Source organism: Benincasa hispida, chromosome 6, assembly GCF_027475165.1.
Source record: "Benincasa hispida cultivar pf3 chromosome 6, pf3_genome.v1.1, whole genome shotgun sequence".
Taxonomy (NCBI): domain Eukaryota; kingdom Viridiplantae; phylum Streptophyta; class Magnoliopsida; order Cucurbitales; family Cucurbitaceae; genus Benincasa; species Benincasa hispida.
In genome coordinates this window covers 39,397,033-39,469,121 of record NC_143483.1, presented here as the reverse complement: position 1 = coordinate 39,469,121, position 72,089 = coordinate 39,397,033, and the positions used below count along the sequence as shown (strand labels likewise).

At 33.1% G+C, this 72,089-nt stretch overlaps 2 protein-coding genes across 5 annotated transcripts; one reads left to right on the top strand and one right to left on the bottom strand.

Moving 5' to 3' along the window:
* Positions 1-33,598: 33,598 nt before the first annotated feature.
* On the top strand, positions 33,599-39,751 carry ARF3 (ADP-ribosylation factor 3). 4 transcript variants are annotated; one of them, XM_039035011.2, is made up of 9 exons: positions 33,599-33,861; positions 33,949-34,123; positions 34,228-34,266; positions 35,125-35,187; positions 35,735-35,753; positions 37,625-37,736; positions 38,229-38,276; positions 38,956-39,086; positions 39,395-39,751. In XM_039035011.2, the coding sequence occupies exons 2-9, from the start codon at positions 34,021-34,023 to the stop codon at positions 39,426-39,428; spliced, it is 549 nt and encodes a 182-aa protein (XP_038890939.1). In that variant the 5' UTR covers positions 33,599-33,861; positions 33,949-34,020; the 3' UTR covers positions 39,429-39,751. The 4 variants fall into 4 exon arrangements, with proteins under 4 accessions (XP_038890939.1, XP_038890941.1, XP_038890940.1 ...); XM_039035013.2 differs by having other exon boundaries at positions 33,616-33,799; XM_039035012.2 differs by having other exon boundaries at positions 33,669-33,861; positions 33,936-34,123.
* Positions 39,752-57,216: 17,465 nt separating this feature from the next.
* On the bottom strand, positions 57,217-63,736 carry LOC120079228 ((R)-mandelonitrile lyase 3-like). The gene is made up of 4 exons (XM_039033390.2): positions 63,572-63,736; positions 60,252-60,905; positions 58,629-59,481; positions 57,217-57,437 (listed from the first exon to the last, which is right to left on the bottom strand). The coding sequence occupies exons 1-4, from the start codon at positions 63,633-63,635 to the stop codon at positions 57,398-57,400; spliced, it is 1,611 nt and encodes a 536-aa protein (XP_038889318.2). The 5' UTR covers positions 63,636-63,736; the 3' UTR covers positions 57,217-57,397.
* Between the last annotated feature and the right edge of the window lie 8,353 nt (positions 63,737-72,089).

The following is a 72,089-nucleotide window of genomic DNA, read 5'->3' as shown; positions in this document are numbered from 1 at the left end:
GGGAATTTTTCTGATTTTGGAGCTTGGAATACAGCTACACAAGACGAAATTCACTCATTCTCTAACGTCTGAATAAGTTGATAAATTGATCCCTTAAGGACTGATTTTAGGGCTTGAACAATGTGGCGCCACACTCTTTCTTGGCTCGAGAGAGGTTTAGTCATAGTTGAAATTTGACTTATTGTTCATTAGAGGGATCAGTGGTACTTAAAGAGTTAGATGTGACTATAGGGGTAAAATGGTAATTTTGGCCCAGCTGTACTTACGAGCAATTTGTGAAGGGTTATCGCACCGTTGATTGGTTATATCCCATGGACATAGAAATATATCAGTAGTGCGAAGAGTATAGCTATCGGTCTTTAGTGGAGTGACCGATAGTTAATGGATGTTGAATAATTTAATTAAAAAAGTTTAATTAATTACTCAATTATCATTGGAGCTTTAATCTGTAGGACCATAAGGTCCTCTCTGTAGCTCAATAGGGATTATTAAGAATTAATTTTGGATTAATTGGAATTGTTCAAATTAATTGAGGAAATTAGAAATATGTGATATAATTAATATAATGTATTTGATACATTATAATATAAATTCTATTTGAGCGAAACTAATATTTGAATATGATTCAAATATTAATTTTATGGATTAGATTCATATAATTAAATTTAGTATAAATATGATTTATATTAAATACCATGTATCATTGAGAGAGAAACAAACTATAGGTCACATTGTGTTTGATACAATATAAAAACTATAGTTTACGTGTTATATTTGATATAACATATAGTTATATATATACATATAGTAAGTTATATATATATACTAGTTAAATTAAAATTATTTGTTAATTTTGAAATTGAAAGGGAAGGAAATAACATCCCTCATCATTATTCTCTCTCAGTTTTTTTACGTGTGGGGTGGTTACAGTTTTGTTGGGGCTTCATCTTCTTTATGTTGTTTTTACAGAAGGTGAAGTGAATTCTCTTTTTTTTCTCAAAAAGATCTCCCTGCAAAAAGAAATTCTCTCTTTCTAAAATGCTACTTCGTTCATACCAAAAACACATAGCCCACTCCTTTTGTAACTCTCATTCCCTACAGAGAATACAGAGGAAGATCTCGTGGTGGTGGCCATTCTCCCTTTTCCTCTTTAAATGCATGTTGTGAGTTTTAGAATTAATGCATAATTTATGTTTGAATTCTATAAATTCGTTGTTTTGTGAAAAAATGAAAATTGGGCCGATCCTCGCTTCTACTACGAAACTTCACAATTCCTTCACTAGATGCCTAAACCTGGCTCAGGCGGCACTTAAACTCTCTGAAACTCCTTTTTCAAAAGTAACGATATCACGTTGTCTCCTTGCATTGATGGTCGGTGGAAAGAACTTCTTCATAAATCTCTTAACCAACTAGCCCCATTTCACAATCTCATTAGGTCAAAAGGAATAGGTCCATCGTTTTGCCTCATCTCAAAGAGTGTAAGGAAAAAGAGAAAGTCGGATCCCCCCCGACGTCATGCCAGGAATAGAAAAAGTGTTGCACAATTCCACAAAACTAGTAAGGTGGGCATGAGGATCTTCTCCCGGTGCCCCTCCAAACTGCCCTACAGTCTGGACCATCTGTAACATTATTGGCTTTATCTCAAATCTCGTATTCCCATCAATGGTTGGCCAGATGATTCCTAGAGAAATATCTTATAGGTTCAGGGCTACGTAATTCCGCATTGGAATGTTGCAGTCAACAGCCAGCAGAATTGGGTTCTACTGTCATTCTCCTTGTAAACCATTTCCTTCAACAGGTTGATTATTTGGATTATTGGTCATATTCCTTCTTCTTCTATTTCTGTTCAGTCTTGCTCTACGATGAAATGTCCGCTCATCTCAGGGTTAATATTGAATTTAGGTTCAATACTCGTACTCATATACCGTTTCTAGCTTGGTCTCTTAAGCTGGCAATACACCTAAGACTGAAGGGGTCTCCAAAAACACAAAACAAAAAAAATAATTAGTTATCAAGTTCATGGCAATAGCGCCAAAAACTTTTTGCTTTAGAAATCTGTATGCTTGTTTGCAAGTAAAACTGTGTGGAAATAACTATGCATTGATCTATCTATATGCCTAACTGTAGATAAGTATGCACTTATCACAAGTTTTCTTATAACTTGCTAAGTATAACAAGCTATAAGTTTCTCATTGAACCGAGGTCGAACTCAGGGACTTGTAACTAAAAATTATTGTAAAGTGGTGCATTTTTAGTGAAGACTAATTGAATATAGTAGAGAAAAGAGTAACTAAACAGGCAGTGAGCACTTGAAGACTAATCCTGAGAATCTATAAGGAAGTAGTAGTTTTAACATGTGATAAAAATGTTTGGGGAAAGCAGGGTTGGGGGAAGTCAATGCCAAGTTCCTAAATTTAGCTTCAAGGGTAATCCAAGCTCACAATATTCGTTCATCTCATACCTCTCGGCAGCCAGCCACATTTGTCATATCTCTATGACGCATGAATGATGTTGCATTGAGCAAACACTTCGTATTTTGCTTAGTGAGATCCAAAACTACTTACCCTCTTAGGAAGTTGGTTATAGGTACTTGACTCAATGAGTGATGACAGGCAAGCATTTATATATTCATACTCTAAGCAAACAGGATTAACCCTTAAAGATTCAACTTAGTTCATAGCATTAAACTTTCCCCCTTACCCCATGGAAATTGGTTACTTATGATAAATGAAAAAGTGATGAAGATAGAGGAGATAATGGAAGTAGTCATGATGATATATAGAGAGAAATGGAATTACTGTTTACAAAATGCGTAATCTTTTAAAGTCACAATGCAATACAACAATGAAAGATAAAAAGAAAATAATGGAAAGGCAGTTTTCAACAATTTCTTGCTTCCAATAGATGTAATATCAAGGTTGTTGGTGACTGATGGCAAGAATGTTGTGGAGAAGTGTTGGGGTTGATGTTGTAAATCTCGTAGGGTCCTATAGTTTGTAAACATTGTTGAACAAACTCATTATGTATTTAATGAAATATTTGATATTTTATTCATTTTCTATGATATTTTATTCATTGTTTATAAGATATATGATATTTTAGTTGCATTAACTACAAACCAATAAACCAATAAACATGTATGTAAAGACATACGAGTGAATCATGTTTAAGTGATAACCTAGATGGTCTGTAATAGATGGATAAGGTTGGGTACCTTATCCTAGTGACACTACGAGTATGGCCCGCTTTGTAGGTGTTACAATTTTTGTAAAGTACTACAAATGATCCGATCCTGATCATTCATGTATAGATATGCGAGTGGGGATATTCTATAAAAAAGAGTTTGTATAAGATCGGACCACGAAATGTTTAGTCTCATTATATAACACTGTTCATAATAGAGACTTATATTTCACCAGGATGACCATAGGTAACGTGACCTGAATCTTAAGTGAGTTGTGAACTCCTGCTTATGAGGGTGGTCCTTTGATTTGTATGGGTGAGAGTGGTTAGATCGCTGACCCAATAAGCCTACCATTTTGGGGATTCGTCAGATTGGGGAGCTGGGAACATAACTATACAAGATGGAATTCACTCCTTCCTTGAGGCAAAGGTAAGTAGATAAATTACTCCCTTAAAGGCTGATTCCGGGTCTTAAACAATGTGACATCACACCCTCTCCTGGCCCGAGAGGGGTTTAATTATAGTTGGACTATGATCTATTGTTCATTAGAGGGATCAATGGTACTTAAGGAGTTCGATGTACTTAAGTGGTATTTTTTTTTATTGGGCTTCTGTGAAGAAAGGAAATCCTATTAAAAAAAGGTCGGTTTGTTTTAACCTAATTTCAACTAACAAAGAATCCTTCTCCAACCATTGATGTGCAACTAAGATATTTTTTAACCTAGCCGCTACTCAGCGAAAGCAATAATTATGGTTGGATGGAGTCGAGCGATGATGATGGTGCGATCGGTGAAGAACAAAGTTGTTTTTGTAAAGAAACGATAAAGAAACTGGAAGCGCAAAAGTTGTACTTACGAGCTATTTATGAAGGGTCATCATACTATTGATTAGTTATATCCAATGGACACATAAATATATCTGTAGTGCGAAAAGTTCAACTGTCGGTCTTTAGTAGAGTGCCCAACAGTTAACAGATCGTGAATAAAGCAATTAAAGAGTTTAATTAATTATTCATGTACCGTTTGAGCTTCAAGCTACAGGTCCATGAGATCCCCTTGGTAAAGGAAATCTAAACAGAAATTTTTTGAGCAATAGAAGTGGATCGTTCCAAATCTCATTGAAAATGAACACAAAATACGTACAGTCTTAAATGGAAACGAACAGATTATGCATATACAGAAATTACAGCATGCTATAAGAAGATACAGGGGATAAAGTATGCGTACCCTTGAAGAACTCTTCTTCAAGTATCCCTTGATCAATGTCCAATACGTCTAGCGATGTGCTCAAACGTGACGAATGAAATAGCCAACAACACGAACAACTGGATGCACCTCGAACCCAATTGAGTCCAACTCGATCCACGAACAAATTTAGAACACCACCACAATGGTTACCTTGGTATTCCCAGTGTTAGAACCTAGGAGTTGTGGGCTCTGTATGATATTGGATTGAGGAAAATAGAAGGTAGACGATTGAGTAGACGATCGAATAAATGGGAGATGAAGACAAGCTATCATATAGATGATATACTCGATCGTTTAGAAGATGAAACCTATCGTATAGACTTTGTTACTCAATCGTGTAGTAACGATCAAACGAGTAACTATCGTATAGTCAACTTGTAGGTTGATCGTGTATGCTCTCGACGATATCGCTTAGTAAAAAACTTTTTACTTGATAGCCTTTTTGTGAGATTTTTCCGAATGAATCAACTACTAATTTTGGAAAACAATTTTCCTTTCTATCTCACGGTTACCATAAAACTTCCAATAACCTCTCACTCAATTCGATTATTAGAGAAAAAGAATTAATTATCATATAATTAATATATTATAAATAAATATGCTAACCAATTTATCATATTATATTTATAACCTATAGTTTTAATATTTCATCATATGAAACATATAAACCATAATTCATTTTCTATTTTATGGTATTTAATATAATCATATTTATATTAATTCCTCCAATTAATATATCTAATACATCATAAAAATATTATCACATATAATTGAATTTTCTTTTGTTAATTTGAACACTTCAAATCAACCTAAAATCTGATTCTCAACTTAAACCCATTGAACTACCAAGGGGACCTCATGGACCTGTAGCTTGAAGCTCCAATGGTACGTGAATAACTGACTAAACTCTTTAGTCATGAGATCCACCATCCGTTAACTATTGGTCATTCCACTAAAGACTAACAGTTGCACTCTTCGCACTACAGATATATTTCTGTGTCCATATGACCAATCAACAGTGCGATGACCTTTCACAAATCACTCGTAAGTACAACTGGGCCAATTTACCATTTTTCCCCTGTAGTTACATCTAACTCCTTAAGTACCACTGATTCCTCTAATGAACACTACTATGACTGAATCCTTTCTTCCAAAGAGAGGGTGTGGCCATTATGTTGAAGACCCGAAATCAGCCCTTAAGGGAGAAATTTATCTACTTACCCCTACTTCGGGGAAGGAGTGAATTCCGTCTTGTGTAGCTGAGTTCCCAGCTCCCCAATCAGAAGAATCCCTAAAAAAGGTAGACTTGTTGAGTTGACAATTTGGCCACTCTCAACCATACTAATCAAAGGACCGCCCTCATGTGTAGGAGTTCCCAACTCAATCAGGATTGAGGTCATGTCACCTATAGTCATCCTTGTGAGATGTAAGTCTCAATTATCAACGACGTTATATAAAGAGACTAATCATCTTCTGGTTCGGTCTTATACAAACTCTTTGTATAGGATACCCCCGCTCGCATGTCTCCACGTGAATGGTCAGGGTCAGACCATTTGTAGCACTTTACAACACTTGTAACATCTAAAAAGTGAGTCGTATCCGTAGTGTCACTAGGATAAGGTATCCCTCCTTTATCCTTATACTACAAACTATTTAGGTTATTACTTAAGGCATGATCTACTTGTATGTCTCACATACATGCTTAAGTTACATGAAATAACCACGGATCTTAGTTTATTGGATTTGAGTAAATGTTTGTAAAATAACACTGATTTTTATTAATAACAATGTGTGTACATAATGTTTACAAACTACAAGACCACTAGGAGAATTAGGACACCAATCCCAACATTTGGTAGCTCAATAGGATTTATTGAGAATCAGTTTTTGGATTAATTTGAATTGTTCAAATTAATAAAGGGATTTAATTATATATGATATAATTAAGTTGTTTCAATTATACGTGATATAATTGTTATAATGTATTTGATACATTATAGCTTAATGAGAGGAAATAAATATTTGAATGAGATTCAAATATATTTTCTATGAATTGGATTCATAGATGTTAAATTTAATATAAATATGATTTATATTAAAGGCCATATAAAAGAGAAAAGAAACTATAGTTTATATTGTATGTGATACAATATTAAAATTATAGGTTATATGTTATATTTGATGTAACATATAGTTTAATATATATATATATATAATATGATAAGTTAGTTATCATATTTATATTTATATTAATTATTATTTTAATAATAAGGAAGGAAGTTACAACTCCCTTCCCCTTCTTTTCTCTCCACCCACGTAAGTAGGTGGTGGCTATTTTTTGGCAAGGAGAATAAAAGAAAAAGTTTCTTCTTCTTCTTCTTGGTTGGTTAATCAATTTTTACAGTGTGAAAAAACAACAGAAATGTTATGTGTTTTTGAGTTTTTTGAGAAAATTCTCGATTCTTCCTCTCCATTAAGTTTTCCCTCAAAACCAAAATAGTCAGAGCCCACCGCTCCTAGGTTCTCACCCTGAGAATACCGAGGAAAGATTCGTGGTAATGTTCGTTCTTGTTTGAGGTTTATCTTGAAGAAAGTCTTCAAGGAGTTCGTGAATTGTTCGAGGGAAATCGTGAAGAAAAGGTCTTCAAAGGTGAAGCTTCTGAAACCTTTTCATTAGCATGTTGTAATTTATAATTAAATGCATATCTTGTTTCATGTTTACTGTAAAATTTGTATTTAATGAAAAATGGGATTTGGTCAATCCGCTTCCGCTCAAAGTTCTCTCCCCGTAGAGTTCCTTCAAGAAGGCTCTCTCAAGCTCTTACTCGATGAAGTTTTGGTGGTAAGACGGAGTGGAGTTTGGAAGTGGAAGTTCTCAGAAATATTCTCGGTTGCGTTCTTTGCTCGTGGTGCAATTATCGTGTCTAAGGGTATTCTCAGGAAAAATTTTGACATCTTGTCATGAACACTAAGGCTTTATTTATAGCGCCACCTGCTGACGACGTCAGGGATTCCACAATGGATAGTCACCATCTCTAACTAGGTTGGTGAGAATGTTAGCGCTACTATCATGGTCAACATTCTGAATCAATGGCAGAATATCCACTGGGACTATGTCAGAGATCCCAAGACATGCGATCAATTATTTATTCATCGGATAGGAGTTTGACACATGCAGATAGATCCTGTAATCAACTGCAAAATATCCACATTGGTGCAGTTCTCATGATATGCAGCCCAATGTTAACATAAGTTCAGGGAATCAAAGCTTAGGTTAGACGTAGTTGCGGTGTGGACAACCTCTTCGATTGCTAATTCTTTTTCATCTTTCAGTTTTTCTACACACATTTTCCATTAATTCATCCCCAACAATATGTTGTGTGTGGTTGTGGGCAGATTGATGGCCTTGACTGTGCTGATGGAATCCTAGGGGGTTTCCTCTATGCGCTTATTATAGAGGTGCATTTTGCTACTCAGGTTGTTACTGGTTTCCTCCCCAAGAGAAATTGAGGAGATACCTCCAACTTGGATTGTACGTCTTGCTAAATGGGTTGTTGTGAATTGAATAAACGACCTGAGGGTTGTGCAGGCATACTTCATAAGAGTGAGACTCCCTGCACTGCACATAACATACAATAGTGACCTGATCCAACATATTAAGTTGAGCAGAGTTTGCGCTTAACACAACTTGATTAATAGCCATCAACTTTAGAAAGGAAGTGACTTGAGGCATCTGGGCAGCCAGTGTGCTCACTGCATCCCACTCAATCAATGCACCATTCATCTTGCATTTATCACAATTCCTGTTTCCATACCCATAATCTACCTAGTGATTGGTGTTTCTTAAGATCCTATCTAGAATGTCTTGGCTTCTGTATATGTCTTGTTTATGAGCCCACTCGCAGTAGATGCGTCGGTTACTGATTGCGAAGCTTGGCTTAGTTTGCTATAGAAAATTTTCATTTGGACACAGTCAGGTATGCCGCTATGTAAGCAATTATGAACTATACGCTTAAATCTGGCCCATGCATCACTCAAGGTCTCATAATCTTTTTGTTCAAAGGTAGCGATGTCTCGCCACCTCTTTGTGCTGATGGTAGGTGGAAAAAATTTCTACATAAATCTCTCAACAAGCTGGTCCCATAAAACAATTTCATTTGACTCTAAGGAATAGGCATATTGCTTGGTTTTGTCTTTGAGAGTGTAAGGAGAGAGAGAGAGCCTGATCCCTTCTAGCATCATGCCAGGAATAGTGAATATGTTACACATCTCCTTAAAAATGGTCAGATAGGCATGAGGATCTTCTCTAGAAGCCCCTCTAAACTTCCTTGCGATTTGGACCATTTGTAACATTACTGGCTTCATCTCGAATCGAGCGTTCCCATCAATCACTGACTGCATGATGACCCTGATGGAGTTGACATTCTGATAGATCTCAAAAAGAGCTATTATTCCTAGCTTAATTCAAACCATTATTGGATTTTATGTGTTATTTTCCTATTTTGTAGGTACTAAGCAATCAAGAAGCAGATTCGGTGATTTGGTGAAGAACGAGGTTAATTTGGAGCAATTTGGAGTTGATTTGAGCGTTCGAGCTTCAAAGTAGTCAAAAAGACCAAAATGTCCCTGCTTCAGCATCGTAACGCTCACCTTATACGAAGCCCCGATGCTCATCTAACGCTTGGAGGCAGTAGCCTGTGTGCAGGGGAGCGTTGTAATGCTCTGAGTTAGCAGCAACGCCAGTATTGCAACATTTTTCCCTAACGCTTGTGGATTTTCTGTCAAGCATTGCAACACAGTTTCTAGCATTGCAACGATGTGAAGATTTCTATAAATACCTCCCTTTGTCTTTAGGTCAAAATGTGCTAACTTTTGGGGGTCGAATTGATGGAAGTCGAGGTTAAGCTTCAATCTTATTATTTTTCCCTTTAGATTTTATTATCTTTAGGTTAGTTTTTCTTTTTGTTTTGGGTTGTAATCGACGGATTGGTTGTGTATCTCGGATTTTTCTATGAATTAAGAGGTAACACCTATCTAATTTCTTTTAGCAAGTGCCTTATGTTTAATTTCTTAAAGGATTTTCAGTTAATTTAATTGAATTGTTATGAACTCTTTGGGATTATTTGATTGAGTTTTAATGAATTTTTTACAAATTGATCTAACAAATTAGTTTATCGAAATTATTGTTTGCAAAATCATCATAGCCTATGCATATATTGATTGATTTAGTTGCGCATATTAGGATCGTATGTGTAAAGTCTAGATTTTTTCTAATCAAATACGTGTATACCCTAATATAATCTTTTCCAAATAAATCATGCTATAAAATATGAATTTTCCGACTTGTAGTATGTCTCAACGATTGAACCCTTTCGTAATACAATTCAATTTTAAATTGTATGTCGCTAAGAAGAAAAAGTTGTTAATTGAATTACAGCTAATTTAGCTTAATATCGAATTTGGCTAATTGGGCTAGATTTTCTAATAGGTTGAGGGGTTGACAGATTCAGTGTAATTAATTGATGTCTAATGAAAGAAATTGTATCAGAAACTCTCTCTTGCTCTAGAAATTAGATAGACTCCTATTCTAGACTACGTTTACCTTTTTATTTTAATTTCACTCATATATCTCTTCCACACAAAACCCCCCATTTATGCTCTAGTTAGAAAATTAACTTAACGAAACAAATCACTCTTCCTTGCAGATCGACTCGAACTTACCACTGTTGCTACGTCTTTGTAGTGGTAGGAATATTTACAAATTTACAAATTTTTGCATAGTTCGGTATTTACAAATTTTCTTTTGATCAAGTTTGAAGTTTATTAACGACGTAAGTTTTAGGCCTGTCACATTCAATAAATGGAAGCAATTAAGGGTTTTAAGTGAATACCTTTGGTGATTCTCTTATATTGACTGGTTTCACCACGAAATTCTTTTTCAATTTTTGTAGTAGACCACTACAAATGTTTTCTCTACTAATATAAGCCTTAGGTTGAAGTTTGGTCTTCAAAACGAGGGAAATTTGAAGTGGTTTTAAGAGTTGAAGAAGTAAGAAAAAAAAAATTTCTTTTCAACTTTTTCAGTTTGCATGGCCTCCAAATCTGTTAAAAAAAGGTCAATATATAGAAGCTTTTCATGCAAATCAGGTTGAACAAAGCCACTTCATATTCCATTAATCCTCAGTGACTTGAGGTGTAATTCATAGTGTAATAAGTGGGATTCTCCCACTTCTAATTTTTCCAATAAATTGAATTATTTGAATATATATATATATAACCTATTTTAAAAATTAATTTTCAAATTCAATTTTATTTAAATTAAATAATTTAAATATAAATTTCATAATCCAAAAATCAATTAATCTAGTTTTATAATTTTGAATTTCATAAATTAACAATTTAATAATTACTAAATTGGAAAATTAATTAAACTAATTTAATTAATTTATTTTAATATCAAATATTAAATTAATATAACACCTTATTAATTATTTAGATCATATTTAAATATTGTCAACTCCTTGAAATCGTAACGTTTAACATGATAATTAAATGTCAATTATAACAAATATAATAATCCAAATCCTAAACCGAGTTTGAACATTTCAAATTCTCTCAACACGCTATTCTAAGGTTTAATCCTTTTACAAGCTAGTAGAGGGACCTAATGTACCTAAAGATCATGAGTTCCAACGATTTACGATTAATTGGCTAAACTCTTTAAACCAAATTAATCAATATTTGTTAACTACCAAGACATATCACTATAGCTCCGTAGTTGCACTCTCTTTACAGTAGATATATTTATGTCCACTTGATTTAACCATAATCAATAAGTCAATACTTCACAGGTCATTCGTGTTTACAACTAGGTTAAACTTACCGTTTTACCGCTGTAATACATATTTTTCCTTAAGTCACCACTGATCCTCTAATGAACAATCTTTTTATGGTCCTATCAATAAACCGAATCCCTCTTAGCCATAAAAGGGTAGGGGCCCTTTGTTCAAGGCTAGGTGTTAGTACGTAAGGGAACGACCTATCTGCTAACCCTAAAATGGATAAGATTGAGTTCCATCTTGCAGAACTATGTTCCAAGCTATCTATCCGATCTTACCCCTAAAATGGGAGGTTTATTGAGCGATGACGTTGAACCACTCTCACTTATGCAGATTAAAAGATAATCCTGAATAAACAGGAGTTCATAATTAGCTCTAGAATAAGTTCAAGTTACCTTAGATCATCAAATTGAAATAGTCAGTTTTAATAATAAATAGTTGTTATAAAGAAAAAGTGACTATTTCGTGATCCAGTCTTATGCAAACATCTTTTGCATAGGATGCTCCCACTCACATGTCTCCACATAAACTACTTTGGGATCACATTATTTGTATCAATATAAAAGTGGGCTGCATCCATAGTATCCCCAGGATAAGGTACCTAACCTTATCCATATACTTATAGACCTATTTGGCTATATACAAAAGACTTGATCATCTTTTATGTCTCTACATAAAGTTCAAGTATTCATGTTATAGCCATGGGTTAGTTCTTTGGATTTAGGAATGAATGTAATTTAATAACATCTTTATCGAAAGAAACTTCAATAACAACTTTATTGTGAATATAGTATATTTAATGTTTACAAACTGCGAATTTTAGGACATTCCCAACAAACTCCCACTTGGACTAAAACTTCTGTGGGTTTCAAATATATACAATTATACAATGTTAAGTATGAGATAATAAATACAATAAAACAGGGCATCTATATACCCATGAATAACTAATTCTCCCATTTTCCCTAGATTTATGAAGCTCGTAGTCCTAGTCCTACTAGGTGACCCTCAAATACTTTAGCCGTGAGGGCCTTAGTAAATGAATCAGCTAAATTGTCTTCTGAGGCTATCTGTGTGACGATCATGTCTCCTCTATGTACTATCTCCCTGATGAAATGGTACTTATGTACGATATGCTTTCCTAGCTTATGGTTTCTTGGTTCTTTTGAGTTGGCAACTGCTCCACTGTTATCACAATATAAAGTGATTGGCAGATGCATATTTGGAACTTTTTCCAAATCTGTGAAGAACTTTCTAAGCCATATTGCTTCTTTGGTTGCTTCGCATGCAACTACATATTCAGCTTCCATGGTGGAGTCAGCAATACACAACTCTATTTGATGCTCCTCCATACTAGCTCATTCCTTAGGAGTGAGTATTGGTCCTCAAGTAGATTTCCTAGAATCTACATAAGTCTAAAAGTTAGAATCAGTGTATCTAGTAAGGATCAAATCTTTAGCCCCATACACGAGTATATAGTCCCTCGTTCTCCGAAGATACTCAAGGATGTTCTTAACCGCAGTCCAATGACTATAGGGTTAGACTGGAATCTGCTGACTATTATGACTGCAGAGCATATGTATGGGTGTGTGCACAACATTGCGTACATCAAGCTCCCAACTGCTGATGCATAAGGAATTCTTTTCATATCCTCAACGTCTTGAGGTGTCTTAAGACACTATTCCTTAGACAATTGAATTCCATGTCTAAAAGGTGATAAACCTTTTTTGAAATTTTGCATGTTATATCTTGACAAAATCTTGTCAATATAAAATGCCTGAGATAGTGCTAATGTTTTGTTCTTGTGATTTCAAACTATTTGGATTCCAAGAACATACTGTGCATCTCCTAAATCTTTCGTTTGAAATTGCGATGCTAGCCATATCTATACGTCAGCAAGGAATCCTACTTCATTCTCAATTAGTAGGATATCATCAATATATAGTACCCGAAATACTATAGTCTTGTTGACTATTTTCTTGTAAATACAAGGTTCGTCAACCTTCTGTTTAAAGCCATAAAATTTGATCGTAGTGCCAAACCTTATATTCCAGGACCGAGTGCTTGTTTTAACACATAAATGGATCTTTTAAGCTTGCAATCTTTTTGCTCTTGACCCTGTTTAATGAACCCTTCCGGTTGAGACATATAAATACAATCTTCAAGATAACCATTCAAAAAGAATGTATTGACATCCATTTTCCATATTTCATAAGCATAAAAGACAACAATGGATAAAAATATTCAAATAGACTTGATTATGGCAACAAGAGAGAAGGTTTCTTCATGGTCTACCCACTCTCTTTAAGAAAAACCTTTTGCCACTAGTCTAGCTTTATAGGTTTGTCCTTACCAGTTTGGTCTCCCTTTCTCTTGTAGATCCACTTACAACCAATAGGTTTTATCCCATCTGATTGATTTACAAGTTCCCAAATAGAATTGAAGTATATAGACTTCATTTCAAGGTCCATGGCTTTTATCCAGTGGTTACTATCAACATCTTCTATTGCCTGTTTAAAGGTCAATGGATCCTCTAATCCCTCATCAGGTATGCCGACCTGAGTTTCTATTATATCCATGTATCGGTAAGGCTATTGAACAACCCTCCCACTATGTCGAGGTATTCTCAATTCATAAGAAGAACCAGTTTCATCAACAACTTTTGTTGAAGGACCAATCTGATCGACAAATTTTGTTGATTTATTTATAGATTCTTGGACATTTCATTTGATACTAGTTTACTGCGAGGTTGATGATTTCTAATATGGTCTTCCTCTTAGAATGTTGTGTTTGTCGATACATAAAATAAACCACCTTTTGTTTCTTTGGGGTAGCCTACAATAGGCATACTTTAGAACGTCGTTCCAATTTCTTAGGGTTTTGTACCAACACATGTGTGGGGCATCCTAAGACTCTGAAGTGACATAAACTACGTTTACGTCCTATCTATAACTCATATGGTGTTTTTAAAACACTTTTCAAGGGAACCATGTTTAAAATATATACTATAGTTTGTACTGCATATCCCTAAAAAAACTGAATTTACTAGACATAACTCATTATTGAACAAACCATATCTAAGAAGGTTTTGTTTCTCCTTTCTACTACACCATTTTGTTGTGGTGTACCAGACGCAGTAAGTTGGGATTGAATTCCATGTTCTACTATATAGTTCTGGAATTGTAAATCTATATACTCACCACCTCGATCTGATCGAAGTGTTTTAATCTTTTTACCTAATAAGTTCTTAACCTTTACCTTATACTCTTTAAACTTTTCAAGAGTTTGGACTTATGATGCATCAGGTAAACACAACCTTATCTAGAATAGTCATTAATAAAACTGATGAATTAGTCTAAGTTAATGAACCCGTAGGTAGAACATTCAGTGGGAGGTACTTAGGGTATATGATACTTCATTTAAACCTCTTCGCGTTTCTCCTTTTACGTTCACATCGTGAGATCTATCCTTGGCCTCCTGGTACCCTGGGAGTGTCCCCTTAAGGGATGATGTTTGGGTAGGTCAATATCAAGGTGAATGGAGAAAATGTTCATAGTAAGTAGGAGCGGGACGTGTGACAGCATATCCCACAGTCTCTCTCATTAGGTTGGATAACGTTTTTGTGCATCGCCTCAAGGCACCCTGGGAGTGTCTCTCTATAGGATGGCAGTTTTGCATGACTCTTTATCTGATCTCCTGTATAGGATAAGGTCGCTTTAGTCTCTTATCCTAATCTACTTTTTCCCTATGGTGGGCGCATTAGGGTGGGACTCTAGGGCCGAAAATGAGGGGTTACACTTATGCGAAATTGTTAAAGGTTAACAGTTCAAAACCGAAAAATGGTGACTGTTAGGGTCAGTTACAAGAGTTATTTCTACCTAATGGTTGAGCGTGTCTCATCCCAGTGAAGGAGCATCTAATCACCCCACTGGTGACGTTTGTCTTGCCTCGCTGGGGCATCATTGCGAAATAGATGTCTTTTCACTTATGGTACATGGAAACTATTTTGTTAAAACTAAATTGGTGTTAAAATGTGGTTTTTTATAGACTCATTAAGTTTGTTCGTTTTTCAGCAACGTAATAATGACTACAGCCACATTAGCTCTTTTAAAAGCCGATAAATTGACTGGCGAGAACTACGCTAGTTGGAAACACACGATCACAACAATTTTAATTATCGATGACCCGAGGTTCGTTCTTATGGAGAAATGTCTTCCTATTCCACCTCAAAACGCCACTCGAAATGTCCGAGAGGCCTATAAGCGCTAGACACGAGCGAATAAAAAGGTCCAAGCTTACATCTTGGCCAGTCTTAACGAAGTTTTGGCCAAGAAGCATGAGTCGATGGTCTCAACCATGAGATCATAGAGTCCCTACGAGGAATGTTCGGACAACCGTCTGAATAACTCAAGCACGAAGCTCTCAAATGCATCTTCAGCTCCGAAATGGAGGAAGATACCTTTGTTCGTGAAAATGTGCTGAACATGATGGTCCACTTCAATATGGTGGAGATGAATGGGTCACGCATCGATGAGGGCAGTCAGATTAGCATCATTCTTCACTCGTTGCCAGATAGCTTCCTGTACTTTGTCAGCAATGTTGTGTTGAACAAAGTAGACTATACCCTTACAACTCTCCTCAATGAGTTGCAGACATTCCAATCCTTGCTAAAAAGTAAGGAGAAGAAGGGAGGTGAGACAAATGTTACTTCATCTTCAAAGAAGTTCCATAAGGGTTCGACCTCAGAAACGAAGTCTGCACCTTCTACTTCTAACACTTCCAAGTGGAAGAAGAAGAAGGGTGGTAAGGAGAAGGGGAAGGCACCTGCTAACCCACAGCCTGTCGCCTAGTGGGGTAGGCGACCAGCGCCAATTGACAAAGGAAAGTGTTTCCATTGCCACTAGGTTGGGCACTAGATGTAGAATTTTCCTCGTTGGATAAATGAGAAGAAGAAGGCTAAGGCCAAGGCACAACAAGTTAAATATGATTTACTAGTTTTGGAAACTTGTTGAGTAGAGAATGATGATTCTGCCTGGATTATTGACTCTGGGGCCACTAATCATGTTTGTTCTTCTTTTCAGGGGATTAGATCCAAACGGCAACTTGAGGCTGGAGAGATGATAATGTGAGTAGGCACCATGCACGTCATCTCAATTGTGGCAGTGGGAGGGTTCCAGTTGACTTTATAGCAGAAGTTTATCATTTTGAATGATGTTTATGTAGTTCCCGAGTTAAAGCGGAACTTGATTTTTGTAAAGTGTCTGATTCAATGTAAATATACTCTTAATTTTGAATTGAATAAAGTGTTTATTCATAAAGATGGAGTTGAGGTCTGTTCAACAAAACTGGAAAACAACTTGTATGTGCTAAAGTCGTTAGCAACGAGTTCCCTCCATAACATAGAGATGTTTAAAACTGGCATAACTCAAAATAAACGAAAAAAAGTTTCTCCTAAAGAAAATGTCCAACTTTGGCACCTTCGATTAGGGCACATCAATCTCAATAGGATTGAGAGGTTGATGAAGAATGGACTTCAAAACGAGTTAGAGGAAAATTTTTTACCGGTGTGCAAATCTTGCCTCGAAGGTAAGATGACTAAAAGACCTTTTATTGGAAAAGGTTATCGAGCCAAAGAGCCTCTAGAGTTAGTGCATTTTGACCTTTTTGGTCCGATGAATGTGCGAGCCAGGGAACTCTATGAGTATTTCTTCACTTTTACTGATGATTACTCTTGGTTTGGGTATGTTTATTTGATGCAACGGAAGTCTGAATCCTTTGAAACGTTCAAAGAGTTCAAGGCTGAAATTGAAAACGCATTGGATAGACGGATTAAAACACTTCGATCGGATCGAGGTGGAGAGTTTTTTGATCCGGAGTTCCAAAACTATATGATAGAACATGGAATCATTTGCTAACTCTTAGCACCGGGTACACCTCAGCAGAATGGTGTAGCGGAGAGAAGAAACAGAACCTTGTTGGACATGGTTCGGTCGATGATGAGTTACACTTCCTTATAGGACTCGTTTTGGGGTTTTGCAATGGAGACTGTAGTATAAATCCTCAACTGTGTTCCTTCCAAAAGTGTTGCGAGAACACCTTTGGAGTTATGGAACGGGCGTAAACCTAGTTTACGTCACTTCTGCATATGAGGGTGTCCAACATATGTGCTTGAGGCTAATCCAAAGAAATTGGAACCACGTTCGAGGTTGTGCCTCTTTATAGGCTACCCCAAAGGTACACGAGGGGGTTACTTTTATGATCCTAAGGAAAACAGAGTGTTTGTGTCAACGAACGCTACCTTCCTAGAGGAGGATCATATGAGGGAGCACAGTTCACATATTAAGATCGTGTTGCGTGAACTTTCCAACGAAACTACTGAAACTTCAACAAGAGTTGTTGAAGGGCTTGCTCCATCAGCAAGAGTTGTTGATGGTAGTTCATCTGCTAGGTTAGTTCCACCTCAAGAGTTGAGGGAACCTCGGTGTAGTGGGAAGGTTGCGAGCCCACCTGTTTGCTATATGGATTTCACAAAAAACCTGCCTATGGTAGCCGATGGCGAGGTTGAGGATTCATTGTCTTATCAGAAGGCAATGGAGGATGTTGATCGGGATGAATGGGTAAAAACCATGGATCTCGAGATGGAGTCAATGTACTTCAACTCAGTATGGGATTTTATAGATCAACCTGATGTTGTAAAACCTATAGGTTGTAAATGGATCTACAAGAGGAAACGAGATGTTGATGGGAAGGTGTAAACCTTCAAGGCTAGATTTGTGGCAAAGGGTTATACCCAGGTGGAGGGAGTCGACTATGAGGAGACTTACTCGCTTGTTGCCATGTTAAAGTCTATTTGCATCCTCCTGTCCATTGCCTCATATTATGACTATGAAATATAGAAAATGGACGTCAAGACTGCCTTTCTGAATGGTAATCTTGAGGAGACCATTTATATGGTGCAGTGATGCGTTGTGAATTGTGATACAATTATGATGTGAGTTTGCAGTGGTATGTGTTATGCGATGCAAGTTTTCCTAATAAGACCCAAGTATAAGCCTCACTAGGTTTCCTAGTAAGTCCAGGATCGAATTTCCTATGCGGCGAAGTTCGAATGAAGAGTTGATGAAATTGAGAAGTACAATAAGTATGCGATGAATGGGTTGAGAAGGGGTTTAGCTAACACTTCCTAAGATTATGTACAAGTTATGTGATCATGCTACACACAAACAACATGTCATCTCTCAATGCAAATTCCATAATTCCTATTTCTAGGACGCATACGATGTATACGAAAAAATCGATAGGACTTATGTCTAGGCCTCTATTCTTGTCTATGCGATGATGCATGATGCACACATAAAACAAGGTGACCGCATACTATCATATCCTATTTCTAGGGTGCATGCGATGTGTAAATAGCGATAGAACTTATGTCTAAGTTTCTATTTCTTGCTTATGTCGTTCTAATCCGACTCTCTCAAGTCTAGATTCTATCTTGAGACTACTCTCTCATGTATCTCTAAAGGGTGAATGACGCATACATATGACAAGATGATCGCATAAAATGTAAATCTTAGGTCATGCCAGCTAAGTACTTCGCAACCCATTCGAAAATTTAGCTACTCATGCGAAGTGTTGAGAGATTGAACATAGATTGAAATGAGATTTCCATTTTTTAAGTAAAGTGCTGAATACAAAATGGCAATGGAATTTAGAGATAAGAAGCCCGGTAAGCAATATCTTGCTTCCCGTGGCCTTTTACACTGTCTTTTTCACTTCAACTCTGTCTAGATAAATATTCTTGCTCTCGCAAGTGTTGGCCCTCTCTCCTTGTAGTGCTTTCCGGCAGTCTCTCGATCTGTCCGGGAATGATCTCGTGACTTCTTCGTCTTCTAGCTCGTCTCCATCCTCTAAAGCTAAGTATGAGTAAGTAAGTGAATGGAATAATGACTCTCTAACATGTATATGATCTATCTATGATTTGTTAACCCCTGTTACAATGGTGACCTTCGGTATTTATAGAGCTCAAGTTAAAGCAACCTTTCTCTCTAATGATTTAATGATGGGCAGTCATTAAATTTCCTACTCTGATGCACCGATTAATGGTCACCGAAAGTTGAGTGTACTTGCTACAGTGTGGCTTTAATGGCTTGTCAGCTAAATTTGGATTCGACCGTCATCAGCTTTCCATCCCATCATGATTTATTATATTGTCACCTTGATGCACAGTCTTTATGCGGCCACCTTCTTGAGTAACCTCTCACGATCGCATGACTTTACGATCGCAATCTTTCAAGTGCGCGGACGCCTAATACCTTGGATCGCAATTTTACTTGCACCAACGCTTTTTTCCTGCACAAAATAAGTAAATTAACTACTTTTATGCGATGGGTGCATGCGATCGTAATTTCTTCAATTTAGCGCTTTTGGACATGATATTGTTTATTTTTACCATTGCATTCTCTCATTGTTTTATTTATTTATGTTGTAATAACGTGTATTTTTACCCGTTATCATGCAGCTCGGGGGATTCATTGCCCAAGGTCAAGAGTAAAAAATCTGCAAACTGAATCTGTCCATTTATGGGCTGAAACAGGCATCTCGATCTTGGAACATTCGGTTTGATACTGCGATCAAATCGTACGACTTTGACCAAAACGTTGATGAGCCTTGTGTCTACAAGAAAATCATCAACAGTTCAGTAGTTTTCATAGTGTTGTATGTAGACGATACCCTACTCATTGGGAATGATGTAGGACTACTGACATCAGTTATGAACTGGCTAGCGACCCAATTCCAAATGAAAGATTTAGGAGAGGCTCAGTTTGTTCTTAGTATTTAGATCTTTCAGGATCGAAAGAACAAAATGTTAGCGCTGTCTCAGGCATCGTACATCGACAAGATGTTGTTCAAGTACTCGATGTAGAACTCCAAAAGAGGCCTATTTCCTTTCAGGCATGGAGTTACATTTTCTAAGGAAATGTGTCTTAAACTCTCGTTGGGTCCTGTAGTTTGTAAACACCTGTATTGAACAAACGCTTGTGGTATAATAATATAAGATATTTTCTTCACTGTTGTCTATGAAACATGAGATGTTTTATTTACTTTACCACGAACCAATAAACTAAGATCCCTGGTTGTCGTACTAACTTAAGCATGTATGTGGAGACATACAAGTGGATCATGCCTTAAGTGATAACCAAAATGGTCTATAGTATATGGATATAGGAGGGAAACCTTATCCTGGTGACACTACGGATGCGACCCGTTTTGTAGATAGTTACAAGTGTTGTGATGTGTTACAGATGGTCTGATCCTGATCATTCATGTGGAGACATGCGAACGGGAGTGTCCTATACAAAGAAGTTTGTATAAGACCGAACCACGAAGTATTTAGTCTCATTAAATAATTTCGTTCATGACAGAGACTTCACTTTACTAGGATGACCATAGGTAACATGACCTTAATCCTGAATGAGTTGGGAACTTCTGCCTTTGAGGGAGGTCCTTTGATTTGCATGGGTGCGAGTGGCCAGATTGCCGACTCAAACCTACCACTTTGGGGATTCGTCTGATTGGGGAGCTGGGAACTCAGCTACACAAGATGGAATTCATTCCTTCATCGAAGCAGGGGTAAGTAGATAGATTGCTCCCTTAAGGGCTGATTCCGGGGCTTGAACGATGTGGTGCCACACACTTTTTCATGGCCCGAGAGGTGTCCACTCATAGTTGGAATATGATGTATTGTTCATTAGAGGGATCAGTGGTACTTAAGGAGTTAGATGTAACCACAGGGGCAAAACAATAAATTGGCCCAGCTGTACTTATGAGCATCTATGAAAGGTTTTCGTACTGTTGACTGTTATATCTGATGGACAAAAAAATATATCTGTAGTGAGAAGATTGCAGCTGTCGGTCTTTAGTGGAGTACCCGGTAGTTAACAGATGGTGGATGATGACTTGCAGAAATGCATGTCTTCTTAAGCCTTTTACTTATAATTATGAGGGCTGTTAAGTAGAGTATGCGACAATTATGTTCGGAATTCATGATAAAATGAGCTTGCGTCATTCAACATGATGAAGCTCAGCTAACCCCATTATTATGCATTATTATGCGTTCAATGTTCTACTTATGTAGCTAACACAGGAAGTGGACGCAAACGCGAAAACCGAACCACTGCATAGAAGACCGCTGCGGAGAAAACTCTCCATCACAAAGGCGAACACATTCGATCAACGCATGGGTGTTGCGATAATCAGCCGCATGCGTCCACCACATGGGAGTTGCGCTCGTCAAGCGATTGCAGTCATCGTGTAGAGTTGCAGTATTAAGTGAATGTCGTCACTACATGATTGCATCTACACGATAATGCATACTAATGGGATCAATGCAAGGTTGGTGGAATGAATGCATCAATGTACATCTCGAGAAAAGTAAAAGATGATGTTGACATTGCATCTACCACGCCGTTAGCATTAGAGATTTAGAAAGGACTAAACTCGCCGAATGTCAGAATCAGAGAAGTCCATTAATGCTATCAACGATCCAGGCTCTATATAAAGAAGCCGATAATAAGAATTTTAAGTTATCCAAGGTTTTCGCCTGAGGTTCCGCCTAGGGCGGATCCTTGTGATCCAGACTAATGCGTGAGAAGAAGCTTGAGAGTTCTTCACCTCCTTCATCCATTCCGAGTGACGACCAGAGCCTTCAACCAGAGCTAGAACTCAAGAGAGTCAAATTCTCCACCCATCCATGGCACCACTGGCAGCCTTGACGCACATCTGCTGGAAGCAAGTCATTGCTTCCAGCCAGTCATTTCATTTTCTCTTCTTTTCTTATATTGTATTGTATACATTTTGTGATTAAGGAATTAATACATTTTATGTTCAATACATTTCTATGTTTCCTTCGATTCAATCTCCATCTTCTTTACTTAGCATCTTTAACTTTCATTGCATCACTTAGTGAGATTGCTAGAGTATCGCATACTTAGTCATGTGGATTAGGGATATGAATCATGTAGCAAACCATCGAGAGGTGTGTGTTGCGTGAGTGTGTGAGAAAACCTTATTTTCTTAGTGTGAAGCTATAGCAACGCTTGTCTATAGGTCGACGCAACGCTCGTCTATGAGTAAAGTCGGCAACAATTAACTGCCCGAGAGGGTAAGTGGTTGGTCGCATTAAGAAATGTAAGCTATTGTTCACTAGAGATAGGAACAATCTTATGTCAGCAAAGTTCATGCGGTTACCTTGTCCTATGAGCGCATCATTCATCATTTAGGCATACTTGAAAGAGTAGTCTAAAACTCAAATCTAAGACTCGAGAGAGCAGATTGGAATGCATAGGCAAGAATGGGGAATGTAGAGATAAGCTCTGTTTGCTTTCACACAGCGTATGCACCCTACGAATAGGATATTGCATGCGTCCAGGAAGTAGGATATGGTGGTTGTATGCAGTCATCTCGACACTTATGCATACCTGCCACATACGTCCTAGATTTAGGCTTTTAGTGTGTGTAGCATGATTGCATGACTTGCGATGACTAAGGTTGCCCTTGCGGTCACTCTTAAGGGTTGCAATGAAATCATCTCCACAGCTTATCTATTTTCCCATTCATTTGTTTCATGTCATGAGTTGTCGTGTTTCTACCTCTCATTCTCATTCTCATTGTGTTGTCTGTTAGCTAGGAGTAGAAGTAGTGTTAGCTTAGAAACCTCTCCATCATTCTTTTATTTAACCGCCACATGCACATTACCTTATTCAGGCAACTACAAGTCCCTGAGTTTGACCTCGGATCACCTGAGAAACTTGCGTTCGCGTTATATTTGGCGTGAGTGCAAGAAAACTTGTGACAGGATGCATGGTCATCGCATACATTTGTTAACGCATAGTCATTCCAATGCATGACCATCGACGCATGACAATCAACGCATACTTCAAGAACATGCATCGTATATTGCGTCCAAGGGATTTTAGTTGTCGAGTAAATTGACATCTAATTTCCCATCATCAAGTTTTTGGCACCATTGTCGGGGACTTGGCAGTTAATTGTTTGTTGAGTTTTGTGTCTCTACAGGCAACCTTTTTATCTTGGGAGTATTGCAGCTTGTGCAACCAAGTTGCAACAATTTTGAAGTGTAAGTGATACGCCGAAAGCCAGTATTGACCCCAAGGTAGAAGGGCAATCAGTCGCAAAAGAGCTTAAGGTAATTATAAGCACATGACGGCCGCATGCGCTCAACAATTGCCAGAAGTTCCAATGGTCAGGATAAGCTCCTTAACCCTAGCAGTTGAGAGTCATCTCCTGCATGGAAGACTCCTTGTGGTGACAACACTCTTATTTTTCCAGGAACGTCTTCTACTCTATCTTTACCTTTCTTTCTTAGTTTAGGTTATTTTGATTTTTATTGTTATTTTGTATATATGGCTGCTTCCTTGGTTGTGGTGCGTTTGCTCTTTGTAGGTGCTACAATAAGTATTCTCGGTGTGCAGTACAACGGAAGAATTCCTTTCATCCTTCAACACATGACTTCGATCGCGTGGATTCCAACGCATGATCGCATGCGTCATTTTGCCTAAGGTTCTTTTCTTGTTATCCTGTATGCATTATCCTTTTGAAATTCTATTTTTCCCGATTGCGTTGCTTTGCGATGTTTCTATGATGGTACGCATAATTCACCACATCTTCTAATTAATCATCGCAAGGCGTTCCATACTTTTATTAGCTTCTTCAAATTTTGAAAGTCTTAAGTTTTATTTTGTGCAAACCTTCACTCAAACATTTATTATCGCATTCCTGTTAATTTTGTTTTTAGCTTTGCAGTGAGAACGTTGCCAACCTCTAAGTTTGGGGGTGGCAGCGGTCTCAAAGAATTGCGTTCATTGCATTGCGATCATTTGGGAAAAAAAGCGAGAATTTTGATAATAATAACTCCACTGTCAATGCAATGGGGAAACCCATGTTGATAAGAGGTAAGTTGTGAAAGGCACTTACACGTAGTTGGATGTCCGCATGACACACGTGGGGGTAAGCCAAAATGAAGGTAAGTCGCCAAGATCAACGCATAAGCGCAACTCCTCTGTCCGGTGCAAGCCAAAAACGAGACAAGAGTTGAGTTGAATATGGCACGCAACCGAAGTTAGATGTCTGCATGACACACGTGGGGGTAAGCCAAAACGAATGGCGTAACCTGGTTCAACGCCGCATTTGAATAAGTAATCGCAAAATTTTTGAAGTATTTTGAACGAACACATTCTCAAAAGCTAAACGCAAAGTTACGGTGAATGAATAAAAAGTTTTTGAGCAAAGGCTTGTCGGATTTAAACTTGGAAAAGATATGTTTGAAGATGCAGCCAAAGTGAAGGAGAGCATTACGGCGATGGTTAGAGGTATAAGGAAATTATATTCTGAGAAGCTGGTCATCGCAAAGGAAAGCCGGAAGGTGAGTTAGAATTTCTTGAGTATAACGCATGCTTGAGGACAAGCATGATTTTAAGTTGGGGGTGTGATGACATCAGAAATGCATGTCATCTTAGGCCTTTTACTTAGAATTATAAGGGCTGTTAAGCAGAATATGCGGCAATTATGTTCAGAATTCATAATAAAATGAACTTGCGTCATTTAGCATGATGAATCTCAGCTAATCCCATTATTATGCATTATTATGCGTTCAATGTTCTATTTTTGTAGCTAACGCAGGAAGTGGACGTAAACGTGGAACTAGACCAACGCATAGACGATCGCATGCGGAGAAAACTCTCTATCGCAAAGGTGAATGTGTTCGATCAACGCATGGATGTTGCGGTAATCAGCCGCATGCGTCCATCGCATGGGAGTTGCGCTCGTCAAGTGATTGCGGTCATCGTGTAGAGTTGCGATATTAAGCGAATGCGGTTACTGCATGATTGTGGCTACATAATAACGCATACTAATGGGATCAATGCAAGGTTGGTGGAATGAACGCATCAACATACATCTCGAGAAAAGCAAAAGATGATGTTGACATTGCACCTACAACGCCATTAGCAGCAGAGATTCATAATGGACTAAACGCGCCGAATGTTAGAATCAGAGCAGTCAATTAATGTTGTCGGTGATCTAAGCTCTATATAAAGAAGCCGATGAGCAAAATTTCAAGTTATCCAAGGTTTTCGACTGAGGTTCGCCTAGGGCGGATCCTTGTGATCCAGAAAAATGCATGAGGAGAAGCTTGAGAGTTCTTCAGCTCCTTCATCCATTCCGAGTGACGACCAGAGCCTTCGACTAGAGCTAGATCTCGAGAGAGTCAGCTCCTCCGCCCATCCATGGCACCACCGGCAGCCTTAATGCACATCCACTAGAAGCAAGTCATTGCTTCCAGTCGATCATTTCATTTTCTCTTCTTTTCTTATATTGCATTGTATACATTTTGTGATTAAGGAATTAATACATTTTGTGTTCCATACATTTCTATGTTTCCTTCGATTCCATCTCCATCTTCTTTACTTAGCATCTTTAACTTTCATTGCATCACTTAGTGAGATTGCTAGAGTATCACATACTTAGTCATGTGGATTAGAGATATGAATCATGTAGCAAACCACCGAGAGGTGTGTGTTGCGTGAGTGTGTGAGAAAACCTTATTTGCTTAGTGTGAAGCTGTAGCAACACTTGTCTATAGGCCGACGCAACGCTCGTCTATGAGTAAAGTCAGCAACAATTAACTGCCCGAGAGGGTAAGTGGTTGGTCGCATTAAGAAATATAAGCTATTGTTCACTAGAGATAGGAACAATCTTATGTCAGCAAAGTTCATGCAGTTACCTTGTCCTATGAGCGCATCATTCATCATTTAGGCATACTTGAAAGAGTAGTCTAAAACTCAAATCTAAGACTCGAGAGAGCAGATTGGAATGCATAGGCAAGAATGGGGAATGTAGAGATAAGCTCTGTTTGCTTTCACACAGCGTATGCACCCTACGAATAGGATATTGCATGCGTCCAGGAAGTAGGATATGGTGGTTGTATGCAGTCATCTCGACACTTATGCATACCTGCCGCATACGTCCTGGATTTAGGGTTTTAGTGTGTGTAGCATGATCGCATGGCTTGCGATGACTAAGGTTGCCCTTGCGGTCACTCTTAAGGGTTGCAATGAAATCATCTCCACATTTTATTTATTTTCCCATTCATTTGTTTCATGTCATGAGTTGTCATGTTTCTACCTCTCATTCTCATTCTCATTGTGTTATCTGTTAGCTAGGAGTAAGAGTAGTGTTAGCATAGAAACCTCCCCATCATTCTTTTATTTAACCGCCGCATGCACATTACCTTATTCAGGCAACTACAAGTCCCTGAGTTTGACCTCAGATCACCCGAGAAACTTGCGTTCGCCTTATACTTGGCGTGAGCGTAAGAAAACTTGTGACAGGACGCATGGTCATCGCATACATTTGTTAACGCATAGTCATTCCAACGCATGACCATCGACGCATGACAATCAACGCATACTTCAAGAACATGCATCGTATATTACGTCCAAGGGATTTTAGTTGTCGAGTAAATTGACATCTAATTTTCCGTCATCAGTGGATCTCGTGGCTAAAAAGTTTAGTCAGCAATTCACGTACCGTTGGAGCTTCAAGCTACAGGTCTATAAGGTCCCCTTGGTAGCTCAATGGATTCAAGTCGAGAATCAGTTTTTGGGTCAGTTTGAAGTGTTCAAATTGACAAGAGAAAGTTTGATTATATATGATATGATTAAACTAGTTCAATTATATATTATATAGTTAACATGATGTACGAGATACATTAATTTGAGAAAAATGAAATAAATATGATTTATATCAAGTAAAAGAGAAAAGGACTATGGTTTAAATGTTGCATATGATGTATATTAAAACTATAGGTTTATAAATATAATATGATAAGTTAGTTATTACATGAAAAGGACTGTGGTTTTCTCCTTAACCGTGCGTGAAAGTGACAGGTTGTTTTCAGTTTTTATAACTGAAGGATAAAATGAAAAATGTTTTCATTTTGGAAGAGAATCGCATAATCGCTTCACAATAGTACCTATCGTTTAGCTCACGAGAGACTACACGACAGCTCAAAGTGTTTGTCTATACGATTGTGTACACACACATCCGTCTAAACGATCGTGTTGTTTTACTAAACGATCGCGCGCCTGAGCGAGATTTACTAAAAGATCGTGTAAACATCAAGCCACGTTACCTAAACAATCGTGCACCTTTATGAAACGATCAAGCACAAGTCTATATGATAGACATAAACCTCTCCCACTTACTTGGTCGTTGAGTGCGATCGTTGTTTCCTCCTTCCCTCTACCAAATCCAACAGAGCCCACACCTTCCAGGTTCTCACTCCGAGAATACCAAGGTCAATGAGTGGGGGTGTCCAAAGTTGTTACTTGTTCGTGGAGAAAATTGTTCGTGGAGAAGTTTGTTCGTGACCAGACGATTGGGTAGACGAACTAGGCGATAGCAAGAGGTGTTGTTCCAGACTCCACGAGAGCGAGAGAAAGTTAAAAGAAAAGTTCTTCAAAGGTATGTCTCTCGTTCCTTTGTATTCAATTTATGAAAGCATGCCATAATTTGTTAAAAAAATGCATAACTTATTTGTATGTTTGTGAATGCTTATAATTCTATCACAATGAATTTGGAATGATCATACTTCCGCTCATAGGTTCTCTTTGATAAGAGTTCCTTCAATGCATATATAAGATTTAATTTAATTAAACATACATTCATAATGCATAAATAATTAAATATAAACTGAAATAGGCTGGTTTTGGCATCCTAAGCAAGAAAACAAACTAATTATTACATCAATAATTGAAAAACAAAAACCAAAAACTTCTGAACCTCTTGAATCGATCCGAATCGGACCCAAACTGTCTAAACCAGACTTCCAGGCGTTCAAAATTGGCTGAACTGGACCTCCAAGACCTGAACCGGTCAAACCGATTCAGTTGAACCACTGGACGTCTGATGGGCGCGCGAACTAGGCTAAGATGAGCAACATTGCAACACTTCACTCCTAGGCTAGTTGAAGAAGAGCGTTGTAACGCTATGGGGATAGTGTTGCAACGTTGTCTGATAGAAGCTTAAATTATGAAATTCTACAATTGAGCATGCTTCGAATTTTCTTCAATTATAACCTAATTGCAACTCTATTGACTCTAATAAATTTACATACTCTTAATCACACATTAAAGTCCATAAATAAATATCCAATTACAACAATCACTTGCAACTTCAAGGGAAATTTAGATGCCAAAACCAAAATTCATTCGTTTCAGCAACGATTTCATGAAACTCATGAAAAAACACCCACCATACTAAAATTAATGCAAATTGAGTGCTTAAAACATGCTCTAATACCAATTGATGGAGTTGACATTCAACAAACGGAAGCAATTAAGGATCTAAGCACTCTAACTACATCAATTTTAGCCAATTAGCATGCATGCTCATAGTTTTAGTATATTAGGGTTTTAAGTGAATGTCTTTGATGATTCTTTAAACTGGTTGGTTTCACCACGAAATTATTTTTCAATTTTTATAGTAGACCACCACAAGTATCTTCTTTACTAATCTTAGACCTTAGATTTAAGTGAAGTCTTCAAATTGAGGAGAATTTAAAGTGGTTTTAAGAATTGAAAAAGTAAGAAAAACAGTTTTTCTTTTTAGCTTTTTCAATTTGCATGGCCTCCAAATCTGTTAAAAAACTTCAATATATAGAAGCTTGTCATGCAAATCAGGATGAACATGATAAAGCCACTTCACATTCCATAAATCCTTAGTAGCTTGAGGTGTAATTCATAGTAGAATAAGTGGGATCATCCAACATCCAATTTTTTCAATTAAATGAATTATTTGAAAAAATATAAAAAATGTTTTAAAAATTAATTTTCAAATTCAATTTGATTTAAATTAAATAATCAAATATAAGTTTCATAATAAAAAAATCAATTAATCGAGTTTTATAATTTTGAATTTCATAAATTAAAAATTTAATAATTACTAAATTAGAAAATTAATTAATTTAATTTAATATCAAATATTAAATTAATATAACACCTCATTAAATATTTAAATCATATTTAAATATTTTCAAGTCCTTAAAATCGTAATGTTTAACACGATAATTAAACGTCAATTATATCAAATATAATAATCTAAACCCTAAACCGAGTTTGAACATTTCAAATTTTCTCAACACATTATTCTAAGGTTTAATCCTTTTACGAGCTAGTAGAGGGACCTAATGGACCTACAGATCATGAGCTCCAATGATTTACGATTAATTGGCTAAACTTTTTAAACCAAATTAATCAATATTTGTTAACTACTGAGACATATCACTATATCTCATAGTTGCACTCTCTTCACTGTAGATATATTTTTGTCCACTTGATTTAACCATAATCAGTAAGTCAATCCTTCACAGGTCGTTCGTATTTATAGCTAGGTTAAATTTATCGTTTTACCCCTCTAATATATCTTTCTCCTTAAGTCTCTACTGATCCTCTAATGAACAATATATTCATGGTCCTATCAATAAACTGAATCCCTTTTAGCCACGAAAAGGCAGGGCCCCTTTGTTTAAGACTAGAAGTCAGTACGTAAGGGAACAACCTATCTACTTACCCTAAAATGGGTTGGAGTGAGTTCCATCTTGTAGAACTATGTCTCCAGCTATCTATCCAGTCTTACCCCTAAAATGGGAGGCTTATTGAGCAATGACGCTAAACCACTTTGACCGATGGAGATTAAAGGATGATCCCGAATAAACAAGAGTTCATAGTTAGCTCAAGATTAAGATCGAGTTACCTTAGGTCATTGAATTGAAATAGTTAGTTTTAACAGTAAACAATTGTTTTAAAGAAAAAGTGACTATTTCATGGTCCGGTCTTATGCAAACATCTTTAAATTTTCTTGATTCTGCGATAAATGCATGCTATTTAAGGCTATGCACATAAACCTTGGTTCAACATGAAAGCTCTAGAAAGAGACCCTTAAATTTTGTCATAAAAGGCAACCGCACCTTCACATTCACGTTAATTGTTTGATCAAGTCTATTGCAATAGATCACTAAAAAACTAATCTATGAAGACTTCACTTCTAGTCCATACTAGGACCAATTTCATCAAGTCCGTCAAAGACGAACCACTCAAAAATTGAAATATGAAGTTTTTGTTGGATTTTATGTCCTAAAACTCATGGTTTGTACATAATAAAACTTATTTTGAAAATTCAATAAGTTGTTATTGAATATATGAATTGTTTTTTTCATTTTAGAAATAAATCCAATAAATTAAAAAGATCCATGAATATTACATGAGTACTTGAACTTTATGTGGTGACATAAAAGTGGATCAGGTTCGAGTAAATAGTCAAAATGATCTGTAGTATATGAATAAGGTTGGGTGCCTTATTCTGGTAACACTATCAGATGCAACCCACTCTATAGTTGTTACAAGGAGTTATAAAGTGCTAAATATGAAGTGATCCTAATTCGTACATGTCATGACATGAGAAGTGGGGGCATCCTGTGTAATGGGTTTGTACAAGATCGGACCACGAAATAAGTCACTCTTACTTTATAACACTATTTACTATTTTAGACTTTTATTTCAAGGTAATGACCTAGGTAACTTGACCTTAATCCTGAGCTAACTATGAACTCCTATTTATTCGGGATTATCCTTAGATTTGCATAGGTGATGGTTAACTCAACAGTGCCGACTCAATAAACCTCCATTTCAGGGGTAAAGCCGAGTAGCTAGGTGGGGACATAGGGTGTAAGATGGAATTCACTCCTACCCGCTTTCAGGGATAGTAGAGAGGTTGTTCCCTTAAGTAGTGACTCTGGGTCTTGAACAAGGGGCCCCACCCTCTCATTGACCCGAGTGGGACTCGGTTTGATGATCAGATCACAAACCAATTGTTCATTAGAGGATCAGTGGGACTTAAGGAACAAGAGGTAATTTGGGGGGTAAAACAACCATTTGATCCAGCCATTATTACGAACAACCTGTGAAGGGTTAACTTACTAATCATGATTATATCGATTGGACATAATATATCTATAGTGAGGGGAGTGCAACTCTGGGCTTTAGTGAAGTGACCTAATAGTTAACAAATGAGGGTTAATTTGGTGTATAGAGTTTATCCAATTAATCTCGAATTGTTGGAGCCCATGATCTGTAGGTCCGTGAGGTCCCCCTACTAGCTCACAAATGGATTAGCCTTAGAGTAGCGTGATAAGTTAATTTGAAACGTTCAAATTAGAATTAAGGGAATTAACAATTATATATGATATAATTACACATTTAATTTTGGAGTTAAATAGAATTAGAGAATCAATTAATATTTAAATATGATTTATATATTAAATTCATTAATAAGGATTCATGATGGTGGAATTAGTGTTAAATTAATTTAATATTTGATATTGAATTAATTAGAATTAATAAATTATTTATTTAATTATTTATTATTAATTTTATTAGAAAATTAATTAATTAATTAATTTTGTAAAATTAATAAAAATTTCATTTTTTGAAAAATTGATTTTAGAAATCAATTTAGAAAATCAAAATGAAAAGATGGAAAATGGAAAATCTCAAAAGTGGGTTTTTCCACTTTCAAACCAAGTAGCTCACACACATTCCACAATTTTCTTGAGTCAATCTTCCAAGCATGAGGTGCAATTCATGCAACAATTCTCTTTGCATGAAACATGCAATAAAGGAAGAAGATTGGGTTGAGAATCGAGCATGCATTTGATAGTTTTTTGCTGAAAAAATTTGAGGTTTTCAACTATGGTGATGCAGTAACCTCATCTCCAAATTCCCTTAATCCAAGCTTATTTTGAGTCCCATAACTCAATCTAAGGCACCAAGAGGATAGTAAGAAAGGCCTTGAGATGGTTCATAAGCAGATTTGAAGGAGATTTGCAGTTGGAATTCAAGTTTCAAGAGGTTCTTCAAAAGTATGTCATGAAACTCTCTTATTAGTTTATGAGCATGTTCAATTTAAAGTCAAAATTACTGAATTAAAATAGTAAATGATCCGTTTTACTTCAGTTTTGTGTTTTCTAACTCTAACAATTTTCACATTTATCCATCAAGTCCATAACAAGGACTACCCGAAAAAAGGGCGAAGGAATTTTTAAGGATTTAGTTCTATCCATCAAGTCATACTAGGACCACCCAAAGAAAGGGTTGTGAGATTTTTATGGGTTTGAGTCCCATGCACACTAAGAACTCTAGAATTATTCTCCTTATTAGGCCTTTGGTTAGAGGATTCACCTTGTTCCTCTCAAATCTCACATACTCGAAGGAGATAATTCCTCTTTTCAACAACAGTTTCACAGCTTATATCTAAGGCGTATATGTCTTCCCTTTGCCATTACATACACTATCCTTAATAATTCCTATGGCATCTTGTGAATCACAGTGCAACGAAAAATCTTTACTTTATATGAAGTAAATTCTCTGCAAAGGGCATAGTGAAAACAGAATAGGTATCTGATTTGTAAAACATAGGAAATATCCATGTGCAACAAGTAAAATCATCGATAAAAGAAAGATAATAGCGATGACCTTTATTGAACCTTTCAAGGGCAAAGCCCCATACGTCACTATGAACGATTTATAAAGGAGCAGTAGTACATGTAGTGGATAAGAAAAGGAGTTATTATTTACACAATTTTTTCCATCAAGATAGTGTTTGTAAAGGGTATTATCAAAGAACATATATATTAGGATCAAGGGTGGCCTAACCTATCATGCCACACAGTGGAAGAATCTTCGATACCAACATGAGCTATAAGGCCTGCTTGTACTTTAGTTGTTGGAAGAGTAGACAGAGGATAAAGTCGCAGAGATATTCATATTAGCCAACTTGTTTGTCACATGAACATTGCAACCAGTATTGGACATCCAAACATTTTGATTTGAAGAAAAACACCAGCATTACGCTTTAACATTAAGGCGCGTTTAAGATAATGGATTGATTATTATAATCCTAAATTATCATAGTTGGATTATAATAATATGTATTTGAGATGTAAACTATTTTAATTTAAGAAATAAATTGTAAATATTGTAGTAAAGAATAAAATAAAATGACGAAGGTAAAATAGTAAGTTATGTAATAAATAGAAGTTTTGAAATAATGTTGATCGTAACTAATTAGTATTTAGATGGTTATTATAGTATGAGTCTTGGCCTCGAAATGTCACCTAAATGGTTAGAGGTTAGAGATTTAAATATTTTTCAATAAAAAAATGTTTTCAAATTTGAAGGTTTGTAAAAAAGAATTGTCCTTAAACACAAGGGGGGAAAATAGAGCAAATTTAGAATATAAAACAAAAATATACCTCGGAAGTGACGTGGATTGAACGCACCGCAGAGGGAGGAACACGGCCGGGCCATCAAAGAAATTTCTGTTACTTAGCCAAATTTCCAACTCCAATTTTGAGAATTGCGAGACGAATTGGAGCAGATCAGCGAGTTCTTTACTGTGAGTCGGCTACTTCTTTCTCCAGATTTCTCATTCAATCTTTAATCCTGACAACAACGCAGGTTTCTGTCTTCTTCAAATCCCTCTCTCTTAATTTTTCACTTCTCTGTTGAATCATTGAATGTTCAGTCTGTAGTTGGTATTTTCAGGGATGTATTGAGCTCTGCGTTTGAGATCTGATCCCTAATCTATCAATAACCCATCATTTTTCTCTGCACACCATGGGGATTTTGTTTACTCGAATGTTTTCTTCGCTTTTTGGGAATAAGGAAGCTCGGATCCTTGTTCTTGGCCTCGATAATGCCGGGAAAACTACAATTCTCTGTAGGTTTTTCTTCATTTTCTGCTTTTAACTCTGTTATGTGTTGGGTTTGCCTGATATTCATCTTGGCGCCTTTTTGTGATGGATTCTTTTCAATGTTGTGCAGATCGGCTCCAGATGGGGGAGGTTGTCTCCACTATTCCAAGTTGGTATTCTTTCCAAATGTGATCTTGTGGTTCTCTTGTTATTAGAATTTTGATATAGGGGATAACGCGCATTCCGTTAATCATGAAAATTACAATTTGAATTTTTGGCATTTAAGTTTAAGAGGTCGTGTGGAATTACCATAATAGTTGCTGCATTAGTTTTATAGATCATTTAATACTAATGGGTAGCTTCAAAACAATGGTTGCCTTCATTTCTCTTTGGAGATTTCTATAGTTCGAGTTTTTTGTTTTTCATCGTACTTTTTTGTTCTTCTCTTTATGGACTCCCCATCCCATTTATAGAAGGGGAAAGATTGGAAATTAAATCTTGAATGCTGAAATTTAACTACAAGAAGCATAGGCATCAACTTTAGTTTTTCAATTGTTGAATTGTAAATAGTGAAAAGTTGATTGGAAACAACTGCGAAAGGTAATCTAAGGCGGGGCAGGCCATAGATCTAGGTTCCTTAAAGATGATGAATTCAAACTATAGTAGTTTGTTGTGAAATTAACATGAGAATTTTCTACGACTGAGTTGTTTTCTGTGGAAATATCGAACTACGTTCTGTGTAATGCTTCACTTAGGATTTGCCAGTATTCGTTTTTTTCCCTCTTTCTATTATTACTACTTTATGAGAGGTTTTACTTAGAGTTTTGTAAATTTGGTGTGGTATTCTTATTCTCTACCTGTTTGGTTCTTTGATGCTTCCTAATGACTTCTTGTTACAGTATCTTCCATATTTCTTAATGGAAGTTTCATAAGTGAAAATTTGAATTGAAAATAATTGTTTCTTGCATTGGCTTTACTTCAGCAACTGTTCAAATGTCTTATAAGCCTTATCCTTTCTTTGATGCAGCAATTGGATTTAATGTTGAAACTGTTCAGTACAATAATATCAAATTCCAGGTCTGGGATCTTGGTAAGCCAATCTAGGTCCTCGTATCTTTAATTGAAAATATGTGATCCCATGTTGTATCATTTTCTCCATCACTACTTTGATGAGATCACAAAACACTCTAGAGAACAAAAGCAGAGGGAGGGAGAGAGAGAGGAGCAAATGATACAACATGTAATGATTGTATCATTGTTCTGCTAGAAACAGATTATGCAGATTAATGTTTCTTATAAAAAAGGAAAGATTATTGAGATTTGTAATGATTTTATTTTAAATTCTACCAACACCTAAACTGACATGAAAATTAATTTCATATTATGTAACATTAATGTTGCAAAGCCGATATGGTAATGCTAATATTACTCTTATTATTATTTTATTTTATTTTTTGCTGTAAAAACCAATTCCAATGAGGGGCAAATATTTTAGTCATGTGTGTTTGTTCATGTCCATGCTTTCTTACTGAGACAATCTTATCAACTTGGGGCAAATATTAGCTTTGATTATTTTTTCAAATCCATCTGAGCATCTTGGTTATGTCATTAATAGTTTTCCGTTGTCTGAAATGCAGGAGGACAGACTAGTATCAGGTTAGTCGTTTATTTTTGCCAGTTCATAGATATTTCGCTAGAAAGTTGAAAGTCCATGGGGTTTCTATATATATATTTTTTTTCTTTCTTCTGATGCTTGATTAAAATCTCTAGCTTGTTGAAATAATCTGTTAACATTATGTAAGACAGTTCAATATAATCTATTTAACAAAAAGAAAAAAGAAAAAACAGATTAAGCAGGAAGAGGCTTGTAGGTGAAGGTTGTAAATGTAGAAATTCATCTCAGGTTCTCTTTCTCTCTCTTTTTTTGTTTCCGGGGGCGGGGGGACTCTTCTAGATTATATCAAGCGTTCATGGTATTCTTTTTAAAAATGCATTTAGAATTGCTTTAATGCTTAACTTTAATTGAAAAAAGGATGAAGAAAACAAAGAAACTCTATAGTTCATTAGAAGACATTCTTGAATTGGGATACCAAGCTCCGCTCATGTCTGTAAATTTCTTTATCAATGTGAACATCATTTCCATCTAGAAGATGGTTTTGTGCAACCCCACACCCCTAAATGAGATAGAATACTTCTCTTCTTCTTTTCTCCCTGAAATATTCAACTAGATGCCTCCCCGTGGCTCCCATCTCCAATTCCTAGATTGATGATTTCCTCAGCTGGAGGGAGAATGCCATGTATTTTTTTTTTTTTTTTTTTTAATTAAAAGATAGGATAAGTGGGTGTTTCTCTTTCTTTTCTCTTCATTTTTCCCTTTAAATGGAAAACTTGTATCATGTTTCTTCTGATTATTATGATAAAGTAATTCGTTCTTCAATAATGCTTATTCTTCCTTTTCCAAGGAGCTATTTGATTGCACACGTGCAATCATACTAAATTCTAATGTAAAAGGAATATGATCGTATGGTTTATGGTTAGGTTACATGATTATTGTTGTACAGTTATCAATCATAAAATCCCATATTCATGATTAATGTTATAATTCTGATCTAGGAAGCTCAAATATGATAAGAAATGTGTTTGAACTATATATATATTTTTTTCTTTTTTTCCCTGAAAAACTACGCTTTTGGTATCTGAGGTTTGGGTTTGGAAGCATTTTGGTCTCTGAATCTTTAAACTCGACATTTTAACTCTTGAGGTTTGAATTTGATAACATTTTGGCCTCTTTCGACAATTTTTTGTCAAAGTAGTTAATAGAAGCTAATGTGCCATTTTTTAAAATAAAAAATATTTGAAATATTTTTTAATGAATTTTCTCTCTTCCTTTTCCTTCTTTGTCTCCCTTCTCCATCCATGGCAGCTACCATTGCCACTGCTGCGACATTTTCGTCACTACCTCTTCCCTTTTTTCTCTTTTCTTTTCTTCTCCTTCCTTTCTTATTCTCTTTCCCCTTCCTCCTCCTTCCTCCCTTTTTCCTCATGTGTATAGGTGTTGATCAGTGATCACTATTGTAATTATGACCTTGATCTTGTTTTTTTGGTTTGAAGTCCTTTTCTCTTGTTAAGATCAAACTCCTTTATTGAGGTTGGAGCTTGTTTGTTTGTTTGTTTTTTTGTTGTTGTTTTGTAAGCCCTTGTTTACTTTTTATTTCTCTAAATGAAAGTGCGTAAATAGCAATCTTGGGTTTCTCTAGAAAGAAGTGGAAAGTGAATTCATAACCTTGTTCATTTGAGCCTGTATCAGTCTATCGGATTTCATGCATAGTCTCTCATGTCACGTGTCAACCAGACATTATTTCTGAAGTTGACTAATTGGTGTATTTGTTACTTTAAACATACTTCAGCCCATCAATGTTCTCCTAATATTTTGTAACTGGTTCCCTACATAAACTTTTCTTTCTCCTGTCATTTTTCTTCTCTTTTTAAATTGTTCAAGCTAACTAGTTGCTTGCCTTGTGTCGTAGACCATACTGGAGATGCTATTTTCCAAATACACAAGCTATAATCTATGTGGTTGATTCAAGTGATACTGATAGACTGGTGGTAGCAAGAGAGGAGTTTCATGCAATACTTGAGGTAAAATATGGTCGGTACTTGCTCATAGTTGATAAACAGAATGTAGAAATTTGTCAAATGCTGAGCTTGTGTGTTTCTGAAATTTTGAAATGATGTTCAATGATTAGTTATATTATAAAATTATGCATTTTAGTATGTAAAGTTTGTGGTTTTATCTGATGCCGATTAACATCTCAATTCTGCATTAAAGAAATACATCATCAAGAGCATGGACTTGTATCTGGTCTTTTGATGTCAGTTGTAGTATGCTTGCATTGCTTTTCAGAAAGGTAGTATGTTTGCATCACTATTCTTTTCCTTCCGTTTCCAGTATCTTTTGCATTGAAATAAATTGAATAACTCTGAACTGTCCACAGTTTTTTTTTTTTTTTTGTTAAAGTATTGCGCTAGGTAATAGTCGTTTAAGTTTGTTTAACAGACAAATTTACTGTTTTCACTTTTCAGTAGATTTTTGTCAGCCAGTTTCAATAGTTTTCTTTTGTGTTTGTTCAGGAAGAAGAGTTGCGGGGTGCAGTTGCCTTAGTTTTTGCAAATAAGCAGGTTAGTGCTGTTGTCTTTATATTATTAGCATATTTTGTCAGAAAATAGAATCCTATAGACTTTGAATTACGAGAATCTGATAATTCAAGTATGTATATGCAACTGGGGTAGAAAAGTGGTTTAAGGGTTTGTCTGTATGCTTTGAAAGGAACATAAAAAAAATACCATTTCATCTTTTTTGTTTTTTTGAAAAAACCTGTCTAGATTTATCCTTTTTTTTGTGTTTATTTTCCTTCCATTTTACTTCTTGAAGTACATTATTAAGTTTATAATTACAACTACAAACTGTGAGAAGTGAATCGTATATTGATACTTATTTTTATATCAACCAAAAGTACAACTAGAAACTGTGCGAAGTGAATTGTATGTAGATAGTTATTTTATTTCAAGCAAAACAAATACTAGAAACGGTAGTTCTTATTTCTTTCAGATTCATTACATACTTGAAAACAGTACAACCTTATTTCTCTTTTTACCATTTCCCCCTATAAATTTCTCAACTCAGTTTTGGACTTTGAAAACTGTTACTTGAAATTACAACACAAGGTCTGAGACCCAGCATTCCTGAGATTGTGTATCTGAGATCTTTTAAAGGCTTTGTATAAAATGTTTAATGCATATGTTTAATGCACTTTCTATATTTCTATCATTCCTATAAATTAACTTCACATTGGTATAGGATCTTCCGGGTGCACTTGATGATGCTGCAGTCACAGAGGCTTTAGAGTTGCATAAGATTAAGAACCGCCAATGGGCTATATTTAAAGCCTCTGCTATAAAAGGAGAAGGTCTTTTTGAGGGATTGGATTGGTAAGTTGCAAACTTGTACTTTACATTTGCTTTCGTTTTTATTTTTGTTTTTGTTTTTTTTCTAAATGATTACAGAACCTACAATCATTAGACACCCTTAGAAGCTTTGAAAGGATGGTCGTTAGTAATGAACAAAAGCATCGAAGAAGTCTTTTGTTTGTGTTTTTCTCTTAAATTTTGTTTTTTTGTCGATGTTAAATGACTTCGGTCATGAAATGCTGGGAGCAGCATTGTCAGTCAGGAAACTACGTTCTTGAAGTATTTCACTTGCTTTTATATAGTCTAACTGGTGTAACTTGTTAATTCAGGTTAAGTAACACCCTGAAGTCTGGAGGTGGCTAACTCTTACCGGCCAAAGAAAAATATTTGAGGCACCCAGTTAGAGAATACGATGTTTAAACATTATGACTTGCAGAAGAGAACTCATTTGCCGATTGATTTCGCCAGTTTTACTTGCTTTTTCAGTCACAATTTTTTTTAAGGGAACGAACTATTGGTATACATGTAAAATTGTTTTCATTAAAGATGGTGACCACTGGAGTTTTCACCGACTCTATTTTTCTCGTTTCCCATCTTTAATTGATGTGATTTGAAGCATATTTGTTACTATGCCTAAAGATTGTACTTTAATCACTATTCCCTTTAAGAGGATATTCTTCTCTGAAGCTTAGAATGCATTGTATGGTGATGACTGTCTTTACCTTGTTGATGAAGGGATGTTGGATCCACTTTTGGGGGAAACTGGTTCGGATTCAGTGAAACCCGTGGGGTTGATTGGTCGGAATCAGAAATCTTGGGATTCTTGACACTCATGTTTAGGGTGTAGAAATGAGTTTGGTTACGCTTTTTTTGGGTGTTTTTTTTATTCTTTGAATTTTGTGACCTTATAATTTTTTTATTTGCATATCTATATTTTGACCAGTTGTGAAGCAATCCTTTGAAATATTCAAATTGGTGTTTTTTTTTCAAGCATTTTTAGAATTAAGTTTTTCTTTTAAAAAAAAATTTAAAAAAAAATCTATAAGTTTAGTAATCTTGAAAGCACATTTTACAAAGTAGTTTGACAAAGTTCAAACATTGTAAAATAAACTATGTATTTTTGTCGAGGTTTTTTCAAAATTTTCGTAAAGTTTTGGGATTTCGAAGATACGTTTTACAAAGTTTGACAAAGTTCAAACATTGTGAAATGCGTCTTTTCGCAAGTATTTTTCAGTGATTTCCTAAATTTTGGTAGGTGAGTTAAAGTAGTCAATGAGAAAAAAGATTATATGATTAGAACATTCAATTACATATAGCAGAAAGTTTCATAGTTCTTGTAATTTTAATTCGATTCAATTAAAAATAAATTAAAATACATTTTATATGCTAATTTCATAGTTCTTTTCTCTAAAAGAATAACAAAAAGCTTATCTAACATAGCTAACTCTTATGTTTTGGGTTAGGTTGGACGGAACTTGGGGTTATTGGGTTGTATAAACACCTTTACCTATATTCATTGCTTTCCCTTAAAGAAGTATTTAATAATTGTGTGGAATCCATGAAATAAAATAATATATCATCTAATGACATACTAAAGTATGTATTCTCCTAGTACTAAACTTTTTCTTTTTGTTCTCCTCTTGTGGCGGCAACGAACTCCATGGTGGCACGTTGATGACATCGACGATCTTTGAATATCGAAAATCAAAAGTGAATTTTGGCCACCAATATTCTTTACCTCTTCACCCCTTAAAACCTGCAAAATCCATCAAAGAATGACCTATGACGCCCATATTCTTAAAACCCATGTCTCAACTTCGCTATCACCTACACTTTTTCCTTCTTCAATTATCTATATGTAAATATCTTAAGGAGTTGTTTGAGACACTAAGTTGAGTTCTTAAGTCTAGAGTTGATACATTGAAGTTAAAAAAATCTATATTTGAGGTTATAGTTGTTTAGTCTAGAGTTAGGAAACATTAAAGAGAGGGAGAGAGAGAAATAAGGGATTAAATTCTTCAATAAATGTGCAAACTTCAATAGTCAGTAGTGGTGGATGTAAGATTTTATATAAGGACAGAAGTTCATATAAATATAATTTTAGATGCATAATATTTAAATCATATAACATCGTTGAAACAATATAACTAATTGGCATATAGAAAGTGGTAGATTTAGAATTTCATGTTAGGGGGGACATAACTTTATATAAAGTTAAAATTTAAGCCCATTAACATTAAAATTTGTGTCATATATAGTTCTTGAACTTTAAAAAATATAAACTAGATCATTGACTACTCGATTAATGTGTCTAATATGTAGTACCCAACATTTTTTTTTTTTTTTGAAAAAAGAATGTAAATGTTGGTTACAAAATTTGTGAGGTTGAAATAGAAACAAAAATAATTTGTTGTTTAATACAACGATTAAATTTTAAACATTTTTAATATCTTATGAGATTTTTAGATACTAAATTGAAAGTTTATATATCTATTAGACATTTTTTTTTAGGGAATTATTAAAGTTAAGTTTAAAAGTTTAGATATTTATTAGACATAATTTTAAAAACTAGGAGTTAAACTTGTAATGCCTTGAATGTAATCTTAAATTAATGGTAAAGTAAATAACGAAGCAAAAAATTTATATGTGAAAATGGTATTTATATGCCTTGATTTTCAAAAACTAAAAATCAATAACCAATAGTTACCAAACAAGCCTAAATTTAAAAAAAAATTGTAAATAAACATCAAAATATATGAAAAAAAAATAAAAATGGAATGAAATCTTTTAAGCTATTATACAAATATATATGAAATTGTTCGACTCACCACCACCGTTGGAGCAACGTCTTGTTTTATGACTTCAAAGGGCACGCTCGAGTATACATGTCATTTATAAATAAATATATTTTTTATATTTAATAAACAAAACTATATATATATATATATATATGTAAAATGACACGACATGAGAAAGATACATGTCCCTGATCTCTTTATAGATTCGTTGTCCTTGATAGTTACCACTATCGAAATTGATAAAGTTAAACTATTTAATATTTAATTTATGAAGTCGGTAGGCTAAATACCTTTAGAATACACAAGTTGTAACGGTCGAATAAAATTCAACCAAGGTTTCTTATACTTTTGCCCTTATGGGTGTTTTTCTAAACAGCAAATGCCTCGTATACTTTCTTTTAATGAAGTGGCTTCTTATATACATAGCTTTTCATTATCATTTATCATTACTACTACCAACATTTTGAATTCGACTATTACACAAGTAAAAATCAAACTTTTAACCTTGCAAAATTATTCTCAAAAAAAAAAAAAAAAAAAAAAATTGCAAAATTTTATTTACCAAAGTATTGGTCAAACTTTTTATTTCTTAGCCTTTATTATTATCTTTGTTCGAGCATTATAATTTTTTGAAATTAAGTGTGATTAATAAATGAGTTCTTAAATATGAACTCATGTAGTTTTATATTTGTAATAATTTAGTCCATAAATAATAATTTAATCTTTATTATAAAAAATTTCATCAAATTAAGTTACAATTTTTAGGTTAAATTATAAAAATACCCTTAAACTTTGTCATATGTTTCAAAAATATTTTTATACTTTCAAAAGTTGGAATATTACCCTTGAACTTTCATAAATATTTCAAAAATATCCTTGAAGTAGAAATTTGTTAGAAATTGGATGGAAATTGAGATGTGAAATGCTGTAGTAGGTGACATAGAACGAAAATTTGAATCATCAAATCGTTTTAGGTCATCCCCACATAGTTTTAAGTTTTGATTTTTATTTGAAATTCTAAATACTCTAAAATAGTTTCGAAAGGTTTATGAAAGTTGACGGGTAATATTGCAATTTTTGAAAATATAAGAATATTTTTAAAACAAAAAGGAAAATTCAAAAGCATTTGTTATAATTTAGCCCAATTTTTATTATGTAATAATTGATTCTTTACCGTTTATAAACAAATTTGATCCCAAATCTAACATTAATAAGAAATTTCATTAAATCTTAATAATATTTTTCATAACAGAAGACTAAATCATTACAAATTATAAAGTATAGTATAAAGATTACATTGTAACTCATTAAATTATTTAAGGACTAAACACTAGAAGAATTTTGGGCTTTAATGTTGGTTTTAAACCGACATTAAAGATAGTGTTATTAAAACCCTTTAATGTCGGTTGTCTTTAATGTCGGTTTTAAACTGACATTAAAGGGCTTTAATAACACTGTCTTTAATGTTGGTTGCAACTGACATTAAAGCCCTTTAATGTCGGTTATGTCGGTTGCAACTGAAGCCCAAGAATCAAATGAAGCCCTTTAAACTGACATCGAGACCCAAAATCTGTCCGTTTTATCAATTATTGTCCCTTTTTTAAAATTCCATTGTTGAATCCATTTTTTCGGTCAAAAAGTATAATATGACACATCATCATCGAACACTGTGGCTATGACATATTATTTATGTATGGATTGCAAATCTATTACATTTAATTCACAAATTCTGCATTAAAATTATAATTTAAAATGTCGTACAATAATTTAGCCCTTGAAAATACAAATTAAAAGTAATACAAACATTATGAGTTTACTGTCCCTTTCCACTTAGTAAGTATGGATCCCTTCATAATTCTTCTTAAACAGACTCCCCCAGCTTCAGCAGTATCTGGTTATAGGCATCTTTGTCTGATCACTGTTGTTCAAAGGATCACAAACAAAAAAGATTTAAGACAAAGGATTGAAAGTGAAAATGTGATCAGAATTCATATTCAACTAACCGTGTTTATTGGGAATGTGTATAAATGGTATATTCAAGGCAAAATTCTTTACTAGAGTTCCCCAGGAAAAAGCATAAAGAGGTTATGATACCAAATCTTTACTCCTTTATTGCACCTGCAAAACAAGAAAACTTAATAGTTGAATAAATGAGAGAATCTTCTTTTTCAAGATCTTGAAGAAGAGAAGTTTGGTTACCTACATATGAGATAGGAAGACGATGGAAAATTTTCGGCAGCATAACGATGAAGTTGGACTCATCAACTAAAACTTATTAAAACTATGAGTCAAACATTCTTTTAGAATATTTAATTAGCATAATGCACATGTTCTCAAGCCAATCAATCATTTAGTTCCTGCATCTATCGCTTAACTCCAACGGCCCATCGTGTAGCTCAATCGTTTAGTAAACGATCTCGCTCTCAACGATCTCGCGCATAGGCTATTGTTTAGCGCTGACGCTTTATCGTCTAACTCATCCGCCTATCGCTTAACGTCATAGCCTATCACTTAGCATTCGCCTATCATGTAGCGCGTCTGCCCATCGTCTAGCGCAACATAGCTATCGTCTATCACTCACGCTCATTGCGTAGTGCCATCGTGTAGTCTATCGCTTGGCGCCCGTGCATCACTTTAACGCTCAATGCTATCGTCTAGTGCTATCGTCCAACTTCTATGCTTATCGTCTAGCTCTTACACTGATCGTGCAGTACTTTGCTTATCATATAGTCCGATCGTCTAGTGTGTCATCCTCATTGTTTAATGCCGCACGCATATCTACACGATCGTCTAGCACATCGCTTAGCTCCGTACATCTGCTATACGATCGTCTGCCTCATCGTTTAGCTCCCCGCATTGCTATATGATCTTCCAGCGCTGCCTACACAATCGCCTACCTCATCGTTTAGCTCCCCGCATTGCTACACAATCGTCCAGCACCCGCCTACACGATTGCTTACCTCATCGTTTAGCTCCCCATATTGCTACATGATCGTTCAGCGCCCGCCTACACGATCGCCTATCTCATTGTGTAGCACCGCTCACTTACTAGACGATCGTCTACCTCACCGTGTAGCGCTGCTCATTTGCTACATGATCGTCTATCCAGCGCCTTACGCTCAACATTTTTCTTTCACTGCTCTTACTCACGCATACCCAATGCATGAGCAACTCTTGGCAACGCCTCTTGCCAATACTTCAACAAATGTATCATATACAACAAAACCATTAATCAAATCGAATTTCAAAGGCCATAGACACATAAAAAGGCCCAAATCTAGGAGCAGAGAGACATATTGGAGTGAAACTGCAGTTGGCTTTCATTGAGACATTTACATAAACAGTTGAGAGGCGTAAACATAAGAACAAAAATTGCTATGAGTTTAAGTGAGGAAAGAGAAGAAGAGCATACTGATCTGGACGACAGCGCGGTGGACAAAGACGACCAGCGGTAGATCTGGGACACGCCGCGAGGGAAAAACGAACGACGAACGACAGCGAGGGAAAATCGAACAACGAATTGTGGCACACACCACGTGGGAATATGAACTTCAGATCTGGAGACACATGATTAGCGTATCAAGTTTGGGTACTTATTTATCAAACCGAGAGTATAAGACACAGAAAAATAACTGAAGAGGGAGCAACAGACCGGGTTGTGGCACTTCAACAGAACGAGCTTCACCCACGATCAGATCCAGGTTGGCTGTGGCGCTTCGACAAAACGAGCAGCAGATCCGGGTGACTGGGTGCGGCAGTGTGGGTTGGATGACGAACAGACCTGCATGGAAGCCAGATCTACACCACAAAAGACTCTACACCCACGATTGACGGACGAATGACAAGGGTTTGAAAGAGAGAAGTGAGAAAGAAGAGGGTCTGAAAAGGGAAGTGTGAGAATGAGAGGAAAAAGAAAATAGGGGGAGAGTGAAGAAGGAAAAATTAAGCGGGTCTTTGTCGGTTTTAAAATGACATTAAAGATCCGCTTTTTAAAAAAACAAAACCGACGTTATACATCCGATTTCACTTTTTTCAACCGACATTAAATCCCAAAATTCTTGTAGTGAAATCGTTACCAATTTAAAACTACAAGAACTAAATTGTTACTTCTATGAAAATTAAAGAACCAAAAGCATTTTTTTAACGTTTTTAAAGTTTCTTCCATGGATTAAAAATTTATTATTAGCTTTCATGACCATTCAATATTTTTCTTAAATTAGCGGTTGAAATTTAGACGTCCATCGATATAAGTTATTTTTCCCTTTAATTATGGTCCAAAATTTTTTGGTTCATTCATTGTAGTTCAAATTTTGGGAAATAATGTAAATAGATAGAAACTTGTGACTGGAATAATCTATTCTACACCATATATTTCATAAATGTCAAAATTTGAATTATTTTCATGAAGAGTTTTTTAACATTAATTTTGGACCAATTTAGCATTTCACTATCAAATCAAAATCTTTGAAATTTATAATTATTTCTATATTTAAATTTGACTTATATTTAAATTTTGGTTACTAATGAGCTTTTAATACATTATTTTTTTAAAATGTTTTCTTTCTTTTAGGATTTTTTTAATACATGATTTTTTTTATTTCTTCCCTAATTTGTCCAATTAGTTGATTCTTTTTTATAGATTTCGTATTTTGATAGTTCCCAGATGAAACCCAAAATCTTGGGTACATATTCCAATTCCTCTCCTTTTAATAGTTTCTAGAGATTTTTACACGGATAATCTCTTCTACCATATATTTCATAAATGTCTTAAATTTTGAATTATTTTCATGAAAAACTAAATATTAATTTTGGACCAATTTAGCCTTTTCATCATTAAATCATTTTTTTAATTTACAGTTATTTCCTTATTTACATAATTTCAAATTTGGCTTATTTTTTATATTTAAGAATTTTGGTTACTAATTAGCTTTTAATACATAATCTTCTTCTTCTTCTTTTTTTCTGAAAAATGTTTTTCTTCATTTTAGGATTCTTTTTTTAAATACATGATATTTTTTTTCTTCCCTAATTTGTCCAATTAGTTACAATTTTTTTTTCACAAATTTCAAATTTTAACTTTAAATTCAGAATTTCCAATTTTGATAAATTGCATTTCATACAAAATCATGATTGTAAATTTTCGTTTTCATATGCGTTTTATTTTTTTTAAGTGTATATATATATATATGAGGTTTATTTCGAATATGTTCAATGTTTTTCCAAATATATAAAAGGTTTATTTCAAAAGTTTTTGAAATACGTAAGGTTAGTTATAATATATACCACATATTTTAATTTTAATCTCATTTATATTGAAATATACTATTTCATATATACACATGTATGTTTACTTATCTTACAAATATATACCTCATATTGTATCATTTTCATCTTTATCAATTATAATAATAATGCTAATTAACAAGTGAAAATATTTTATGCAAATATATACCTCATCTTATATCATTTTAGATATTTAAATTCATTTTAAAAAGGAGAATTTTCAAAAATAGAAAAAGAAGAGAAAATATTTATATAAATAACAAAATTTAATTATAGTTGTGATAGAAATTGTTAGATAGACGCTGATAGAAGTCTATCAGTGTCTACCATTGATAGAAACAAAACTAATAAAATCTATCATTAATAGAGGCTGATAAATCTATCTGTAACGACCCGATTTTTTAGAATGGGAATCAGATTACTACTATATGCATGCATAAATCTCAAAATGGATTTTTCACAAAAATTGACTAAATTCAAAGAATAAAATAAAATTTTATTATAAAATTATATATAAAATAAAACAATATAAAATCTTTGTTCGAGATATCTCTAACATTTTAAATTAAAGAGAAAAAAACTGAATGAGATATTCAAAAAAAATTTAAAGGTTTAATAAAAAGCTAAAGCTTGCAAACATATGAAAGACATGTGGAAGCGTTGTCAAATCCTAAAGCCTGATCACGGATTCCTCGTCATTTGTCGTTATGTTTGTTCCTTTACTTAAAAAAAATATAGATAAAAAAGTGAGTATAAAATATCCAGTAAACGACCCTCTACTGGACTCACTAGGTGTACAAGTTAGTATCCCTATCAAGATAAATGTGTGCATCCCGACGTAGGCATAGGCATAGGCATAAGGGGCAAACTCGAAGACATGCTTTCATAGGAAGTGACTCCGAAGAGGCACAATAACATAATCGTAGGTGACGATCCCATAAGGATGCCGAAACATACTCAGAGGATGAACACAATCCGAACACAGTTACCATCAATCCAACATGCAACATATATCGTCCAAATTCATAACAAGTCATAGCATATTATAATAAATATAGTAACGGTTCATCCATCAATTAGACACAACATAATCTTCACATAATATTATATTTTCTGTAACATTAACAAAGATTTCTAGAACACCCTCAACAGTCCAACCATAGCAAGTTATAGCAATTCAATCCAATAAAATCATGCTTTCAGTGCAATCACAACTTGGGTTCGAGGGCAAACTAGTAGTAAATCACTTATCTTCAAATTATGTCAAAATAACTAGTAATTTAACTTCGCAAAACCTTGAATCCTAAATAAATCCAAAAACATAAACTGAAATTAAATCCAATCTTTAGGCACAATTTCAATTACAACTTAACCCGAATGTCTCCAAACAACTTATCCAACACGTGGTTTGATCCAAAACCACTTCGAAGCTTCAAAATCAACACGATCCAACAACTATATCACCAAAATCGACCTTTAACTCTAATGGATAGCAACTTTAGACCTTTTAATCCAACCTCCAAAAATCACAATTAAAACAAAAGTTAAGCCGATACTTAGTGGGTATCCAAAAATTTTCAATAAAGACCCCAACCTTACAAAAAAGGACGTCAAATAATTTTAATCTGGCTGGAAAGTACTTTGAGAGTCTTTAAAACCTAATTTCAACATCAAAACAATATGGGTAAACCAAAACTTAAACCAAAATTTGATGGGTATTCAAGATCTTCCAAGAAAACCCATAAAACACTAAATAACTTAACCAAGATATTAATTCCGACGACAATGGCACTAGCGGCAACTATAGACGGGCGACGCATTGTTGTCAGACGACGCAAATTGTTTAGGCTAGCGGTTGGTAGTGAGGGTCTTGCAGGAGGAGGGTTTGCGAGAGTGAGAGAGACTAGTTGTATTGATTCTATTCAGTAGCGATTACGGACAAACCAAAGCTTCAAACAATGATCCACCGTTCAAAATGTGACCTTATATGTCCCGAACGAACTAACCAAATTTCAACATAATCCAATAGTTCAAACCCGAACAAACTAACCAAATTTGAACACGATCCAATGGTTCAAACTCTGGGAATCGATAAATTTGTGGAAGCTATCGATGAAAAACCGAATTGTTGTCTTTCTCTCCAATTTTCTGCCTCAGTTCACTCTCCTTTAATTTCAAATATCACAATTCTTTCATTTTTTCAAATTTTAAAAAGATAAATCAAATATTTTGTCATAATATCTCCAAAATCTTTAAAGATTGTATCAAATTAATAAATCAATTAACTTCTCCAATTACCTTAATTTAGACTCCAAAAACCACAATTAAAGGACATAAAATCAATTAATTTGATATAAATTAGATCCTTCCAAATATTTTAATCAAATTAAAACTACATCCAATTTATTGTCTCCTCAATTGTTTTAAGTTGGCTCCAAAATCCAAAAACTAAAGAAATTAAAACCCAACAATTTAAGATAGTAACCTCAATTTATTCGAAACTTGGAATGTTACACTATTATTGATATTATCAATGATAGAAACTGATACAAGCCTACCATTGATAGAAGTTGATAGAAGTCTTTAATTTCTATAAAAGTTTGACATTTAGACTATCCGTAAAAATTTCTCTTTTAAAAATATAATATATACAAGAAATATAAATTCACTTTATTATTACCATATACTTCAATACTCCAAAACTGAAGTAATCATACTCCAATTAATCCATAAAATGCAAGCAATGAATATTTTCTTGAAAGTATAGACAATAACACTGAACATTATCCCTGACTCATCATCTATTTCAAAAAAGGGAAAAAAAAAAAAAAAGATATCTAGACTAGTTATCCCTAAAATGCAAGCATTATATAGACATAATTAAGAAGAAAAAAGTGGGTGCAGGTTGGGCTATTAACCAAAACAACTTCAATCGGTGTAGAAGAAGGTATGAAATGTTGTTTCTGATTATGATTTAATCCCTAACTTAATTTAACCAAAAAAAAAAAAACAAAAAACAAAAAACAAAAATCGAGGGTTTCATTAAAAAGAACTGTAAAAATCAAAGGGTTTCATTAAAAAAAGAAGAAGAATAAATCAATTATTTAATACCGGTATGAAAATAGGAAGTAAATGATAGTATTGTTGGGATTTATGTCCTAAAGACTTATAATTAATAAGTTATTCGAAATAATAGTTAATTGTTTTATATATGCAATTATCCATTAAGGAAAGATCCAAAGTTATTTTATGTAACTTGAATAGTATGAGATAGACATACAGGTGGACTATGTTCAAATAATAATCTAAATTGTTTGTAATATATGGATAAGGTTGGGTGTCTTATCTTGGTGACACTACGGATACGGTCTACTTTGTAAATGTTACAAACGATTTAATCCAAATCGTTCATGTGGAGACATGCGAGTGGAGGTATCATATATAAAGAGTTTGTACAAAACCGGACCACAAAATGATTAATCTCTCTTTATAACACCATTGACTAAAAAGATTAACATTTCATAGGATGAACATAGGTAACTTGACATCAATTTTGAGTGAGTTATGAACACTTATCTATAAAGGCAGTCCTTTGATTTGTATGGGTGAGAGAGGTCTGACTCGCTGACTCAATAAGCCTAGGATGTGTCTGAGTAGAGAGCTGAGAACATAGATACGCAAGATGAAATTTACTCATTCTTGTCTTTAAGGTAAGTAGATAAATTGCTTCCTTAAGAACTAATTTCGGATTTTGAACATTAAGACCTCACCCTCCCACTGTCTCATGAGGTATTTAATTTGTAGTTGAACTATAAACTTGTTGTTCATTATAGAGATCAAGTGATACTTAAGAAATTAAATGTAATTACAGGGCTAAAGTGATAATTTGATCCAACTATAATTACGAGTAACTTGTGAAAGGTTGACTTACTGTTGATTGGTTATATCCATAGACACAGAAATATATCTACAGTGTGAAGAGTGCAGCTGTAGATTTTTAGTAGAGAGACCTGTAGTTAATAAATATTGATCAATTTAGTTAAAGAGTTTAATTATTAATCTCATATGTTTCTAATATGTAGGTATGTTAGGTCCCCTCACTAAGGATAAAACAAGAGTCACTTAATTTTAGATTAATTTGAATTGTTCAAATTAAATAAGAAAATTAATTGTATGAGATACAATTAATATAATGTATATGAATACATTATAATATAAAGTTAATTTTAAATAAGATTCAAAATTATATGAGAGAGATAAATATTTGAATAAGATTAAAATATTATTTATATGAATGAGATTCATAAAAAATTATAGGTTATTAATATGAATGAGATTTATATTAAAATTATAGATTATGTGAGAGGATATTATTTGAATATGATTCAAATGAAATTAAATATAAGATATTTAATTATTAATTAATAGTATTATAATTTAATATATAAATTAAATCAAATAAAATAACGAGTTAGTGGATGAAAGTTTAAACTTTCCCTCCAACCAACTCTTTTACTCTCACATTAAGGAAGTGGTTCTGTAGAAGATTGAAAAAGTATGCATTCTCTTCCTTATGTGAGTAATCTCTACAAAATTCTCTCTACTACAAGAACCTTCTCTCAACGTTTTTACATAAACATTTTTCTGTAAATTTCTTCCCTTTTAGAGGATCCCACAAATCTTAATAATGTCTGGAGAATAGTAAAGAAGATTCGATGGTAGTATCTTGGTACTTGTTCATGACTATTCATAAAAGTATTAATGATTATTTGTGGGTTTTGAGGGTGTTCGTGTCGTAGAGAAAGATTAAATTGAAGAGAGTCCTCAAGAGGTAATGTCTCTTGTTGTCTTTATAACATGCTTATGAGAATGTGTTTGTCTGTGTTTTGTTTTTTTCTATTTTTCATATTTTTCAAAACGAATTTCATTGGCACACACGTTCACATGCTTCAGCTGAGGGATTCAATCCCTCCAGGTATGTATTCCTTCTGCCTGATGATGAAAGCTATGGCTTCTATCTTCAATTTAGTCTATCAACGTTTAATTTTTTTTTCGAAATTCATTAAATAATTTTCATGCAAAGAAATACAATATGTGAATATGTTTTCAAATTTTATAGTAAAAATGTTAAATGATAACAAAAAGTTTTATAAAAGATGAGCAATAAACTAGTAGTGAGGACTAAATTTAAAATTATTGAAGGTACGAGGGTTAAAATTAGACAATTAAAAGTATAGGGACTAAAGTCGAACAAAATTCAAGGTATAAGAACCAAAATGATATTTTAACCAATTAATTTTAATAGTGATGAAATAATAAAACTTAATCAATTATAATTTCCTTAATTCATTTAAATTAATGTATGAAAGTGAATATTTAGTAAAAAATAAAAGTGTAAATTTTGGAACTTAGGGATCAAATTGGAGGAAAAAACTCAGACTTCAAAGATAAAATTGTAACGATTTTTAAAACCAATGAGCCAAATAGAAACTATACCCAAAACTTAGGGACTAAAGAGATATTTTTCCTTAACTTTAAAGGTTGGTTTAGAGCATTAAGTTGAGATATAATGTGTGGAGTTCACATGTCTGTGGAGTACATATGTTTGTAGAGTTCATATGTCTGTATTTGGGGTGCAAGAGTTATTTGGGTTGTATTCATATATCGGTGTTTAGGGTGTAGAACTTAGTTCGTATGTGTAAGGTATTTGGTATAGTTTTTTTTAACACTAAATAATCTACTTTTATGATTACTTTTTTTGTTTTGAAACTTTTTTGTTCATTAATTCTACCAATCTTTGTTTGAATAAAACATGGATTGCAATTTTTTTCCTTTTATTTTTTAAAATTTTTCTTTCTTTCTTTCTTTATTTTTTTCTTGGTCATGAACAACAATTACCCACTACGTAATTCTTGTAGGAATATGGTTAAATAAAATGGGAAGTCAAAAAGAAATCAAACTTTTGATTCCTAATTTTTCTCCATGAATTTCATTATCATCTTCTTTTTCTTGTTCTTCTTCTTCCTATTGTTACTTTGTATTTTTCCTATATCATGAATTTTGTTAATTAAATCTCTTCCATCATCTTAGTAATCAATGAAATGCCACCACATTTCTTCAATAATTCCACTTTCAATTTCCTTCAAATTTGGAAGATCACTATTGAAAAAATCTCCAATTTTCACTAATTCTTGCCAGAATTTTATAGGAAAAAATCTCCCATTTTATGCTTTTTCTGGTTTGTACATATTTTTCAACTACATGTATACTTTTTCAAATATTCTTAATACTCATTTGATATGTGAATTCGTTTAAATAAAAATCTATTTTACAATCTTATACATATGAATATTGCATTTAACGTAGACAAAATACTATTATGTATATATTCAACAATCCTACAACATATTTTAACAGTCTTCGGTATTATAATAGTTGGAGGTAGTTGTGTTGTTGAAGTTGATTATCGAAGAGGATTTTCATTGGAGTCTATAGTCAGAGGTGATTGTCAAAGCCCGAAGTTGGTCGCATGAAGGTGGTATTGGAGTTGATCGTTGGAGTTAGTTACGCGAAGGTGGTCGTCCAAGTTGATCATCGAAGATGATTTTTGCTAGAGCTTATAATTGGAGGTGGTTGTCGGAATACAGAGTTGGTTGCATGAAGGTGGTATTGGATTTGGTCGCCTGAGTTTGTCATCGAAGGTGGTTGTTGGAGCTCGGAGTTGGTCGTTAAACTTGACAATCAAAGATGATTTTCACCGGAGTTTGTAGTCAAAGTGGTTGTCAGAGTTCAAAGTTGGCCGCATGAAGGTGGTATTGGAGTTGGTCGCCAGAGTTTGTTGTCAGAGGTGGTTGCTGGAGTCCAAAATTAATCATCAAAGTTGGTCGCATGAAGGTGGTTGTCGGAGTTGATCATCAGAGTTTGTTGTCAGAGGTGGTTGTCAGTGCCCATAATTGATTGTCAGAGTTTTTTTGCGAAGGTGGTCATCAAAGTTGGTAGTCGGAGTTGTCATCAGAGGTAGTTTGCCAAAACCCAGAGTTGATTCTCGAAGTGTGGCAGCGATAGTCGTCGATATTGGCCGATGGGTGGAGCCATTGAAAATATTGGAAGAAAGAAGAGTTGAGATGAGTAAAATATACCAACTCAACTCCATCTACATTTAAAGTTGGTAGGTCAAATATTGAGTTGGTATATTTTACCAACTCAACTTATGTTGGTGTGCCAAATACCCTTAAGTTAAAAATAGTAACATATAAATTATGAGTAACATCATTCATATATATATATATATTTAGTACATACAACAACAATGAGGTTGGAGACTGAACTCGACTTCTAGGGCTGGAGGTCATGCCAATACCATTAAGCCAAACTCAGTTTTTTGAAAAGATTAGCGATAAAATATCTGTTTCAAAACATTTATGTAAATTCATGCCGATATACTTTGTCAAACATAAACATGACTTAATTGACATAAAATAATGGGAGATTGCGATGGGTAGCAAAATATACGAGCCATTTTGCAAACATGTGTTTGAGGGTTATGATTTTACGGATATAGCAAATTAATTACAAATATTGCCGCCGACATGGCGAGAGACGGAAATGATTGTAGACCTCGGCAACTCATCTAAAATCCTTGTTGGCTCAGGAGCGTTCCGATGGAATGAAGAAAACGATGACATCGATGTTGATTTAACCTCACCTCTCCCTCACTGCTGTTTCTTAAATGCTCATCTTTCTTATTTCATCTCTATATTTATAATTCTATTTGGGATTTTCTTTTTAATGGTGAAACTCTCTTACTCTAAATTTCTCCTTTCTTAAGGTGTTGTTAATGTTTGAATCCGTAAAGGGTTCTTGAGTTCTTCGAATCGGAGGATGTGGGTTTAAGGTAATTTTTCAATCTATTTATTTCTCTCAATTTGATTTCTGGTTTTTTTTTTTTTTGGATTCCGATGATTCTCCTCTTTTGTTTTGTTTGTTTTGATGGGTTTTTTCTTAATTTGTCTTAATTTCGTATTCTTCTCTCTTGTTTTTTCTAAGATTGTTTGTTGTCTGCTGCTATGGCTCTGACCCTTTTAACCATTTCTACCGCTTTTGCCTTATGCATTTGCGTTTGTTGTTTGCTGCTTAAACCATAGGAAAATTTTTCTTTCTTCTACTTTGTAACTATGATGTATGAACGGACTCTAATCTTCACGCCTAAGAATCAATTGATAGAGAGAGAAACAAATAGGGAGGACATTCAAGTGTATATCAACATTGTATCAAGTGCATCAAATGTATCAAGTGTGTATATCCGCAATGTATCAAATGCATCAAATACATATCAATGATGTCTCAAGTACATCAAGTGCATCAGGTGTTTCAAATATATAAGTATATACCAGTGATGTATCAAGTGTATCAAGCATATATCAATGGTGTATCTAGCGTATCAAGTGCATTGGTGCATCAAGTGTCTGTATCAAGTGTATTTCATTAATGTATCAAGGAGTATCAAGTGCACATCGGTAGTATATCAAATGTATTAAGGGGTATCAAGTGTATCAAGGGATATCAAGTGTACATCGAGTATCAAATGTATCAAACGGTATCAAATGTATCACGTGTATATCAAGTGTATGAGGTGTATCAAATATATCAGGTGTATCAGGTATATCAAGTGTGTATTAAGTGTATCACTATTTAGACATTTTTTACATTTATCATTTACGTAAGCTGGACTTTTTTTTTTTTTTTTTTGGTATTTTTGCAAAACTGAAAGATCTTTACTTGTTTTGCCCATTTCACAACTACCCAAAAAAAAAAATCAAGTCTGCAATATTTAGAAAATGCTTGATTTTGTCCTCTAAAGATCTAAATCTCATATATTTTTTTTAATATTATTATTTTCATAACTGTTTTATAATAAAAAAGAACTCGACATTGGCTTTTCATGATTACCATTTCGTTTTTTGTTTTTAAAATTAAGTCTATTTCCTCCACATAACTTTTTAAAAGCTATTTTTTTTTTTTTCAAAATTTGGCTAAGGTAAATAACAAAGGAAAAAATTGAAGGCAGAAATAGTATTTATATGTGAAAATAGTATTTATAGGCTTAATTAAAAAAAGCACACAGTAATTACTAAACGAGGCCTTAGATACGAAAAAAAATATGTATTTCATCCTATATTTTACATCAACATAATTAAATAAGAAAGATAGATATTTGCTTTTGAGTAACAATATATGCAAATAGGGATTCAAATACATGGCATTTTAGTTAAAAAAAAAAGGAAAAAAAAAGTCTCAATGAGTTGAATTATGCTTAACCGACAAGGTGTGGGCTAAATTGGATTCGGTTGTGGGAATTTTTGGACAAATCAAAATTTTGGGTTGGTCGGATTGGCTACCGAAATGATCTAAATCGGGTCTCCAACCCAATCGAACCAAACCCTTAAAATTTGATTAGATTGAATTGGTTTGTCGGGTTATTTATTTATTTATTTTTAATATATCTTTTCTATTAATTTAAAATACTTAAATTTGTTACAATATATACTAATAACTAAAATGTCATCAAATTGAAATGTTAAATAGCAAAATCCATAACATCTATTACAAATTTTAAACAAACACCATTAAGATGTATATGAGTTATAATATTTATAAGTTATATATATGTACTTTAATAATATTAGAAATTGAGGTCAGATTGGGTGAACCCGAATTTTTAAAAGTATAACCCGAACCCAACTCAACTCAACAAAAAAAAAAAAAAAGAATCAATCTTTAACCCAACTCAAAAAGAAAAAGTATTTTCTTTTTTCAAAAAATTAAAATTAACTCTATCTAACCTTATAATTTGGGTTGGATAGTCTGAGTTGTTCGGATTATCGAATTATTTGAATACTCCTATCGGATATTACACTACTAATCCTTTTTTCTAATAATTTCTTAAAAAAATCGTCCAACATTATAAATATTTTAGAATTAAAATCTATTCTATTAAGTCCAGCTCAAATTTAGCTAATAATAAATTCAACTAGAAATTATTATTATTATTTTTATTTTATTAGGGAAGATAAAGAAAATTATATCTTTATAATTTTTATTTCAAATGGAGCAGAATTTTTTAAAAAAACAAATACGTAACCTGATCAGTAGGTACATCGAAATATCTCAACGACACATTCGATTTTATTTCAAATGAGTAGAAATTACTTAAGAGATACAACACCACCTCCATCTAGATAGTGAATTTTGTTACACCCCTCTTTGTTGCAGCATCCGAAGGCCAACATACCTGCAATTATTTTGAAATAAATAATAGATGAATTTTTATTGAAAAATAAAGAGCACATAAAATTGTATTTGTTATTTTTCTTTAAAAAATATATATTAATGCGATTATTTATTGATAAAGTTTTCAATATTCCTAAAAATGATAAATAAAAAATAATTAAAGTCTTGATTATTTTAGGTTAAGGATTTAATTAATACCCTAAAGTTTCATGGACCAGTGCTTGTTTTAAACTTTTTAAAAGTACATCTACTAAATAAATAAAACTCCTAAAAATTAAGGTTCTATTTGAAAAAAATATTTTCTTTTTAGTTTTCTATTTCTGAAATGTTTGCTTGCTTTCTCACAATTAATTTAAAATATTTTAAACACAAATCAAATGTATTTTTTTTTTTTAAAGAAAAAGAAACTTAAAATTCATCTTCACTTTTGAAAAAGAAAATATTCTAAATAACTAGATAGAAACCATAGAATCACATTCAACACTTAGAAAACATAATTAATTATCGTCACAATAATGTGATTGTCTCTTAATAACCATTATATGTTGATTCACAAATCAAATCCACTTGCTTCCTAATAACCGCTAAATATAATCTTGAAACACATGCCAAATTCTAAAAGCATAACCAAATTCTTAAAAGCTACACTCTATTTCTTTCTTTCTTATAATTTTTTATTTTCATTTTTAATAAGAAAAAACATTCTAAATAACTAGACAACAAACCAACAAATCCTATACTCATTTTCAAAACATTATTCAATAAGATCTTGGGGAAATAAGTTTTCAATCTCAACCATTTTTGTCTATTTTGGTAATCATTTCATTTTTTGTTTTTTGTTTTTAAAAGGTAAGCATATTAGACACTACTTTTATCTAAAAATTTCTTCATTTGTTATCTCATTTTTACAAATGATTTAAGAAATTAAGCTAAATTTTGAAAATTAAAAAATGTCGCTTTTAAAAATTTATTTTTGTGTTTGAAATTTGACTAAGAATTTAATTATTGTACTTAAGAAGGAATGCACATTACAAAAAATGAGGAGAAAATATGTTTAATTTTTAAAAACAAAAAATAAAATAGCAAAATGGTTACTAAACGGGATTTGACAGAGAGACACAGTAGAGCCATAAAAAACAAACTTCAGGAACACTTAGATACCTAAATGGAACCGAAGGCGTTAATTACTCACCGGGCGAGCATCATAAGAGTGGCAGTAGGATTGGATCCAGGCGAGACGGCGAAAGTAGAGCCGTCAAGTACACGCAAATTTTTAATTCCGATGACGCTATAATTACTGTCGACGACTTTTCCGACCAAACATCCTCCATGGTAATGCCAATACGATGTAACTGTCTTCTTACAAAACTCTCCAACTAAAGTATCATCCGACAAATTTTCTGGCAACGGAAGCCCTACAAATTGAAGCGTCTTATTACCTTCCAGATCCCTCGTCTTAATATTTTCTATGGTTGGAGTTTTAAGAAAATCTCCCACTTTTCTCACTCCTCTAACACATTTAGCAAGATCATCAGGATGAGAATAATAATTGAATCGAACAATGGGATTGTTCTTCACATCAGTGGAAGAATTTAAGTGAAGCGAGCCAAAAGAAGAAATTTTAGAAAATTTTCCGCCGATGGTGGCTAAGCTGGTAGTTGTTAAAGAAGTGGAATTGGGAGGAAAAATACTAAATAATGGTGGAATTGAGAGTGGTGTTGTACTAGCAATGGATTGGAAGTAGTAGCTATTGTTTTGTGAAATTCCTATCACTTTTGAAGAGCTGAAGGCTAATCGAAATGAAAGAGCTAAGATGATACCAAAACGGGGACTGTCCGACATGAATTGACCGACATGTGGTTGGTTAAGGACGACACGTAGTTTTAAGGACGAAAGATAAGATTTTGGGCCAACTCCACTTAGAAGGAGAAGTTGAGGACTTCCAAGAGCTCCAGCACTTAGAATTATCTCTCCTTTTTCACGCATGAATGCTGTGTGTAATTTTCCTTTTGAATCTGAATACAAAACTCCTCTTGCTGATAAACCTATATAAAATATAGAAACGGTCGATAAAGTATTTAAATTCACCATTATATTCAAGAAAATAGTTATACCAACAATCTAACATGATTTGTTTTTAATAATTCAAAAACTAAAATAAATATTATTTTTCTTATGCAAGAAGTCAAAATGTAGTGTTTCTTTTTTATTAAATTATAAAATTGATTCCTATAGTTTGACAAAAGCTAGAATTTATACACCATGGTTTTAAAAGTTTTAGTTTTTATGGTTTGATAAAAATAATGAGGGGTAGTACCTATAGTTTGATTAAGAAAAAAAACCCTCATAAATATATAGTTTTCCTTAGAGTTTTATGAAAATATAGAAGGGAACTTTTTAAATATAAAAAAAAATATTTAAAAATATTTACAATTTATAGAAAAAAGTTCAAAAAATACAAACACTTTTGAACTTTTTGCTATAAAATATAAATATTTTTGAGATTTTTTTTATTTATTTATAAGAATTTTCCAACATAAAAAGTAATTTCTAATTATAATCCCTAGAATTAAACTCTACAGCTTCCTCCAAAACATAATTACATAATTTACTATTTGTTTATTTTTTTTTAAAACTAGGTGAATCTGCTTTTAAAATTTATAGTAAAAATACTATAAGGTAAAAAAAAAAAAAATAACAAACTAGTATTTGGAATAAATTATTTAAGATTTATAAAAAAATATAGATATTAAAATTGAACAATTAAAAATATAGAAATTAAAATTGAACAAACGCTATATGCAATAACACTAACCAGAGAAGAGAATTCTTTGAACTGTAGCCTGGACAGCAACTTTGAGATTTGTAGGTTTAGCCTTATTTAAAAGCTCCACAGCTCCATGTCTAGTCCCATTCTCATCAAAGATAGAACCTGAAATTTTAGTCCCAACAATGTCTCTTAAATCAAACCCATTATCAGGCTGAACTCCACCTTCAACAAGGAATCTTCTAAAAGCAGCTTGCCAAAGATTCAAACTTGGTTTATACACTATAGCCTCTTCAACCCATTGATATGCCTTCTCCACCATTTCCATGTCCAATTCTTGCATCCCTAATTGTGTTTTGAAGAACTCTGGATTCGCTCTCGAGTACACGCCGCCATTGATCATGCTGGTGCCACCAAGAATCCGCCCTCTTATGTTCTCGACACCGTCTTCGGAAATGAACCGGTTGAAGGGATTTTTACCGTCATCTTCAACAGTGAAAACGTTTAACAACTCTTGTTCGTTCAATACAGAGGGATATTTACTGGGTTCACTGCCTCTTTCAATGAGGAGGGTAGAGAAATTTTTTGATAACGTTGCAGCTAATGGGCATCCTGTTGTTCCTCCACCTACTATTATGTAGTCATATTCTTCTTTTTCTGGAAACTCACTAGCATTGCGTACAAATTTCATGTAGCTAACATCTAAACAAAACACATAACTTCATATAAATATAATTTTAGGGATTAATATCTTTATATCTTAAAATATTTTTAAGAATTAATAGATTTTTCTTCATGTGTAAAAGGGTAAACCACTTCGAGATCGAATGTGTTTATATTCTACATATTACCGAAACTAAATCATAACATAATAAAGAATAGATACTTCACCCTTAATGTGATTTTTTTTTTTTTTTTTGATATAGACTAAGTTATAAAAATTATAAATTAAGGATCAAAATTTCTTTTGAACAAGAAGTTAAAAGGATGAAAGAATCAATAAGTTGCATCCGACCATCTCGACTAGGTTGATATACAATGAGTAAATTGAGTGAGTAAAACTAAATGATTAAATTATTACTTACTAAAGGTGAGGAGTAAGTTGTTATAAAATGAATGTAAAAAGATTTAGGAAATCAGCTTGCTATACATAACTTATATTTTATCAATATCCTAAAATTTTGTAATATTTCATAAATAGATTTAAGCAACATTTTGGGACAATTTAACCTTTTCATAGATTCTCTTTTAATTTTGTTATATTTTAAAATAAAATATATATCATTTTCGAATTTAGAATTAATTATATAGAGATTTTATATTTCGAAGCACCATTAATTAGATTATATCTCATCAATCAATTTTTGAAATATTTAATTCTTTCTTTAATAACATCATTTTTGAATTTTGACTATATCTTTGTTATTTATTAATTTTGGATGATATTCATTTAACACCATGATATTTAAAATTAATGTTTCCTTCATTTTAGGAAGTTTTGTTTATTTTTTTCTATATTCCTAAGTAAAAACCGTCCATATCTTAATTGAAATATCAAGTATATATCAAATATACTGGTAATATAGTTAACAAATGTAAATATGCATCACATATACCATAGTTTAGTTTTTGGTTTGTCTACAAATATAATGAAAAATATAAATATATATCGCATATATTGTTTGGTGTATATGTCGATATATAATATAAATTATCCTGTTCATATACCTATCAATTATATAGTACAAATGGTAAATTGGACAAGACTTTTGTGTAAAATAATAGCCAATTAAACTATTCAAGTAAAAACAGAAAATTTTAGACAATTATATAACTAGTCCTATTTATTTTGAAATATACTATATAAGGACCAAAACTTTACATTCTATATATATGGATTAAACCATCACTTCGATGAAAGTACATTTTTTTTATCTCAATGTATTTAATAGAACAAATTGAGTAATTATATATAAGAAGACAAATGGTGAAACTTTGAAATAATTTTTTTGAATTTTTTTCTTTTTTTTTAATTGTTTTAGGAAAAATGGAATCAAGTTTGCCTTCATGCAATTAATTTTTAAGAATTAATTTACTAAATCCAAAAGTATATCTATCAATTTCCATCTAACAACTAATATTAAAAAAGTGAAATAAAAAACAAGTAGTAAGAGCTTATTGCTAACAATTTGGTCTTTCAATATTGACTTTTGAAAACAGAACTTATAAACACTACTTATTCATCAATCATTTTTTTCTTTTGTTACCTACGGTTAAAAATATTATATATATAAAAAAAACTAAGTCAAATTAATTAAAAAAAGAAAAAAATCGTTTATAAAAACTTTGTTTTTTTTTCCCAGAAATTTGGGAACATGAAAACTAGAGTAAAATATGGTAAAAAAAATGATTAGAAAAAATTGAACCGAAATTGTTATCGAATGGACCTTTTAACTCTTTTACGGAGACTTATGTATTTTAGATAAAATATGCATGACAATCAATGATATAATAGAACATGCATTAGTACATATCTTAATGTCAAAGTGAGCATAGTTAAGTGGTAATTCATATATATTCATTCTTTGAGAACGGAGATCTGAATTCTCATACCCATTTACTAAAAAAGAAAAAAAAAAAAACAAAATATAATAATAAGGTTAAAATCTCATTTTAGTCTTCTTACTTTTAGACATGTTCTATTTTAGTAATTATATTTTCAAACGTTCAATTCTAAACCATGTACTTTCAATAAATCTTAAATTTAGTTTTTACTACTAGTTTATATAAATCTTAAATTTAGTCCCTACTATTAGTTTATTGTTGAATCTTTAAAAAAAAAAAAAAAATCTAATTATTTATATTAACATTTTTACTATAAATTTTAAAGACACATTATCATATTTTCATTTTATTGTATGAAATTTCTTGTTATTATTCGAGAAATTGAATTGTATGACAAATACATTTTAGGAAACCAAAGTCATGACTTCAACTTTTTTGTAATTGTAGGTGTGACAATCACATAACAATCACATAGAAATCAGATAGGAATCACATAACAATCACATAGAAATCAAATAACAATCAAATTTTCAGGCGGAAGTTTTTTTGATATGTTTGCAAAAAAGCAAAACCTAACACGGACCCAATTTTCAATTTTTTTAATTAAAGTTGCAATTGCCTCTTATTATTTAACCAATTTCGATAAAATTATAACTTTGAAGAACTAAATTTAAGATTTTTATTAAAAGTACAAAGACTAAAATTGAACAAAATTTAAAGTACATGAATCAAAATGATAAGTCGAGTCTTGAACAAGAAGAAGAGTGAGTCCAAAGAAACAAGAAAGATAGAAGGGTTTTTACCTTGATTGAGTCCTAATTGGGAGTGAGTGAGAAAGACAAGAATGAGAAGGAGAAAGGCAGCCATGGTTGAACAATTCTCACTTCTTCTGTATAATTGCTTTTGCAACCATTGATGTTTATATAGACATAGGATTGAGTCAAAAATATAATACAAGTTATACAAGCAATTGTAGAAATCCATTTATGCAAGTTATTCAATTATTATCATGCATCTTCATTTGTTTTCCAATTTTTTTTTTTTTTTTTTTAAATAAAACTTTTGGCCCCTAAGCCTATAGAAATAAATTTGAATTGTCTTATCTTCATTAGATGATATTTTTCCCTTATAAAACTCTTTTACTATTTCGCTAAGAATCATATATGTCAGGTAAGTTTATCACCAACCAATTTTAGGATTTTAGTTGTGAAAGGCAATAATATTATTGATAAATGTTTAAATATAAGGAACTGTATTAGTGTAACATCCGAATTTCAGGAAAATTAAAGTTAATTATCTAAAATTATTGAGTTTAAATTTCCCTTTTATTTAGAAAATTGGGATTAAATTGAAAAACTTTTATTGGTTAAATTAAATTTAATTGATTAGATATTCGAACTAATTATCTTGAAAATATTGAATTTTGCTTCCCTTTGATTTTGGATTTTAGGGCCAACTTAAAAAAAAAAGAGATAATTAATTTCATGTGGTTTTGAATTATTTAAATATCTCGAAGGAATTATTTTGTATCAAATTGATGGATCTTATGCCATTTAATTTTGGTTTTTGAAGCCTAAATTAAGATAATTTGAAATGTTAATTGATTTATTAATTTAATTGAATCTTTGGCGATTTTGAAGATATTGTGATAAAATATTTTATTTATCTTTTCAAAATTGAAAAAAAAATAAAAGAATTTAGATTTTTCAAAATTAAATAAGAGTGAAAAGAGACCAAAAATCAGGGAGAAAGCAATTCAATTTTTCAGCGATAGCTTCCACAAAATTATTGATTGTCAGAATTTGAACCGTTGGATCGTGAGCAAATTTGGTCAGTTTGTTTGAGACATATAGAGTTCATTTTGAACGATTGGATCCTTGTTTGAAGCTCTGGTTTGTTCGTAATCGTTGCTGAATAAAATCTGTAAAACTAGAAATTCCCTTATCTCTCACTCTCGCAAACCCTCCTCATGCAAAACCCTCACTACCAGCCGCTAGCCTAAACAATTCATGCCGTCTGACAGCAACACTCACTGCCTATCTATGGTTGCTACCACTGCTGATGCCATTGTCACCAAAATTGATAGTTTGAGTAAGTTTTAGAATTCTTGGAGGTTCTTAACCACTTATTAGCTTTTGGCTCAAATTGGTTGATATCCTTTATGTTTTGCTTTTAGATTGCAGTTTGTGAGCGTTTCTGATCACTATCTAACAAGGAAAACGAGTTTTTGAACATTTACGATTCGAAGTTTGGAGATCAGTGGCGTGCTTTCTAGCAGGATTTACGATCATTTGGTCCTTTCGTTGGTTTTAGTTCAAGTAAATTGTTGGAGTTGATTGTCGAGATAACTGTCCTTGACTTAATTTGAGGTAAATGAATCTATTATCGGAGTTTCCGTGTTAGGCAACCTAACCTAATTTAGGTTTGTCAAGTTACTTATTGAGATCTAGAAGCTAGATTTGGAAGTTGTAATACCTTATTATGTATGTATGTTTTTTTTTTTTTTTTTGGAGTTTGAGTATGTTTGAGACTACGTGTTATGTCATGATATGAGCTGTGGAACTACCCATGAAATATTTGTATATGATGTATGATTAGACTAGTAAGGGCGATATACCATCTCATCTGGATGCATGTATATTTACAGGAGACCGATGAGTCCAATTTCACGTTTGAGATGAGCCTTCAGGCCGCTAGACATGCATGCATCGAAAATTTCATGTTCATGTTATTTTTTCCATGTTTGACGGTGTGCCTTCAGGCCACTAGACATGCATGAATCGACAGGTATACATTTATGTTTCTTTTCCCATGATTAACGGTGTGCCTTCAGACCACTAGACATGCATGAACCGACAGGTACACGATTATGTTTCTTTTCCCATGATCGATGGTGTGCCTTTAGGCCACTAGACATGTGTCGGTACACGATTATGTTTCTTTTTTCATGATTGACAGTGTGCCACTAAGCCAGTTAAGGCGAGTCAGTTATCCCCATAGTTAGCCATTCAGGAATAGCTTCACCATGAAAGTTCCACTAACCACAAGCATTCACGGCATGTGAATGCACAGCTTCATCTCGGTAATGAGATCACTTATTGGGTATTATTATGTTCATCCTTTGTTCTTTATGTTTTTCAGGTAATGATAGGAACAGGTTGGCGAGTGACAGAGCCATATAGGGACAAAAGAAATCGCTTCTGCTCAATCTATGTTTTTGTCATTTGAATGTTTTGAAACTAGAATTTAATGTGAGACAGCAAATTTTAACGTTTTGAATGTTTTCTTTATGAATATTATTTTTTAGGGGACCCCGAATAAAAATTTTATTTATTTATTATTTATTTGTTTTTGAATTTATTTTGGAAAAACAATCTTTATTGTTTTAATGAATTTTTTTGAACAAATTATCTGGATTTTAAATGTGTATTTACTCGTAACCGCCTTTGTCAGAGTACTCGAAAGGTTAGATCGTTACAATTGAACTTCTTAAACAATAGTGATTACATTAAGAAAATTACCTAAACATTAGAAACTAAAATATTTATTTAGTTAATTGGACATATCACTCTCGAACATTAAAAAAAAAAAAAGTATATATACACACACAACCAATTTATAAATGCAAAGGTTATTGAGTGTGAAAAATAAACAATTGCTAACTTAGATATAAAAATAGCCAAAAACGAGCATAATTCAAATGATATATACTACATGTTAGATAGTGACCAAAAGATTTGTAGATTAAATCTTCTCATCCTTATTTTCATGTCATCATTTTGTTAAATTAACTAATCGCCATCTTTACTAAAAAGTTAATTAGTATGCAATTTCAAATTTTAGGTACAATTAAAAATCAAATTGAGACGATCATAGAAACTAAGTCTCGTTTGATAATTATTTAGTTTTTTGTTTTTGAAAACTAAAGCCTATAAATATTATTTTCATCTGATTTTTACATTAAGTTGTCAATGATTTTAAGACAATTTTCAAAATTAAAGCTAAAATTGAAAACTAACCAAATGGAAATTAAGGCTATATTACCCCAATGACAACGTGATAAATCAATGGTAATGTGAAAAGCGGGTCCTATTTAATTACCTTTGATGTGTTTACTTGTGTTCTGCACATGTAATAACATCTAGGACCCACTTCCAAACCTCTAATAAAAAATGTAAATTGATTGACGATTGGAGGGTGCTCAATCCAATTAGGTTTGAAAATTACGTTGCATTATTATTGTTACTGTTACGATTATCATTATTGTTACTATTCTAGAGAAAAAATCATAAATTCTAACACCTTTACTGTTACTGTTAGTGTTACCATTTGATTCTCAAAAGTAACGATAATGGTAACGATAATAGTAAAACCAAAACTCACAACTCTAATTAAACGTGATAAAAATAATCTAATTACATTTACGATTGTGGTCCATTACGATTTATCTATCAATCAATTCCTATTACGATTATACCAATTTTCATTACGAATTGGTAAACTTAACTTAAGTTCAAATTTAATGGACAACTCATCAAAACTCACAAAACTATCACGAATGGTTGCTTGTTGAGCAACATATGTTTGTTATTTCTCTTTCCTATTGCATCGGCAATACAAATTAAGGTTTCAAAATTAAGCGTCAAGATGCGTGATGTAAGAGAGAGGTCCCAAATTTCATAATTTTACTTCTGCATATTTTGATTGATAAATTACTATTAACTTCGAGATGAGAGTGGTTAGATGGTATAATAATCTTAAATTTAATGACTTTCACTGCTGGTTTTATAATCTTAAATTTAACAGATCTCTAGATATACAATTTTTACCAATTAAGCTAACTCTTTTAACTTATTAAATTAAATGCTTAATTAATTGCCATAATAACTCATTTTTACTTTTGCAAACAATCTCTAATTAAAAATATTAATTAAAGGGGAAATAAAATTCAACTCAATTAAATAATTATTAGTTCATGTATTTTCAATAAAATCTTAAAACGGTCCATTGTTGATATATTTTTTTTTTAAAAAAAACAATTTAGTCTCTATTCCCTTTATAAATTGTGAAATAATATTTACACCGTATTTTTTTTACATGAAAATTAGTATTATTATTTAACCAACTTCGATTAGAATTGACTTCAAAAGACTAAAGTTTAAGATTTATTGGAAGTATCAAATACTATAGTTTAACAATTAAAAGTACAAAGACTAAAATGTAATATAATCTAAAGTATAGAAACTAAAATGATACTTTAACCAAATAAATTTGAATGATCATTTTTAGGTGTTTCAGCTAACTTAGTGATCAATCTAGTATAGGTGTATTATTTTTAAATTTCATATGAGGTATACAATAGAAAACTGATCCTTTTCCATGAATGAGTGGATTAAATTGCTACAAGTTTCATTATCCAAGAACAACCTAGCACACTATTGCTTTTAAGAATAGTCTAATACACAATTAGCATTTTCTTCTCAGCACTTATATGCAATTTTTTTAAAAAAAATTATAAACAAAAGTTCACATGATTATAAACTAGTTGGAATATTTGTCTCATAAAATATTATATGAAAAGATAACTGGAAGATGGAGTATATATGTTCAAATTTTCATTTCAAAATGGTGTCAAACCCAAATAGCTTATTTTTCTAATTTTTTTATTGTTGGAAAAAACCTCCAACTACTATATAGGAATAAGTAAAAAAATAATAGAGGAATTAGAGTAAATACATTTAAGCTTAAAGTGCTTTAATTGGGATGATTTGAAACCAAGGATATGGGCTTCCTTTATAGTACTTGAAGCCCATCACTTCTTTGAACTTTTCTAACATGGGACAGTTGCACATCTAATATTTTGCTAAAACTCAACAAATTCCATCTAGGCGAGATATTTGAAGGATTCTCACTTTCTGATACACCAATTATCTTTGTTAACAATCATCATTCTCAACTTAGAGAATTATGTCTCACTCTAATATAAATAGTAGACCACTTGGAATACCACCTTTCAAGATTTTGTCCTTTTATCATCACATGCCGATAAACCTTACCGAAATTTATGGTGCAACTTCCACCTACTTAGCTCACCCAGAAGTTCTTCGAACATCGACACGACATCCACCATACATCTTGCATAATTGCCAAGTCAATGCCTGTGAGCAAACTTGTGAAACCGCTGGCATCATATTTTCTATCATGGTATACCAAACATGTCATAAGGATGAATTTCTTCTTCTTTAGAAAAAGTCACCATCTCCCTTGATGAGAAAGACAATGTTAGAATTTGATCTATAAAGCTCTTTGAAGAACTTGCTTTATTTTTCATGGGCGCGGATTATTCATATTTCTATCAACTTATCTTTTATTCGAAGACTTTCTTCTTTGAACATTGATTAGATTATCATTGGACTCTACTAGACCAATATTGTAAACCACGTACCCTCTTTTCCCTATTTAACAATAGGAACATAAGCATGTGACTCATTGATTGATAATCGTTTTACCAACAAATATTTTAATTAAAATAACAATATACTTATTTATCCTATACATAACAGGGGTTATAAGGGAATAATCTTTACATTTAATTTTGTCCTCACAATTTTTTTCATCATTCTTATTTTAATTTGTCCTTTGTCACAACTAAAAAAAGTAAGAATTCCTTTCTTGATTCTTGATTTACTATTGGGGATGAGACGATTATGCTTGAAGTGGTGTATTTTTTAATATATGGTTGTAATCTAAGCCATAAATATGGAACATCACGATCTAACGGTAGATACATGTTTGGATAAATAGTCACAGTTTTTCCTCATTACAACTATTCGACTTAAAGTGGTATATACTCTTGTGTATGGGTTTGATGTATACCATAGATATAAAAAATTATGATCTATGGTCGAGATATGTTTGTATAGATAATCATGTCATTTGCCATGTTCCAACTATTTATGAGGCTGAAGTGGTATATCTTATATATGAGTGTGGTTTAGACCATAGATATGAAAATATCAATATCCAACGATGGAGATATGATTGAATAGACAAATCACGTCTTTCGATTCTTATTTTGTCGATTTTTTCAACAAGTAGTTAAAACTAAAGGTGTAAAAAACTATTTCACATGTTAATTATAATCTTTCAAAACTTTTTTTCTCTATATGCTTTAAACAAACTATAAATTTTACATGCATAATACTTGTGATACGTGTGATGGAGTAGAAATATATAAAAGAATAATAACAAAAGAATAGTAACCAAAAAAGGTCCAAGAGTACACAAATGAAGCAATACAAATTTTTTAATATATATTTGCTCACTTGATAATTCCTAAAATAAACTCTATTATTCATTTTATTTCATTTTACATTTTTTAATTTTCATTGATGAGTCTTAAGTTATCATTTACTTTTTAAATTGTTATTATTTTTCCTCAACTAATTCGGTAAGATTTTTATTCAATCAATATTGAGCATATCACCATTTATTTAATTCAATTTATGTAAATATAATGTTGTGCAATAAATTGACAAGAAATGGTTCATTACACATCAAACAAAAATGTATATACAATATTCTGCAAAATATTAATAATCATTGAAAGTTTAGTTTACAAAGTTTCTCAGACAATTTAGAACTTTGAACAACATTGGGTATAATAATATATATATTCTTTTAATTTTTCTTTGGGTATAATTTGTATTAAATATATTATAACTTATTTATAATTGTTTTATGTCTGCTATAGTCCATGTTATATATTTTATTATAGCATAAGCAATAAATTTCATTCAATGAGAAAATACAGGAAACAATTATCAAACACAGTTTATGTTATTTATTTTTTAAAGAAACAAGAAACAAAAATAATTATAAAATATGTTTTTTTTAAAAAAACTGTTAAAAAACATGAAAAATAAAAAACACGAGATCTTTCTGTTAATATATAACTTTTGAGGATTAAAAGTTCAATTTCTTTTGGGCATTAAAATTCAATTCAGAGAGTGAAAATTTTATGTTAACTACATGATATCGTGTATAACATATATAGGTGTCAGTTTAATTTTTTAACAAATCTTTGACCTATCAATTTTACATCCAATAAATTTTTAAACTTCAAAATCTCTGGTACGCATCTATAATAATAAATTTGTATTTAATAAATTATTTATTTATTAGACATTTTTTAAAAGATCATAGACTGTATAGGTTTGTGGACTTTAAAAAAAATTTATAAGACAATAAGTCAAAGACATGTGAGTAGATATGCATTAAGTCACAGCATAATATCATGGTTAAAAAATGATTTATAAACCAAGACTAAAATAATTGTAAAATGATTTATTTAAATCGAATATTTACGAGACTAACCAGAGAATAGGATTTTTTTTGGACTGTGGCTTGAATTGTAAGTTTAAGGTTTTTGAGATTTGCCTTATTCAGAAGCTCAGCAGCTCCATATCGCTTTCCTTTGTTATCAAAGATGGAACCTGCAATTTTAGTTCCCACAAAATGCCTCAAATCAAACTGGGACAACACCACCTTCCAACTAACGCACTTCTAAAAGTAGCTTGCTAAACGTGTTGGAAGCGTATGTTGGACACTCACAAATAAATAACCAACAAACGATTATTTGAGAGGAAATAAAAACATTTTTAATTAAAAGACTTTTCAAACTTGGTTCACATTTTTTATTGAACTCTCTTTGTGTGTTCTTCTTTACAGACTTGGATGAATCGGGCAATGTAAATGTCAATCCTATTTATAAGATTGTCATGGGTAAATTTAAATACATAACTCACACCCTAATTAAACATACATGGAACAATTAAAATCCTATACTTAATTAATGTGAAACTCTACTGAATTAACTCTTACATTAACCTAATTAACTTTCATTCTTTAAATTCTCCAACTCTCATAAACTAGTTAATCTATAACTTATCTAGTTAAAATATGTTTAATTTTCAATATCCTCCCTTAAATATGTTTTCTGAAAATTCTAAGCAAAACTCTTAACTTGTTAAATATATCAACTTTGAGTGGCTTTGTGAAAATATCTACAATTTGATCTCAATCTCCATATATTCAATTTGAACCATCTTTCTTGAAATACAATCTTTGATAAAATGAAATCTTGTATCAATGTGCTTGCTACGATCATGGAACACTGGATTCTTTGCTAAAGCAATTGTTGACTTATTATCTATATGGATCGCAGTTCCATCATCTTGCAAAATTCCAACCGTCTTCAGCAAATTTCTTAACCAAATTGCATAACAAATTCATGAGGCTGCAACAACGTATTCTACCTCA

Coding starts and splice junctions, on each gene's coding strand:
- ARF3 (XM_039035011.2), top strand. CDS start 34,021: ATGGGGATTTTGTTTACTCGAATGTTTTCTTCGCTTTTTGGGAATAAG. Junction 34,124..34,227: donor CGGGAAAACTACAATTCTCT/GTAGGTTTTTCT, acceptor AATGTTGTGCAG/ATCGGCTCCAGATGGGGGAG. Junction 38,277..38,955: donor TAGTTTTTGCAAATAAGCAG/GTTAGTGCTGTT, acceptor ACATTGGTATAG/GATCTTCCGGGTGCACTTGA.
- LOC120079228 (XM_039033390.2), bottom strand. CDS start 63,635: ATGGCTGCCTTTCTCCTTCTCATTCTTGTCTTTCTCACTCACTCCCAA. Junction 59,482..60,251: donor TCAAAGAATTCTCTTCTCTG/GTTAGTGTTATT, acceptor TATTTTATATAG/GTTTATCAGCAAGAGGAGTT. Junction 57,438..58,628: donor ACTCTTATGATGCTCGCCCG/GTGAGTAATTAA, acceptor AAATAATTGCAG/GTATGTTGGCCTTCGGATGC.